Source organism: Schistocerca serialis, chromosome 12, assembly GCF_023864345.2.
Source record: "Schistocerca serialis cubense isolate TAMUIC-IGC-003099 chromosome 12, iqSchSeri2.2, whole genome shotgun sequence".
Lineage (NCBI taxonomy): Eukaryota > Metazoa > Arthropoda > Insecta > Orthoptera > Acrididae > Schistocerca > Schistocerca serialis.
The window spans coordinates 25,767,820-25,839,908 of NC_064649.1; the positions used below are offsets into that span (position 1 = coordinate 25,767,820).

The 72,089-nt window shown below is 44.8% G+C and overlaps 2 pseudogenes; one reads left to right on the forward strand and one right to left on the reverse strand.

The window, feature by feature from the left end:
* Positions 1-6,383: 6,383 nt before the first annotated feature.
* Positions 6,384-48,589, reverse strand: LOC126428369 (ADP-ribosylation factor-like protein 2; annotated as a pseudogene).
* On the forward strand, positions 25,584-25,701 carry LOC126428503 (5S ribosomal RNA; annotated as a pseudogene).
* Positions 48,590-72,089: the final 23,500 nt, after the last annotated feature.

Consider the following 72,089-nt stretch of genomic DNA (forward strand, 5'->3'; position numbering starts at 1 on the left):
TTCACAGGACCTTGACACAAATCGGCCGGGCGGATTCTTGCCGGGGACCGACTCTCCTTCCCGCCCGGAACGCTTATTTATTACTCTAAGTTAATTGAAATTTTCGAAAAAATTTTTTTTCCATCGTGGGTCTTTCCTATATTTTCTGTGTAACAAATCGTACTGTTCATCATTCCCAACACTTCCGTTTCCGTACACATCTGCCCTAATATCCCACAGTTCCAACAAAGATGTACACATTTCAATGCACTCTATCAACAGTGATCATTCATTTGGTTTTGAACTCATTTTCCATGTAACAACAACAAACCTAACTTCCCTGGTCTATGTAATAGGCGACAAAAGTGAAAGAATTGGAAGCCAATAGCAGTCTTCGAAACAGGAAGCGAGTTCGTGTTAAGAAAATTTTACATACATAAACACGGCAAGCAAAGTTCATAAGATTACCCAAAAGTGTGGATGTTGCATAGTTTCAAGAATAATAGACTGACTGAGTAAGCTAGAATGTCGATGTTACTAGACTCGAACAAGAAGGAGACCATCTTGAGGCTGACCTCCCCTTTAAGAGCATCTTCCAGTTATGACAGCAACCAGTTCGGTGACACTGACTGGTGGTGGTGTTGGCGTCTGAGATTCAATGATGGCGTCCCTTGGGAGAGGGGTGACCATCCGATCTGTGATAGTGGGGGCGGAACATTAGTTGTGGCATCACACAAAGGGGTGAAAACATTTTGAGTTCCCACTAACAACTAGATGGAGCTTCCAACCGCAGAATTACTTCGTAACTGCCGTGAGTTATGTACTATGGGCTACGAATCTGTGTGCCGGACAGCTCACCTGGAGAGCCACTGCTTGTAGGCACTGGAACCCTCGTCATGCAGCAGGTCCTGCCGCCTCCGCTCTGTGTCCTTTGCTGCCCCCGGCTTTGCCGGCGCAGGCTCTCCAGACCTCTTCTCTGGAACTGGGGCGAGGGCTGGAGACATCGGCGACGTAACAGGCCGCTGGGGGATGGAGGACGGCGTCGGGAGCGGTGTAGCAGGCAGCTGGGAGCCGGGAGGTTTAGACGGGAATGGTGCAGAGGGCAGTTCAGGGGCGGGAGGCGGCCTCTCCACTTCATCCAGTATACGCTCCGCCAAGTAGCTCCGGCACAGGTACTCGTTCATCTTCTTCCTGCGTACAGATCGACGGTGGAAAATGCAACCAGACAGGCTGTCCAGTTGGTCATGGACATTTCGATGATTCCTGACTTGGGCAGAGATTATCCACCTATGTCTAAATCTTGTTCTGCAGCTTACTGCTGAGAGTACCTTGCCTACCTGGTACAATTTCAGCCTCTCTGTTCTGTTTGTGGACAATACAACGGAAAATGTTAATAATCCTCTGTATCGTTACAAATTTCTCTGGATTTATCAGCGCTGTCATACGTTATATACACAGCAAAAAAGAAACAACTAGAAGACAAGGTTAGGTGTGAATTCTGTACACATACACATCATCAGCAGGTATGTAAATCATTAGAGGTTCAGTTCTCTGTGATAATTATAATGGCCACCAAAATACATAAATGTTGTTCGTTTTTAGTGTTACGTCCTGGTAGGGCGCGAACAGCGTCAGATACTGATTTATCACTGTTAAGGACTCGGTGATGCCGCGTACTCAAGTCACGCAGCCTTTTCAGCATATAGCAGTCTTTGAAAGAAGCGTCATTGTGGATCTCCGTTTGGCTGGCAGGTCGAATCGTATAATATCTGGATTTGTGGGACATTCAGGTGCGACAGCGGCCAGATGTTGGACAGCATGGAGAAGTGATGGCAGGTATACTCGTTGTCAGAGCTCTAGTCCAACACGCTTGACCCCCACAAGGGAGGGTTGTCATACTGCGCACCGAACACACCATAACCATTTCTCATCAGCACATGCCATCCAAAAACAAGTAATGCTTCTCCTGAGACTGTCAGCAGCTGGACTAAGCAACTACCATGCCAGGTATAGGCTGCCACTAACAGCGCAACGTCAGTGTATGGTCGTACAGTAGTGATGGTTCGGAGTCCCCACCTGGGGAAGTTCGGCCACCGAGCTGCCAAGTCTTTTCAGTTGACACCACAATGGCCGAATTGTGTGTCACTGACGAATGATGTTGAGAACAACACAAGACCCAGTCTCCAAGCAGATAAAAATCCCAGACCCGGCCGAGAATCGAACCTGGCCCAGAATCACTGACCACTCAGCAAAGGGGGCGGACTTGGCAACACAAACGGCTGCGTGTCGGGTGGTGTCGTGACTGGGAAGCTTGGGCTGCTGATGAATGGCATTGCAGTGTGTTCAGCGATGAATTGCGATCCTGCACTATCCTAGATGACCATTGTAGGTGAATGTGGCGGCGAATTGGGTGAGGTCCCATTCCTCCAGCGTTTTGGAGAGGGACGGCGCTGTCACCCCTGGGGTCATGGTACGGGGGACCATCCAGCTTTACATCACGTCACGGCTAGTAATGAGTGAGAGAACTCTGGCGCCACAAGGGACATTCTGCGTTCTCTTGTATTACCTCTGATGTGATAGTATTGTGAGGCCATTTTTCAACAAGACAATGCTCGTCCACTTATGGCTCATGCGCCTACGTGCTATCCGCGTTGTGCTGGGGTACTCCCGTGGCCGACGAGATCCCTAGATCTGTCCCCGATGCAACATACGAGTAACGTCGCATCATCTCGGATATCAACTCCACCCTAGTTTCAGTATCCAGAATATCACAGACAACTTACAACAGTTGTGGGCCATTGCCTCAGGAGAACACAAGATGGCTTTGTGACACCCTTCCCAACCGAATCAGAGCGTGCGCCCTGGCCTGATGGGGTTAACATCGTACTCATAAGTGGGTTCACACCGTAACGACCGAGCGAGGTGGCGCGGTGGTTAGCACACTGGACTCGCATCGGGAGGACGACGATTCAAACCCTCGTCCGGCCATCCTGATTTAGATTTTCCCTGATTTTCCTAAATCACTCCAGGAAAATGCCGGGATGGTTCCTTTAAAAGGGCACGGCCGATTTCGTTCCCCATTCTTCCCTAACCAGATGGGACCGATGACCTCGCTGTTTGGTCCCTTGCCCCAAAACTCAACGACACCGTAAAATTCTTTGTAAATTTAACTCGATTTTGAAATCACTGAGGTAACATCACTTACCCTATCAACCAATGAAACTTTATTTCGTTTTCTCATCCCCTCCTGAGTCTTTACTTTTGTCAGATCCTGTATTTGGCGATGCCTGACGTCAGATATTCACAGTGTTAAAATATTAGTACATTTGAAACTGGAATTCCTTTGTCTGGTAGAGAAGAATTTAACAGAGATTTGGAGGACTTAAGATCAAATAAGGCAGAAGGGATGGATTACATTCCATCAAAAATCCTAAAATCATTGGGGGAAGTGGCAACAAAACGGCTATTTACGTTGGTGTGTCGAATGTATGAGTCTGGCGACATACCATATGACTTTCGGGAAAATATATCCACACAATTCCGAAGACTGCAAGAGCTACCAAGTGTGAGAATTATCCCACAATCAGCTTAACAGCTCATGGCTCCAAGATGCTGACAAGAATAACATACAGAAGAATGGAAAAGAAAATTGAGGATGCGCTAGATGACGATCAATTTGGCTTTAGGAAAGGTAATGGCACGAGAGAGGCTATTCTGACGTTGCTGCTAATAAAGGAAGCAAGGCTAAAGAAAAATCAAGACACTTTCATAGGATCTGTTGACCTGGAAAAAGCGTTTGACGATGTAAAATGGTACAAGATGTTCGAAATTCTGAGAAATGTAGGGGTAAGCTAAAGGTAGAGACGGGTCATATACAATATGTACAACAGCCAAGAGGGAATAATAAGAGTGGACGACCAAGAACGAAATGCTCGTATTAAAAAGGGTGTAAGACAAGGATGTAGTCTTTCGCCCCTACTGTTCAATCCGTACGTCGAGGAAGCAGTGATGGAAATAAAAGAAAGGTTCAGGAGTGGAATTAAAAATTCGAGGTGAAAGGTTAGCACTGATACGATTCGCTGATGACATTGCTATCCTGGGTGAAAGTGAAGAAGAATTACATAATCTGCTGAACGGAACGAACACCCGAATGAGCACAGAATATGGATCGAAGAAAGATGAATGAGCAGAAATGAAAACAGCAAGAAAATTACTATCAGGTTTGATGGTCATGAAGTAGATGATGTTAAGGAATTCTGCTACCTAGGCAGCAAAATAACCAGTGACGGAGCAAGGAGGACATCAAAAGCAGACTAGCACTGGTAAAAAGAGCATTCCTGCCAAGAGAAGGCTACTAGTTACAAACATAGGCCTTAATTTGAGGAAGAAATTTCTGAGAATGTACGTTTGTAGCACAGCATTGTATGGTAGTGAAACATGGACTGTGGGAAAACCGGAACAGAAAAGAATCTAAGCAGTTGGGATGTGGTGCTACAGGCCAATGTTGAAAATTAAGTGGACTGATAAGGTAAGGAATGAGGAGGTTCTACGCAGAATCGGAGAGGAAAGGAATATGTGGAAAACACTGATAACGAGAAGGGACAGGATATCTGTTAAGACATGAGGGAATGACTTCCATGGTGCTAGAGGGAGCCGTAGAGGGAAAAAACTGTAGAGGAAGACAGAGATTTGAATACATCTAGCAAATAATTGAGGACGTACGTTGCAAGTGCTGCTCTGAGGTGAAGAGGTTGGCACAGAGAAGATACTCGTGGCGGGACGATTCAAACCAGTCAGAAGACAGATGAGTCACAAAAAAAAGAAAAGTGTGGCAACCATAGCTAGATATTTTCGACTTTCCAAATACGCACTTCAGTTATAGATTCTGCTCAGTATGTACATCTACAAGGATACTCTGCAAATCACATTTAAGTGCGTGGCAGAGGTTTCATCGAACTACCTTCACAATTCTCTATTATTCCAATCTCGTATAGCGCGCGGAGAGAACGAACACCTACATCTTTCCGTACGAATCTGATTTACGTTATTTTATCACGGTGATCGTTTCTCCCTATGTAGGTCGGTCTCAAGAAAATATTTTGGCATTCGGAGGAGAAAGTTCGTAATTGTAACTTCGTGAGAAGATTCCGCCGCAACGAAAAACGCCTTTGTTTTAATAATGTCCAGCCCAAATCCTATATCATTTCAGTGACACTCCCTCCCCTATTTCGCGGCGACACAAAACGTGCTGCCCTTCTTTGAACTTTTTCTATGTACTCCGTCAATCCTATCTGGTAAGGATCCCATACCGCGCAACAGTATCCTAAAATAGGACGGACAAGCGTAGTGTAGCCAGTTTCTTTAGTAGATCTGTTGCGTCTTCTAAGTGTTCTGCCAATAAAACACAGTCTTTGGTTTGCCTTCTCTCACATTTTCTGTGTGTTCTTTCCAATCCAGGTTGTTCATAGTAGTAATTCCTAGGTATTTAGTTGAATTTACGGCCTTTAGATTTAGACTGATTTATCGTGTAACAGAGGTTTAACGTATTCCTTTTAGCTCTCATGTGGATGACCTCACACTTTTCGTTATTTAGGGTCAACTGTCAATTTTCGCACCATAGAGATATCTTTTCTAAATCGTTTTGCAAGTTGTTTTGGTCTTCTGATGACTTTACTTGTCGACAAACAACAACGTCATTTACATACAATCTAAGACGGCTGCTCAGATTGTCTCCAAAAGAGTTTGTGTACTTGAGGAACAAATGGTTCAAATGGCTCTGAGCACTATGGGACTCAACATCTTAGGTCATAAGTCCCCTAGAACTTAGAACTAGTTAAACCTAACTAACCTAAGGACATCACACACACCCATGCCCGAGGCAGGATTCGAACCTGCGACCGTAGCAATCCCGCGGTTCCGGACTGCAGCGCCAGAACCGCTAGACCACCGCGGCCGGCTCTTGAGGAACAGCAAAGGGCCTATAGCACTACCTTGGGGAACGCCAGATATCACTTCTATTTTACTCGATGACTTTCCGTCAATTACTACGAACTGTGTTCTCTCTGACAGGAAATCACGAATCCAGTCACATAACAGAGACGATATTCCATAGGCACGTAATTTCACTACAAACCGCTTGTGTATACAGTGTCAAAAGCCCTGAGGAAATCCAAAAATACGGAGTCGATCTGAAATCCCTTGTCAATAGCACTCAACACTTCAGTAGAGAAACTTTGCACCACGTAAATTGATGTGAAAGGTGATTTTATGGAAGACCGAGTGCTGCGTGTAATATACCAGCACCAATTCCTCCCACCCATCTCAAGGGAGGTACAATATTTCACTGTCACACCCAAACCTTTTGCCTTATTCTGGCAGTTGCTACACGGTGTCAGGTTGGTACCCTACCTGTGGAAATCCATGGTGGCGAAGGCGTCGTCCCATCGGCCTGCGCTGCAGCTGGAATTGTCGACGCTGGAGTCCAGCATGAGGAGGGAGCCAGGCAGCAGCTCGGGGCTCAGCACGCCGTCCAGCAGGTCGTCCGCTCGACCCCCGGCTGCGCCGTGTAGCGCGCATAACGTCACTGCCAGGACGAGCAGCAGCTGACGGATGGTCATGATGCATGCCTGAAATTCGACAGATAAATACCTGTCCTGACTGTTTTCGATCTAATTTTTCACTATGTTCCGTGTATCGAAACTCTGCCTACACGTATTTACTGCTAGATAGTACTGACAATTGACATCTCCTTGTGAGCAGCTAAGAGACGCCTACTACATTATGTGATCAAAAGTATCCGGACACCTGGCTGAAAATGACTTGAAAGTTCGTGGCTCCCTCCATCGGTATTGCTCGAATTCAGTACGGTGTTGGCCCACCCTTAGCCTTGATGACACCTTCCACCCTTGCACGCGTACCTTCAATCAGGTGCTGAAAGGTTTCCTGGGGAATGGCAGCCCATTTTTCACGGAGTGTTGTACTGAGGAGAGGTATCGCTCGGTCGGTGAGGCCTGGCACGTTGTTCCAAAGCATCTCAAAGATGAAACTTCCTGGCAGATTAAAACTGTGTGCCCGACAGAGTCTCGAACTCGGGACCTATGCCTTTCGCGGCCAAGTGCTCTACCAACTGAGCTACCGAAGCACGACTCACGCCCGGTCCTCACCGCTTTACTTCTGCCAGTATCTCGTCTCCTACCTTCCAAACTTTACAGAAGCTCTCCTGCGAACCTAGCAGAACTAGCACTCCTGAAAGAAAGGATACTGCGGAGATGTAGCTTAGCCACAGTCTGGGGGATGTTTCCAGAATGAGATTTTCACTCTGCAGCGGAGTGTGCGCTGATATGAAACTTCCTGGCAGATTAAAACTGTGTGCCCGATCGGGACTCGAACTCGGGACCTTTGCCTTACGCGGGCAAGTGCTGCAGTTCGAGTCTCGGTCGGGCACACAGTTGTAATCTGCCAGGAAGTTTCATATCAGCGCACACTCCGCTGGAGAGTGAAAATCTCATTCTGGCATGTCAAAGATGTTCTATAGGATTGAGGTCAGGACTCTGGGACACTTCACTACAGGGATGTTATTGTCGTGTAACCACTACGCTACAGGCCGTGCAATATCGTGTTGAAACAGGGAATCGCCGTCCCCGAATTGCTCTTCAACAGCAGGAAGCAAGATGGTGCTTAAAACATCAGTGTAGGCCTGTGCAGTGATAGCGCCACGCAAAACAACAAGGCGTGCAAGCCCCTTCCGTGAAAAACACGACCACACCGTAACACCACTGCCTCCGAGTTTCATTGTTGGCACTACACACGCTGGCAGATGACGTTCACCGGGCATTCGCCATACCCACACCCTGCCATCGGATCGCCACATTGTGTACCGTGATTCGTCACCCCACACACTGTTTTTCCACTGTTCAATCGTCCAATGTTTACGCTCCTTACACCAAGCGATGTGTTGTTTGGCATTTACCGGCGTGATGAGTGGCTTATGAGCAGCCGCTCGACCATGAGATCCAAGTTTTCTCACCTCCTGCCTAGCTGTCAGAGTTCTTGCAGTTGATCCCGATGCAGTTTGGAATTCCTGTGTGATGGTAGATATCTGCCTATTACACATTACGATCCTCCTCAACTGTCGGCAGTGTCTGTCAGTCAACAGACGGGGTCGGACTGTACGCTTTTGTGCTTTACGAGTCCCTTCAAGTTTCCACTTCACTATCACATGGGAAACAGTGGACCTAGGGATGTTTAGGAGTGTGGAAATCTCGCGTACAGATGAATGACACAAATGACACCCAATCACCTGACCACGTTCCAAGCCCATGAGTTCCGTGGAGCGCTCCATTCGGCTCTCTCACGATGCCTAATGACCACTGAGGTCGCTGATATGGAGTACCTGGCAGTAGGTGTCAGCACAATGTACCTAATATGAAAAACGTATGTTTTGGGGGGTGTCCGGATACTTTTGAGCGCATAGTGTATGTTTGGGTGTAGGGAATCGAGTATTTAACACGTGACTGTGATGTCACCATACCGTGTTCAGGCCACTGGTGTGACAGTCGGCGGCAGGATGGGCAAATGCGTGATATAAGCGCGTTTCGTTGGGGACATCTGCTCCGTATGAAAGTCGTTAGACCTAGAAAAATTTTTCGCTTCTAAAATATCTTTCTTTGCATAGAATATCCTTTCTTAATGTTTTCTTGTTGAAAATAACTATTTCTCGGATAGGTACTGTAACGTCTAGTAAGAAACAAAAACAACATATTATGTAGTAACGAGAAAATTATAAGTATCATATTGTGTTATTGTATAAAATTATGTATTTTTTTTTATTATTTATTTTTGAGAATATCTGCGTCGGCGAGTAATGAAACCGCCACAGACGATAAATGTCGAACAAAGATTAAAATAAGTAACTAGTATATAATACGTGACGAATAGCAATTTCTTTGTCTTCTTCATCTGGGAGTCGAACGAGTAAGATATCCTGTGTCGTAGTAGCGAACGCTAGTGTAGCATTCTTTTGTCGAGACTAAGCAATGTACGCCATTACGTGTGAATTCACAAAGGTCTGTAATCACTGAGATATTTAAAGGTTTTAATAGAGTTGTTTAAATGAAAACTTGTATTATTTATTGTTAAGCTTGCTTGCATATTACCCCATCCTGTTGAGACATTTTTCAGTTATATAAATATTATCTGTGGTGCTGAGCTGCGTGGAGAACGAAGAGCCGCTGCCGCGGCGTATTTAAACGACTTACAATATAGTCGAGCATACCGCAAGGAAGCGGTAAAATAATAGTAAAATAATATTATTTCTTTTAGCTCCCAGACTGGCAGTGAAGATCAGCAGATTTTATGATGTGTTGCAGATTGACGCGGGCTGCTGATAGGATATAATTTACAGTGCAAATAATTTAATGTACCTTCAGAATCTGATAGGAATCTTGCTGTGCTCCGTTCTGATCTGGCAAACTTTATAGTGACAACGTATTTTTTAATGAGAGTCTCATGTTCTTGGGCTAGTCGTGGTATGAAATAGCATTTTAACGAGAAATAAAATCCACTGCGAACTTGTGTTTTTGAACGATCACACGGACTGTAACATCAGTGCTCATAACAAAGTAATTTCAACTTTTAATCACTATGAAGTAGGGAAGATATATTGATTCTTAGCAGGAGTTGCAGTTACGAAAAATCGTTCCTTAAATTGTAGGCCAGATACAGAACAATAAGACTTCCATATATACATTTTATTCCGCTAAAGGGTAATGATGATAAAGAAAAGCAAAGCACAGCATTATTAACAGATATTTCGCGGCTCTTTTCGTATATGCGATAATAAAAAACGTGAAACTGTCGCCCAAAAACGCGGGGCCCGAATTTGCAGTGGCCACAAATATAAAATTTTATGTATTTTTCTTTCAGTGTTGATTGTTATGTATGTGTAGATATATATGTATTTAGTGATAAATGTATGTATGTATATCATGATCAATGCTATGTATTAATGAATGTGTAAACACTCTTTCATGACAAAACGTACTACTGCAAACGAGTCTGAGAAGACGATCCTGATAGTACTGAGAAGCTGTAACGACTACGTAATCCGGGGGCAGCCGAACCCCGAGATAAGATAAACTAAAGGTAAGACTACAGTGTAGTTGTCCTGTTTGTAGAAGTCGAGCTCCAGTGAAGTGATCTCATTTGCTAGTGGTGTGCATATTGTGCGTAGTTTGATGTTAGTGTTTGTGACAGGACAAAGTTGATGGTAGATAGTAATTTTTAGTGTGCAGTTAGTGTAGATAAATTAACGCATTTTGTGTGCAAGGGGCAAAACTGTCAGACTTTGTGGTTTAGTAAGCAATTTATGAATATGGTTAAGTTGCGTAGTCAACGTCCGAGCAATATGGATACTGAGGAACAACAATTAGTTAGTGCAGGAAATGTGGAACCGGGTACCTCAAGTAGTACTAGTACTCTCTTTGAGGATATAACATGTGAGAATGTGGGGGCAGGGGCACAGGAAGTGGTGACACCGCCCACTAGTCCTCAAGGGGATGTAGAGAAAGAAGTTGTACCACCACCAGAAAAGCAGGAACCAGAGAGTGGTAATCTGCCTGGTGGGTATTCGCTTCAGGCTATATTAGAGCGCGTGCTGAATTACCAGGCAGAATTTGCGCAACAGCAAGTCGAGCGAGACCGCCAGCAAGCTGAGCGAGATCGCCGGCAAGCTGAGCGGGACCAGCAACTTGTGCAATCGTTAGAAAACATGAAAAAAGAGATTGCAGATATGAAACAGAATTATGAGTCGATACCTAAGGCCGTGCAGGAGCTGACTGAACAGGTCAACAACCTGCAAGTAGCAAACACTAACAGGGTAGACGAAATAGGTGTATTAGCCAATCGAGTAGAAAAGCTAGAAATAGATTCCACGCAGCTTGTAGAGCAGAAGTGGAACGAACAAGCAACTAAAATTGAAACAGAATTCAACTCATGGCTAGAAGTGAAGGAGTGTGAGATTGACAAGAACATTAATTCCAAAGTACAAGCAGCCATAGCAAATAGAGGCTCCGAATCGTTCAGTACCGCAGTGAATAGTCAGGTACAGAACGACGTGCAAACCATCAAACAAATACTCAGTGAGGATATTCCGCAGTGGCAAGTGAATATGAACAAACGGATATCCGACCTGGAGAAGGGTTTAGCACAAAGCAGAAAACATTTGGAACAGGAACCTCTGTCGCCAACAGCCCATGGTTTCGGCAACGCACAAACTTATACGCGATACAACAATGGGGAATCTGTAGTCGATAATGCGAAGAGCTGTAGCTTCGGTTCGGAGCACACAGCATATGTCCAAGGAGCAAAACCATGTAGTTCAAAAATATTAGTGGAAGAAAGTTTAATCAAAAATAGACAATTTCAAACGTTTACTACTGAACGGAAATCAGTACACCCAGTAATATTCATAAAAAGCTTTAAAAATATCTTGCCCAGTGTGTGGAACGAAACACAGAAAATTCAATACGTAATGTCGTACATTCAAGGTGATGCAGCGTTGTGGGCTACAGAAGTAGCAGACAGCTGCATGACATATGAACAGTTCGAAAGGGCATTTCTATCGAAATATTGGTCGCCTTGTATACAAGAGCGGCTAAGAAAAGAAGTATATAATCCCGAACCGTACTCACCTCGCCTGGGGAATTTGAGACGGTATTTTGAAAAATATATAAACAAAACACGCTACTGGGACGAGCCTATATCACCAAGAGACATAATAAGACTACTAAAATCACATTTACCCATTCATATCAAAGAGAAATTAATACACGTACCAGAAAGCGATATGGAAAACTTCCTGTCTGTTCTAGATTCTATAGACTTGATACAGGAAGACGCAAAATCAGCGTGTGATCACTCGCGGAATAATGGGTCAGGATGTAAACATGACAGAAATAGTAGTGCACAAAACCACAACCATGGAAATGGTGGGGGTGGTAACAAGCGGCAAGAACATTCGCGAAATGGTAGTAATGGTAGAGGCCAGAACGGGTATGGACAAACAACTTATAACAAAAGGCGTCGATTTGACGACCGGTACGAATCTGGAATGTCAGGGACCAACCGCTGGAAAAATGCGCGAGGTCAGTGGCAGAGCAATTATAGTGATAGTAATCGAAATTGGCAGCAAAATCAGCGAAGAAGCCCAGAGCGACAGGGTAATGACCGGTATGACAACAATAGACCACCGCCGCAAAACGCGCCTATTGCGCAGCCGTGGCGGCCGACAAATCAGAGTGTACATATAGTGGAGGTCGCGGACAATAGCCTTCCAAGTACTTCACAAGCAACTAATCCAACAAACTAGAATCGGCCTCGATATGCTCTCCATCGATGGCCGAGGGATGGAGTGAGAGCAACACGAGTGATAATAATATACCTGGGATACGTATGCTGCGATACAACGATGGTGTCAGTATGGATAAAGATCTACTGAACGAACCACACGAATGTAAGAAAGATAATAACGAAAATGTGCAAGCTATTATCGAAGCGAAAATCAATGATGTTGCAGTGAATATAATCATCGACACAGGTGCCTCAGTAAGTGTAATGAGTATGGAGTTATTTAAGGCACTGGGAAAAGGACATAGCGTTCCGACTTTCCCGGTTAATAATTGTAAGGTGTCTGGAGCCATTGGTGCACAGAGCCAATCAGTTAAGTACCAGGTGCAGGTGGAGATTTGTAAGGAGGGCGAAGCCATAGTGAGCCCGTTCCTCGTTGTTAAAGGATTGAAGGTGGCCTGCATTCTGGGAGTAGATTTTCTCCGTGAGAGGGACGCATTGATCGACCTCTCCTTGGGGAAATTAAGCATAGTTAATAGGGGTAGGAGGATTGAGTTATCTATGATGAAATCGAAGGAGGTACTTGTGCCGTGTTGTAATCGAATCAATATCAAGGGTAGGAACCCTTGGGTACTACACCTTGATGATTTGTCACATGCAGCAGACCTCTATTACCCGAATTTAGAGGATCGAAATTTTGAAACAAATATTGAGGCATTTCAAACCAAAGTGCAGGAATCTGAAGGTTTAAGCGATAAACAAAAGCAACAGTTGACGCAGCTGCTATCGGAATACACTATGGTATTTACCGACCGACCAGGAATAGTCAAAGGGTACCACTATCACATAGAGGTGATGCCCCACAAAACATACTGTCGCGCGACTTACTCCATCCCTTGGTCGAGGAGGGAATTAGTAGCTAAAGAGATTCGGAAGATGTTAGATTGGGATATTATTGAGCCCTCCTTCTCTCCATACAGTAGTCCTCTTGTAGCAGTGGCGAAAGCCAATGGAAAAATCAGGCTAGTACCGAAATTTGTAGAAATACACAATTTAACACCCCATTCAAGTACAGGCTATCCACCGGTAGAGATATTGAAGGGATTTAATGAGACACCGAATGAATGGCTCACGCCTTTGCCGAGACTACCAGTCAAGGCAGAAACAAGGGAGGAAAAGATGAAAAAGATATGGAACAGACTAACCAGCTGTGCGGCAAAGAGGAAAAGGAAGTACGACCGAGGTGTAACTAACGAACAGAAATATAATGTAGGAGATCTAGTACTTATTCGTAACCACGCTAAATCCTCAGCCACCTTAAAACAGAATAGTAAGTGGCAATTGCTATATTCAGGGCCTTTTGAAGTAATAAGCGTGCCACACGAATGTAGCTATTTGTTAGCACATCCCCATACGGGGAAGATCAAAGGATTGTATCCACGTAAAGATGTGAAGTTATTTATTCAGTGACATATCACATATAAAGAGTAATAGTTGTAAGAAGATTTTAATTGTGTTTTAGAATATAAGTATGTTAGTATTAAGAAAGAAATTTGTGTGTAATGAAACTTGGAGGAAGTGGATTCAGAAAGTAGGCAATAGCTTACACAGGAAAGATTTTGTTTACAGACAATTAGAGCCATTTAAAAATTATAGGCTCATTAAGCAACGAACAATCTTCTTGTTGATAAAGTGAGGATTAATTTCTTGAATCATTATACAAAGGATTAATTTCTTGAACCATTTTCTATGTGTAGTATGTAAGTGCAATTAATGATGCAATCTAATATAGTAAGGTAACTGTTGTAATTGTATTAGGATAAGGAACCCTGAGAGAGAGAGTCTTGACTAGCCAAACATGGACTCTGTAATATGCAACAATTATGTGATGTTTGCTGCCAGTAGTGATATGAGAACGACACTGGAGCATAAGCTAATCAAAAAACAAGCCCGTTCCGTGGAAAATCCGCTTTGTATATAACAATGCTTCAATTGAAGCCTGTGTACTTGGTACACGCCCTTGAATATTAATTACGCGATACGCGAATTAGGTCAACCAATGTGAAACCTACACTGTAGTCATATAGGAAAAATCATTAAAAATAATGCTAGTGCTAAATGAAGTATTTATTGATCAATATGCCCAAGTCAAGCTGTCATGCACATGGTAAAATCTGTTTGATAGATGGGTGATAACCAGGCAAGCTACACTGATAAGAAAATTAAAAAATTTTTTACAAAAGGGCTGTATACGCCTAGTAACAATATGAAAAGTGTGTTGTGATAAGGTAAAAACAAATAGACGCCATGTAGATGAGAGTGAGTATGCGAAGAACAGTTAAAAGGTATTAAAAAATAAACTGTGTGCATAAACAATGGAGGAAAGGACGGAATATTGTGTGTAGCAGGGACAGAGAATGACTGTTGTATCTGCACCAATATATACGTCGATAAGTCTAGTGTTGAGTGACAGACTGTCCTAGTGCAGTGCTCAACGAACAATAGACAGTGTATAAAAACAGTAGTTATTGATCCGTCCGGAGTCGAGTTAAACGAACCTAGCTCGACGGGGACATGTAGTATGTGTGTTACGAAACATTTTCACGTGTTGAAAGACGCTCTGGCAGTGTACCAACCGTGGAGTGAGTGAAAATGTGTAGTACAATGTGCGTGTGACGAACCTTGAATACCAGTGTCACAATGCCACAAGAAACCTGTTATCACGCCAAACCATCCTGTGCATACCAGTGAAGCGACGGCTTACTGAACAATAAACGCTTTTAACAAGTTGCATCTTCTTCCACAGCTAGTAATCTGTGTCCTTAAAGGCAGTACACCGTTGTGGAATGTTTGTTTCATGCGCTACAACGGGGAGCCATGCGGAGAAGCCGAGACGAGTGCCGTGCCGCCAGCCAGCCGGTCGCGGTAAACCACTGCCACTCGCCGACATCGGCGAATGGTTCGCCGCGGTTCGCGACTGCTTGGGCGCCACGTCAGCACGACGTCGCTGTTACTGAGAGCAGGTCGTCGAACCCAGCGGCCGTCGGCACGCGGCGTTCCAGACGACGCGACTCAACAATTGCTTCGCGCCGCCAGCTCCGTACAACATTGTTGTCATTCAAATGAACTACCAAATATGTGTTTAATGCACTAACATGAATAGGGTTTAGTGGACACGAAATGACGTGACAAACATTTGTTTTTTTTTCTTGAGTTATTCAATACGGACCCAAAGTATTCATTGGTTCAGTGATATATAGATATAATATGTTTTCGTCATGTTAATGAAGTATACTCGCATGAATGCTAGACATTTTAAACCAATTGTCGCGAGTAAATGCAAGGACGATTCATGATACTACTGTAAAAATGTGTAATAAGTGACTTTCATTACAATCCAAAACACAAATGTTATATGGGTAACAAAGAGACTAAAGGTTTAACATGCTCTCACAAATAGCCTTTGTTATATGTGAACATTGGATAGAATCTGAACTTTTTGTGATCAAACTGGGTATTAAAACAAACCAGACGAGATGACCATGGCTCCGGCGCAGTTTTCCCAGGTTTTCTGATCGCACGTAGCCCGAATGGGGGAGCCAAATAAATGTAATGACCCTGGGACTAGGTTTATGGTCACCTCGCAAAGTGTAAGAACAGTATAAAAAGTGTAATTAAACCTGCAGTGTAAAAGAACTAAGAAGTTTAAAGTGAATGTTCTAACCAAGGTAACAGACAATAACCAAACAGACGTTAGTGGCAGCATATTGCCGAACATTCTTAACGTTAGTCAATTGCTGCCAGGGGGCATTGTAACGTCTAGTAAGAAACAAAAACAACATATTATGTAGTAACGAGAAAATTATAAGTATCATATTGTGTTATTGTATAAAATTATGTATTTTTTTTTTTTATTATTTTTTTTTGAGAATATCTGCGTCGGCGAGTAATGAAACCGCCACAGACGATAAATGTCGAACAAAGATTAAAATAAGTAACTAGTATATAATACGTGACGAATAGCAATTTCTTTGTCTTCTTCATCTGGGAGTCGAACGAGTAAGATATCCTGTGTCGTAGTAGCGAACGCTAGTGTAGCATTCTTTTGTCGAGACTAAGCAATGTACGCCATTACGTGTGAATTCACAAAGGTCTGTAATCACTGAGATATTTAAAGGTTTTAATAGAGTTGTTTAAATGAAAACTTGTATTATTTATTGTTAAGCTTGCTTGCATATTACCCCATCCTGTTGAGACATTTTTCAGTTATATAAATATTATCTGTGGTGCTGAGCTGCGTGGAGAACGAAGAGCCGCTGCCGCGGCGTATTTAAACGACTTACAATATAGTCGAGCATACCGCAAGGAAGCGGTAAAATAATAGTAAAATAATATTATTTCTTTTAGCTCCCAGACTGGCAGTGAAGATCAGCAGATTTTATGATGTGTTGCAGATTGACGCGGGCTGCTGATAGGATATAATTTACAGTGCAAATAATTTAATGTACCTTCAGAATCTGATAGGAATCTTGCTGTGCTCCGTTCTGATCTGGCAAACTTTGTAGTGACAACGTATTTTTTAATGAGAGTCTCATGTTCTTGGGCTAGTCGTGGTATGAAATAGCATTTTAACGAGAAATAAAATCCACTGCGAACTTGTGTTTTTGAACGATCACACGGACTGTAACATCAGTGCTCATAACAAAGTAATTTCAACTTTTAATCACTATGAAGTAGGGAAGATATATTGATTCTTAGCAGGAGTTGCAGTTACGAAAAATCGTTCCTTAAATTGTAGGCCAGATACAGAACAATAAGACTTCCATATATACATTTTATTCCGCTAAAGGGTAATGATGATAAAGTAAAGCAAAGCACAGCATTGTTAAAAGTATTTCACGTAACTCTTTTCGTAAATGTGTTGTTACAAAGAGAATAAATAAAACAAAGAGCAACAATTTTACAATCCGCGAGAGAGATGGACGTGAAAGTACTACGCTGCACACCTGGGTGGCAGACCCAAATAGTTCGGTCCCAGGGTAGTCGAATACCAAAGGACAACTAGCGTCAACGGGAAGGGTCACCAAACATATTATTTCTAGCAGGACATGCACGATCTCATAGAAGTATTCGAACACCTCACGTAATGCGGAATTGAACACAACGTTCACGAGATCCGGACCTGCCGGTATAGTAGGAGGCGTAAGTATGCCTTTGTCGAAACGACACGAGCGTAACACAGACACACACACACACACACACACACACACACAGAGAGAGAGAGAGAGAGAGAGAGAGAGAGAGAGAGAGAGAGAGAGAGAGAGAGAGCGACTTAAGAATATCCATTTGTCTCTTTGTAATTTATACAAATCTACAGTTTTATTCCGATCTTGAGGAAATTTTGCACACTTTACCTTCAAGACAAGAGAAAGACCAATACGTAAGATTTCGTAATCTGACTTCAAACATATATAATTTTAGATAACATTATTGGCAACAGCGACATGTGATTAAAGTACAATTAGCAAAAAACGGTCTTGACAGCACAGTCATTTATTAAAAATATGACCGGTTTCGGCCTGTAGTAGTAGGCCATTTTCAGATCGTCAGCCAGCTGGTGCATTATTTGAAGATGGGCTACTGCTACAAGCCGAAACCGGTCATATTTCTTATAAATGACTCTGCGGTCAAGATCGTTTTTTACTAATTTTACTGAAACATAGATGTATGTAATACATAAAGGGGAAAGGCTGTTATCAAAAATCACTAGAAGTTCCTGATCGATTTACTTCAAATTTCTACACGAGCCCCTAATGAACTTTTGGGCGGCCATACGATGTATATATTTTTAAATATACACATACATAAAGGAGAAATGTTGTTACGAAACATATCGAAAAGTATTTGAACGTTGGCTTCAGTGGAAAAATCCGCCTCAGTTGCGAAATGTTACTGGTCTTTACCCAGGTTTCAGCTAGAGTAATCTAGCCTTGTTCAGAAGCATAAAATAAACTAATAAATGCCAGAATAAGGCACGGACAAACATAAAAAGCTAAAGTACCGTGGTACCATGTCAAGCTATGTTACTATAACTGAGACTGTAATTATGGAGTATAAAAAAGGCACAGATAGTAAATTATTATGAAATAGTTAAATAATTTAGTTAAATTTCACAGTATATGAGTCTAACGTGAATATCCTAGCAGCAATGTCATCGATAAGCCAATCTATTCCTTGAAGTAAGTTTTTTCCTGTTACAGCTCTGCACTATACAATCTGCCAGTGGTGAGTTTTTATGGATTCCAGCTCCAACACATTTCTTACTTCTTCCGCAGACAGTCCCCGGACAGATCTTGTTTGTTAGCAAAAACTGACAGTGTTGCTCCTGCCAGTCTTTCTTCTTCTAAAAGTCTGTGCAATTCTTTACAGCAATCCTCCAGTCTCCGCTTGTCAGCACTATCAACAACACAGGCCTTCAGCTGTTTCAAAATAGTTCCTCTAATAAGAACGCAGGGATTTTTGTCCACCTACATCCCACACATTCAACTTTCAGCCGCGATGTTCCAGTGTCTTAATGTTGAATCAAAAAGTGTTGGTGATATGGTATCCATCTCCTCACCATTAAATCTTTTAAGAATGGTTGTTTTGCATGTATGGTCTAATCCCCCAGCCAAAACAACAACTCTCGATTATTTCCCATCAACGTTCGATAAGATTCATGTCGGGCAATGTGGGAGGCCATTCGCTCGGAATGTCAGGAATGTTCTTCAAACCGATCGCAAAGAACTGTCGCCCAGTGGCATGGTGCATTGTCATCCATAAAAATTAAATCGCTGTTTCGGAACATAAACTCCACGAAAGGTGCAAATGCTCTCCAAGTAGCCGAATACAACCTTTTCCAGTCGATGATCGGTTCAGTTGGACCACAGGACACAGTTCATTCCACGTAAACACGGCTCATATCATTATGGAACCACCAGCAGCTTGCACAGTGCCTCGTTGGCAACCTGACTCCACGTCTTCGTTGGGTCAGCACCACACTCGAACCCTACCATCAGCTGTTACCAACTGAAATCGGGACCAGCTGACCAGACCAGTCATCTAGGGTCCAACCGATATGGTCGCGAGCCCAGGAGACGGGCTGGTGGGATGTCGTGCTGTTAGCAAAGGCACTCGCGTCTCTAGTCTGCTGCTAGAGCCCATTAACGACATATTTCGCCGCACTGTCGCAATGGATACGTTCGTCGTACGTCCTTCATTCCTTCCCTAATTCCTGTCGTGCGGCCATAATGACATCGGTAAACTTCTCACGTGTATCACCTGAGTACAAATGATAGCTCCATCAATGCACTACCCTTTTATAGCTTGTGTTCGCGATACTACCGCATCTCTAAATGTGCATATCACTTTCCCGTGACTTCTGTTACCTAAGTGTTAGTCAGTGAGACAATAGACACTAATTATTTCTGACAACCTTTTTATAGAATGATTAAGCAATTCCCAGTCCATCACAAGTGGTACCTACAGCTTCTTTTTGCCGGCCGGTTTGGCCGAGCGGTTCTAGGTGCTACAGTCTGGGACCGCGCGACCGCTACGGTCGCAGGTTCCAATCCTGCCTCGGGCATGGATGTGTGTGATGTCCTTAGGTTAGTTAGGTTTAAGTAGTTCTAAGTTCTAGGGGACTGATGACCTTAGCAGTTAAGTCCCATAGTGCTCAGAGCCATACAGCTTCTTCCCAGAAAGGAAAGATACCTATCCACAAATGAGAGTAGATATTTGTTACAAAGAGGCTTCATTTGAACCAGTCCTCTCCGTAGCGACAGTCGCTTCACGGACACTCTGCACCCCCACTTAAAATCAACCAAACTAAAATGTGTGCGCTATACTTACTGTTTGTAAATCATTTTACCACTAGACTCCTTACTTCCGAACTGGTAGAAATTGGAAGACTTCACCGTAATAATAATAATGATAACAATATTATTATTACTATTATTACATTTATATTTATAAACAACGATAATAATATAATGTAAATCCTACAGTCGTTACGTAGTTACTGTTGGGTTGTGCTGTCAATTAGTTTGTTTATTGTTGTGAAGTGAACAAATGAAGCAATTTCTAGTCTACTGCGGGAATTATATAAAGTCTGAAGAAGGCATTTCCATGAGATATTTAAGCATACTTGATGCATATGTCTCGATTTATTTTATTGTCATATATGTATGGTGCAAAGCACAGGGTTTACGTGTATGTTGTGGCCTATGTGAGAAAGATGTTGTTCATATCTTTGCTTCACAAGCTGTAACACCCACCGCAATGTGTTACGCATATTACGAAATAATCATAATAGTAATAATCGTTCAAAAATAAATATTAGGTAGGCGCATAAGTTCGTAGCGTTTTTCCATTAGTCTTAATAAACAGGGCAGATACACATAAGAGAGACTTTAGTCATGCCTCGTCAATAACATACTGCTTTCTTTACAACAGCCTGCCAACGCTAGGGAACTTATCGACTGCACGGCGATAGTGGAATGATCACAGTTCATCACATTTGGCAGTTCTCGAGTACACTGGCGTGGATCGTTGGCAATAATGCGTTTAAATGATCTTCGTTTTGAGATCATGAACTCGTAGAGACGTTTTCGAAGCGTATTTTCATCCGGAAATGAAGTTCCTTGTAGTTTATTCGATAGAGAGCGGTAAAGGTGAAAAATCTGGGAGCGCAAGATACGGTGAATAAGGTGGGTGCGAAATGGCTTGCCAGCCCAGCTCCTCTAAGTGTTTTCTGTCAGTCTAGCAGAATGCGAGAGGGAGTTACAGAGGCTTCCTGGGCTACGTCTGCAGTACGTCTTCCTGAGATTTTATGTGTTTAGTGATTAGGTACATTTTATCCGGAACTTACAATCGTAGAACAATGAAACTTACACAATTTACAGAAACAGAGCTGAACATCATTGATGCATTTTTAAAACAAGTTCATTTTAATATTGTAGAAATTATGAATTGTTGTTGTTGTTGTGGTCTTCAGTCCTGAGACTGGTTTGATGCAGCTCTCCATGCTACCCTATCCTGTGCAAGCTTCTTCATCTCCCAGTACCTACTGCAACCTACATCCTTCTGAATCTGCTTAGTGTATTGATCTCTTGGTCTCCCTCTACGATTTTTACCCTCCACGCTGCCCTCCAATGCTAAATTTGTGATCCCTTGATGCCTCAAAACATGTCCTACCAACCGATCCCTTCTTCTAGTCAAGTTGTGCCACAAACTTCTCTTCTCCCCAATCCTATTCAATACCTCCTCATTAGTTACGTGATCTACCCACCTTATCTTCAGCATTCTTCTGTAGCACCACATTTCGAAAGCTTCTATTCTCTTCTTGTCCAAACTGGTTATCGTCCATGTTTCACTTCCATACATGGCTACACTCCTTACAAATACTTTCAGAAACGACTTCCTGACACTTAAATCTATACTCGATGTTAACAAATTTCTCTTCTTCAGAAACGATTTCCTTGCCATTGCCAGTCTACATTTTATATCCTCTCTACTTCGACCATCATCAGTTATTTTACTCCCTAAATAGCAAAACTCCTTTACTACTTTAAGTGTCTCATTTCCTAATCTAATCCCCTCAGCATCACCCGATTTAATTTGACTACATTCCATTATCCTCGTTTTGCTTTTGTTGATGTTCATCTTATATCCTCCTTTCAAGACACTGTCCATTCCGTTCAACTGCTCTTCCAAGTCCTTTGCTGTCTCTTACAGAATTACAATGTCATCGGCGAACCTCAAAGTTTTTACTTCTTCTCCATGAATTTTAATACCTACTCCGAATTTTTCTTTTGTTTCCTTTACTGCTTGTTCAATATACAGATTGAATAACATCGGGGAGAGGCTACAACCCTGTCTCACTCCTTTCCCAACCACTGCTTCCCTTTCGTGCCCCTCGACTCTTATAACTGCCATCTGGTTTCTGTACAAATTGTAAATAGCCTTTCGCTCCCTGTATTTTACCCCTGCCACCTTCAGAATTTTAAAGACAGTATTCCAATCAATATTGTCAAAAGCTTTCTCTAAGTCTACAAATGCTAGAAACGTAGGTTTGCCTTTTCTTAATCTTTCTTCTAAGATAAGTCGTAAGGTTAGAATTGCCTCACGTGTTCCAACATTTCTACGGAATCCAAACTGATCTTCCCCGAGGTCCGCTTCTACCAGTTCTTCCATTTGTCTGTAAAGAATTCGCGTTAGTATTTTGAATTAATGAATTATGAATTATGAATTAATGAATTATGAATTAATAAAGCTGAAATATGTGGAAAAAATGTTATAACTTCCAAAAATTCTCTAAAAAATAAATTATGCAAGGGACGTATCTACAAAAATAGGACAATGGGGAGAGACCCTTCCTCCACCAGCCATTAAAATTTTATAACATTATCATGAACCGTTCGCGACATAAATGTACCTAAAATCGACAAATTTAACATTGTGAGTATATAAAGTACAATCTCCCATTAAAACGAGGAAACCATTTTCTGGCCGCGCCCTGTCCAGTGGCTTATCCCCACACACGGCGCACATCTTACTGGCCGCCTCCACTTCTGTCACCCCTTTATTGAACCCAAACACGAATATGTCGGAAATGTTCCGATGTCTCAGTTGACACTCCGTTTTCTAGTGTCCACAGCTCCATCACTATCTCCAAATGACAATACCTAAACTCAAATAGCAACAGTCAACGACAAATAAAAAAATGACAATGGATAAATAAAACGATACCAACCGGAATATCAACACGCAAAACAAAGACGCTACGAAGTTATGCACCGACTTAATATTACACTAAGTTCGGTTTTGCCATTTTTGGAGCCGGCCATCCTAAGCGGAACTATGTACCGACTTAGTTCTAGTCTTACGTTAAATCAGTAAGTGGGTCGAAACAGCATATCCAGACACTCTGGGATGATAATGGCATTGAAACAGAGGATGACACGCGTAAAGCTGAAATACTAAACACCTTTTTCCAAAACTTTTTCACAGAGGAAGACGACACTGCAGTTCATTCTCTAAATCCTCGCACGAACGAAGAAATGGCTGAATCGAAGTAAGTGTCCAGGGAATAGAAAAGCAATCACTCAACAAAGGAAACTCCACTGGACCTGACGGGATACCAATTCGATTCTACACAGAGTACGCGAAAGAACTTGCCCCCTTCTAACAGCCGTGTACCGCAAGTCTCTAGAGGAACAGAAGGTTCCAAATGATTGGAAAAGAGAACAGGTAGTTCCAGTTTTCAAGAAAGGTCGTCGAGCAGATCCGCAGAACTATAGTCCCATATCTCTGACATCGATCTGTTGTAGAGTTTCAGAACATGTTTTTGGCTCGCGTATCATGTCATTTCTGGAAACCCAGAATCTACTCCGTAGGAATCAACATGGATTCCGGAAACAGCGATCGTGTGGGACGCAACCCGCTTTATTTGTTCATGAGACCCAGAAAATATTAGATACAGGCTCCCAGGTAGATGTCATTTTCCTTGACTTCCGGAAGCCGTTCGATACAGTTCCGCACTGTCGCCTGATAAACAAAGTAAGAGCCTACGGAATATCAGACCAGCTGTGTGGCTGGATTGAAGAGTTCTTAGCAAACAGAACACAGCATGTTGTTCTCAATGGAGAGACGTCCACAGACGTTAAAGTAAACTCTGGCGTGCCACAGGGGAGTGTTATGGGGCAATTGCTTTTCACAATAAATATAAATGACCTTGTACATAGTGTCGGAAGTTCCATGCGGCTTTTCGCGGATGATACTGTAGTATACAGAGAAGTTGCAGCATTAGAAAATTGTAGTGAAATGCAGGAAGATCTGCAGCGGATAGGCACTTGGTGAAGGGGTGGCAACTGACCCTTAACACAGGCAAATGTAATGTATTGCGAATACATAGAAAGAAGGATCCTTTATTGTATGATTGTATGATAGCAGAACAAACACTGGTAGCAGTTACTACTGTAATATATCTGGGAGTATGCGTACCGAACGATTTGAAGTGGAATGTTCATATAAAATTAATTGTTGGTAAGGCGGGTGCCAGGTTGAGATTCATCGGGAGAGTCCTTAAAAAATGTAGTCCATCAACAAAGGAGGTGGCTTACAAAACAGTCGTTCGACCTGTTCTTGAGTATTGCTCATCAGTGTGGGATCCATACCAGGTCGGGATGACAGAGGAGATAGAGAAGATCCAAAGAAGAGCGGCGCGTTTCGTCACAGGGTTATTGGGTAAGCGTGATAGCGTTACGGAGATGTTTAGCAAACTCAAGTGGCAGACTCTGCAAGAGAGGCGCTCTACATCGCGGTGTAGCTTGCTGTCCAGGTTTCGATAGGGTGCGTTTCTGGATGAGGTATCGAATATATTGCTTCCCCCTACTTATACCTCCCGAGGAGATCACGAATAGTAAAATTAGAGAGATTCGAGCGCGCACGGAGGCTTTCCGGCAGTCTCTCTTCCCGCGAACCATACGCGACTGGAACAGGAAAGGGAGGTAATGACAGTGGCACGTAAAGTGCCCTCCGCCCCACACCGTTGGGTGGCTTGCGGAGTATAAATGTAGATGTGGAACTCACCTTGGGAGGACGAGGCAGGCTGCGGCAACCGGGCGGCCTCTCTGGTCCCTGACAGGTGTGTGGCAGGTACCTACCTACACGAGGTCTGCAACCTGCCGTAATTGCCGTTAACGGCGGTGCTGTGGTGAGCGGAATCTCCCAGGCTGCTCTTCCGGTCTCGCCCCCGTTGCGCGGTCAGCAGCGCGTGGCTGTCTGTGGCGCCGGAGGACGTTTACACCGGCAGCGACCGAGAACCCGCGTAGCGGCAGCGAGGACCGTGCCTCAGGCGTGCGCTAGAGAGGGAGGCGCCGCGCACAGTTTAGTAGTACGCTGCTCAAAAGGACTGCGGGAACGTCACCTTGGGCGCCTGCTGTGATCCATTAACACTAGAAGTACCGGACTTCGCCGTACCCCTAGTAGCACCGAGTGGGTCATTTTTGACCCACAGCAGAAAACCGCTGTTTTATTCATATTTGGGTGGTATTCTGAGTGCCGCCATGTTGGCAGTATGTTCTGGAAGACTCTAAAGTGTAAGTAAAGGATAATTTTGTCAATGAATAGTACACTGTCAAATATAAATTTTCAGAAACAAACTTTTTTTTTTTTAATTTTACAGTTTTCACAGTCTTTTATCACCATTAAAACAAATGGGCAACGGCCTCGCCGTAGTGGTTACACCGGTTCCCGTCTGATCACCGAAGTTAAGCGCTATCGGGCGTGGCCGGCATTGGGATGGGTGACCGTCCGGGCCGCCATGCGCTGTTGCCATTTTTCGGGGTGCACTCAGCCTCGTGATGCCAATTGAGGAGCTACTCGACCGAATAGTAGCGGCTTCGGTCACAGAAAACCATCATAACGACTGGGAGAGCGATGTGCTGATCACATGCCCCTCCTATCCGCATCCTCATCTGAGGGTGACACGGTGGTCGGATGGTCCCGATGGGCCACTTGTGGCGTGAAGACGGAGTGCTTTTTAAAACAAGTAAGTAAAACAATATTAAAATGTCTTGTCTTTATAAAATGGTTGAAACACAATCAAAACAATGTGTTTATGTGAGTACTGATAGTATTTTTCCTCATGCAGACAAGCACCGAGTATTTGTGAAAGATTCTAAAGCACAGCAGGTGACTAAAATGCTTTAGCGTGTTTTCTTGCTTATCGTAATCGAGGAACTAAAACATAAGAACAAAAAACTTCAGTCTATAATTATAAATATTTGGAAACAGACTCATGCTCATAAATTAAGGAGAATTGCAGAATGTGGTGCCACACAATGTTGCACTACACAAAACTGGCGCTAATAGCATAGGCACATAGGGAACACACACGACACAGATCTGTAAGTGCACGGTATTGGTGATAATTTTACAAGACCGTCCCGAAACACATGTGCTACAAAAATCCACTGTTTCCTGCGCATGTACCACGACACCACTATGGGATATGATCACCATGCATACGTACACAGGCCACACAACGGGTTGGCAAACTCTGGATCAGGTGGTCGAGCAGCTGCTGGGGTATAGCCTCCCATTCTTGCACCAGTGCCTGTCCGAACTCCTGAAGTGTCCTAGGGGTTTGAAGACGTGCAGCGATACGTCGACCGAGAGCATCCCAGAGGTGCTCGATGGTGTTTAGGTCTGGAGAACAGGCAGGCCACTCCATTTGCCTGATATCTTCTGTTTCAAGGTACTCCTCCACGATTGAAGCTCGGTGGGGCTGTGCGTTCTCATCCATCAGGAGGAACGTGGGACCCACTGCACCCCTGAAAAGGCGGACGTACTGTTGCAAAATGACGTCCCAATACACCTGACCTGTTACAGCTCCTCTGTCAAAGACATGCAGGGATGTACGCGCACCAATCATAATCCCACCCCACACCATCAAACCACGACCTCCATACAGGTCCCTTTCAAGGACATTAAGGAGTTGTTATCTGTTTACTGGTTCAAGCCCGATGAAAACCCGGCGAGAATCACTGTTCAGACTATACCTGGACCCGTCTGTGAACATGACCTGGGACCACTGTTCCAATGACCATGTACTGTGTTCTTGAAACCAGGCTTTACGGGCTCTCCTGTGACTAGGGGTCAGTGGAATGCACCTTGCAGGTCTCCGGGCGAATGAACCATGCCTGTTCAGTCATCTGTAGACTGTGTGTCTGGAGAACAACTGTTCCAGTGGCTGCGGTAAGGTCCCGAGCGAGGCTACCAGCAGTACTCCGTGACCGTCTGCGTGCAGTGATGGTGAGATATCGGTCTTCTTGAGATGTTGTACACTGTGGACGTCCCGTACTGTGGCGCCTGGACACGGTTACTGTCTGCTGGAATCGTTGCGATAATCTTGAGATCACACTTTGTGGCACACGGAGGGCCCGTGCTATCACCTACTGTGTTTGACCAGCCTCCAGTCGCCCTAGTATTCTACCCTTCATAACGTCATTAGTATGTGATCTTTGAGCCATTTTCAACACACAGCCACCATTAGCGTGTCTGAAAACGTCTGCACACTTACTCGCTGCTCCGTACTCTGACATGCACCAACACACCTCTGCGTATGTGGACTGCTGCCAGCGCCACCGTGCGACGACCGCAGGTGAAATGCAGCACATGGTCATACCCGGAGGTGATTTAAACCCGCAAACCGCCCACCAGAGCGTTGTTTCACCTTGTATCAGCATTATCCTTAATTTATGCGCATGAATGTATATAGGAACACAGACTTGACTGAGCTGTCTAAGCTGGGATGGGCTCACAGCTCAGACATCCAACAAGAGTTTTTGCTTGGCAGTTTTTGCACACATATTTGTTGCACTTGAAGCAAATGTTTGATGTGTTATTCCCATATGTTGTTTTCTTGTTTTGCAGGAAACCAAATTTGATAACACATTCTGTTTGTGTACTAGCCAGCAGTAGTACCGAGTAGGTGCAAGGGGAGATTGGCTTCTCTGTGCAGTGTGTAGAGGGCAGCAAGCTCACCTGCTATCCTGAGGATAAAGGCTCGGTGGGAGATCTTAGAGGCGAGTAACTTAAAAACTGTGCAAGTGTTGATCACGACCCAAGGTAAAAAATATTGTATAATATATGCACAGGCCATCGATGAGCGCCAGCCGAGACACTGTAGTGTCTAGCCATTTGGTCAGCTATATCGACTCCAGCGTTAGTTTCGTTATAAAGCTTCACCGTATCTGTGTTGCTTCTCAGTATTCTCAGTCATCTGAAATCCAGTATTCATGTTACTCAGAATAAGGTTTGTATTGTATTGTATGTTAACGGGGCACCTAGAAATGACGGAGAGGCTCCGTCCCCGCTGCAGCCGAAGTGGTCCACAACCCTACTACCTCTACCGCAATACACTTCACCCCTTCGCCGCCCCACGTTGAACCACTCTTTCAGGATATTTGTGCGGTTCGGCCCCCAGTGGACCCCCCTCCCCCCCCCCCCTTCGCCCCCCCTCCCCCCCCCCCCCCCAGGGAACGTCTCACACCGGACGAGTGTAACCCATATGTTTGCGTGGTAGAGTAATGGTGGTGTACGCGTACGTGGAGAACTTGTTTGCGCAGCAATCGCCGGCATTGTGCAGCTGAGGTGGAATAAGGGGACCAGCCCGCATTCGCCGAGGCAGACGGGAAACCGCCTAAAATCCATCCACAGACTGGCCGGTTCACCGGACCTCGACACTAATCCGCCGGGCGGATTCGTGCCGGGGACCAGGCGCTCCTTCCCAGTCCGGAAAGCCGTGCGTTAGACCGCACGGCTAAGCCAGAATAAGGCCACTTTTTTTTCTATTTCCCTTGGTATGCTGTGAGACGATTGTCACCTGACTTGCAAGAATGTTGCATACAGTGCGTCGTTTCCACTTCGTGTCGCAAGAGGGACCTCTTTGAGTGATCTCTGAAGAGTGCCGGCTAAACTTGCTCCTTTGCGTTTCAGCCAGTTTCACAGAGGTGAAGAAGTTGTCAGTCGTAATTTTCCGTAGGGGCGACGCGCCTGACATCTGCTGCCATGTAAGAGAACCATTACCAGTGCCCCTGACACCATTGTAGGAGGGGCGGGGGGGGGGGGGGGGCAGTTTTCCCAGCTTTCCCAGTATATAATATATTACTCTGTAGGTCTGCATGTCACCAGTGCGTATAAAACGGAAAGCCGCGCTGATATAAAGTATCGTCTGATCTCCGATTTTTGCGTTCTTTTTGGCACAAAGTGTTGTAATATACTCCAACATCTCGTGAATAATGTCAAGGCACGCCCAGAAATTATTTAGTGTCTGAAAATTGGTGTTACTGATATCAAATTGCGTTAAAATGTGTATGGGCTAAAGATGACCCAGATGGTACTACTTGCATAACAGGTATTTTTTTCATACTTTTAGATTGGATAGAGGGATGCAATTTTGGTGAGTTGTATAGCACCACATATGATGAAAAGGCACGGAAACATTTGGTCTTGCAATGATTATGGAGGAGGGTGGGGGTACTGTCCTTGAAAAGACCTCGCGGGTCAAAAATAACCCACATAGTACTTATAGTGTTAACTGTAATTGAGGACTGAGTATATTGTCAAATTGTACCTTTGGCCATACACGAGCCGGTTTCGAGTTTGCCCATACAGGAACGGATTTCCGCGACACTCTACGGATATTTTAGGCTGTTTCTTGAATAGCTACAGTCCCGACCCGTGCGACAATGGTTGACTGGTTGATATAGGAGAGCGGACCAAACAGCGAGGTCGTCTGTCGCATCGGATTACGGAAGGATGGGGGTGGAAGTCGTCTAAACATTCTGCGTGGTGTCTGTTTGTTCTATATCGTGTCTCCCTACCACTTTCGCGCAACGACGCTCTGAGCGTGTTTTTTAGGGAATTGACTACTTTGAACCTGGGACCTGCTGCTAGTAAGGAGACGCCAGACCACCCATGACATGTAGAGTTCAGAAGAGTTCAGTGAGACTAGCGATGATATAATCAAGTACTTAATGATTTCAGCGTCAGCTCCACTGCACTCCCTGTAAAAGAATCTTAATACTAACTAAATTTAGTGGAAGGGGTTCAAGGCTTTCCTATTTTTAGTTAGCTGGTAAAATAACGTCGAAAAAGCAGTTAAGTTTACCATTGGAAATTTTATTCTACTCACAAAACATTGTTTATAAATTGCACTATCGATAAAAGGAAATGTTTTAATACAGGATGGTAAAAACCAACTGCGTTCAACAAAAATGTGAACGAATATTCCCTGAGTGGGTTTCCAAGTTCTACAATGGATCGAAGGATGACCTATGCCACATCACATCTATAATCTAGGTTTAATTTAAGTTTCACAAGAGAGAAAACTATCAAAATGGTGACCCTCAATTATCTTTAATTGCTTATCTAACTTGTCATAAATTACAGTGGCTGATGTGGCTTCTCAATAATCGCGTTTCAGATTTTTACTTCAAGTGGCAAATGTGAACACCATGAGCTTCAATTGACGATCGACAGTAGTATTATGCAAAAAGGGGATGTAACAGATGAGACTTCTGCAGTTCTGAGTGAAGTCTTATGACTCTTGTGCGGCATCGCGTGCGTTCTTTACCTTGTCGGCGGTTAGTCAGCGTCAGGGGGGCGGCGGGCGGCACAGCTCCACACACCTCGCCGTCTCGGAAGCAAGTCTCTCTCTAATTTGTTACTACAATTAACTGAAGTTGGTTTAAAAAAAAAACTGTCTGGCTGTGTTTTCATCTGACCAATCAGGGTCTCAATGTTAACCTTAAGCTCCGCCTACAAAAATTCTGTCTATCCAATGAGAAACGTTAAACTTTTCCTGGTGGGGCAATGTTTTTTAAAGTTTGCAACGTAACAGATACGCGAAAAAGTCTCACGCAAAAACTTGCAGCTGGGTTGGTCCTTTTAGCGTTATCGTAAGATCTATACTGTTCTTCTGGAGGGATCTAGCTTTTAACATTGGCTGGGGGGTGGTCTTGACGTAACAGAGACGCGAAAAAGTCTCACGCTAAAACTTGCGGGTGGTGTAGCCCTTTTTGTGCTATCGTAAGATCTGTACTGTTCTTCTGGAGGGCTCTAGCTTTTAACATTGGCTGGGGGGTGGTCTTGACGTAACAGAGACGCGAAAAAGTCTCACGCTAAAACTTGCGGGTGGTGTGGTCCTAGTGGTTAGCTGGCAACGTGGGTGTCCGTCCGTCCGTCCCTTATCGTAGGGTCTTCCAGCTTAACACGGTTCTGCTCTTGGCTTCTGTTCTCGTTTCTCCCCTCGCAGCTGCGTCTGTCTCACGGTGGGAAGGTATGACATGCATTTAGGCATTCTTGTGTTAGTCTGTGGTATTCCATTTGCTCACTCGGCACTCGTTTTACTTTGGTTAATTTAATGTCACGATTTATTCGGAGCTATGTGACATACTACTGGATTTGCTTATCATGTCAGGGTTTCCATGGAAGGTGTTGGATTTGCCTGACACCTTACAGTCGGCCATGCCCTTTCGAAAGAACCATCTCGGCATTTACCTGAAGCGATTTAGGGAAATCACGGAAAACCTAAATCAGGATGGCCGAACGCAGGTTTGAACCGTCGTCCTCCAGAATGGGAGTCCAGTGTGCTGACCACTGCTCCACGTCGCTCGGTCGTGCGGTAGTGGAGACGCGACCTTCAGAGCGTCCCTGGAGCTCTGGGAACTGACGACCCGCCTTCTCAGCAGGTACACACTCGAGCGGATTTCTGCGACGGGCCTCGTTGAGTCAAGTCGACCAGTTCTCGGCGAGCCGGTGACCGCCGTTGTATTCTGCCGGCGGGTTTCCGTGCTCTGCGTTCCCGATAGACCAGACGCCAGAGGCGGCGGATTTCGGAAGCTGTCACTGCCTCGCACTGAAAGTACGCTGTACAGTGCGACGCTTCACAGGCATTTTCTTCATTGTAGTCCATTCTCGCACATTGAAAGTGCACGGTGATTATAATTAAACTCAAACTTTCAAACCGCAGAAGAAATAACACCACTGCTCAGAATGACGCCATATTGCAACGGAATATTATCGGAGAAGGGGGAAAACGTATGGCAGAAGAAAAATAAATAGTTACAAAATGTAGCAATACATGGCGCTGTAAGCATCATAATTTAATAGTGGTCGACTACAAATGACAAATGAACCATACAACAATGCCCAAGGTGTACGTCTGACGTTACACGAACTGTCATAGTGTACGTGGGTGTATGTGTGTGATACTGTTAGTTACGTAAGCCCATCCACCGCGGCTAGGACATAGGAAAAATCGGTTTTCAATTGTCCCGAGACCAAAAACAGCATAAAAAGCATGTCAAAATCAAATAGGATTATTAATTTCCGTGTGACTGGTGCTAAACATGTTGAGTATGCTGTCCACCGTTTTTTGGAACAAGTTGAAATCGAGAAACAGGATGTTCCACAACTGATCGAAGTATTTCCGGGGTCACGTTCAGAATCTGTCGCGCAATGCTTGCCTTCAATGCAGCTAAGTTTACAATCGGGACACTGAACACAACATCTTCCAGATAGCCCCACAGCCAGAAGTCACACGGATTAAGTTCAGGTGATTGGGACTGCCAGGCTGTAGGGTAATGTCGGCTGATAATTCTAGCATTTCCGAAATGGCGCTACAGCAGCTGCTTAACTGTGTTTGCAATGCGCGGAGGTGCGCCATCTTGCATAAAAGTGATCCCATCCACACATCCACGCTGTTGGAGAGCTGGAATGACGTGGTTGCGCAAAAGACACTCGTAGCGCTTACCAGTGACGGTGCAGGTAACAGGACCAGAAGCACCTGTCTCTTCAAAAAAATACGGCCCTATGATAAATGATGCCGTAAACCCACACCACACAGTGACCTTTTCAGGATGAAGTGGTACTGGTTGATTTGCGTGTGGATTTTCCGTTGCCCATATTCGACAATTCTGTGTATTGACATATCCTATCAGATGGAAGTGGGTTTTGTCTGTCCACAAAATCTTCCACCGCCAATCATTGTCCACTTCCATACGAGCAAGAAATTCCAAAGGAAAGGTCTCTCTCGCTGGCATGTCAACAGGAAGCAACTCGGACACATGGGTAATTTTGAATGGGTAGCAAAGAAGGATGTTTCGTAGGATTTTAAGCACAGTGCTCACAGGTATGTCCAATGTTGGGGCAATTCTCCGTGCTCTACACGTTTGCACACCACCACTCGTCTCCCCCTGCACTGCTGTGGCCACTGCTTCCACCGACGTCGAATCAATTCGTTTCCTCCCTCTACCAGATTGCACACAAAAAAAACCTCGTCTTTTCGAATTTCCGAATCATTTTCTCCAGACCCACGGCAGTCATCGGACCAACGCCTTTTTTTAAATTCCTTCATTGTCCGGAACTTCTGCAGAGCGACGTGTGCACAGTCATTATTCTTGTAATACGGCTTTACAAGCAGAGCGCGATCCTGCGTTGAGACAGTCATGGTGGACGTCGCAGACGCGAAAGGGGGAAAAGCCGTGTACCCGGCGTGTTTACACCAACTTCAATGGGTCGTGCGTATGACAGGTGTTTTCATTTACACATTCTGGCACATGCAGCGCCATCTATTGATTAATTTTCACACTATTTTTTCTTCTACCATGCGTTTTCCCCCTTCTCCGACAATATTCCGTTGCAATTTGACGTCATTCTGACCAATCATGTTATTTCTACAGCGTTTTGAAAGTTTAATTATAATCAACCTGCAGTTTATATCATTGAGATAAAGTATAGACGATACTAGGAAGAAAACTGTGCCTGTCGCTGAATGTCTGAGCCTTTGTAAATTATAGTAACTGGTAACACCTGTAAAAAAAATTGACGTAATACAGTTATGGGTAACAGCCTACAGTAATGAACTCAGTACAAACAACATTTCATTGGCGGTCACTATAATGTTGTTTTATACAACCCATACGCCCCCTCTTTCAAGAGACCTACAACTTCCTGAGGTTATTTCAGAAATTATTCAAAGTATTTTAAATCTGTTTTCGCAACTACAGCAAAATATGTGTTTCTGTCAACAAATGCTTTTCATTTTAGTGAAATAAAGCGTCATCAGTGGTCTGTAATGAAACATTTTTACAATCTGCCTTGTTTCTGCATCTAATAACAGTTCGTTACATAAGATGTTGGTGTTACTTACTATGTGTTATATCCTTATTTCGCTTCCATCAGGAAACGGTGTCTCCCTGCAGCATGTCTTTGAGGTATTCCCTCGTTTGCAAATGTTGTTCGTTTTTAATAACACTCTGGTCCAGAGATGGAATACTATCTAGATATTTTTCAGCCATCTCTTTTGTATGCCATAGCTTTTACATTCGTGTTTGTGTAATGTTCGGATGTCAATTTTCACAATCAAGGTATTTCATGGTACAGTTGTATAACATTTTAATGAGGTCATTTTTACTATATTTGTAGCAACTAAAACTTAGTATAACTTGCAAAAAACACAAATTTATCAGTGGCGAATTTCGTGTATGACCTACATTTCCCTTGCTGTCATGTTAAAACTTGCTTCTTTTGTCAGAACAAAGCTGAGTTTCGACATTGTCCCCTCGGTAACATCCTAATGAAGTTCCAAATACGAAACAGTGAAACAGTGGTTTATTAAACGAAGAACTCGTGACAAATCAGATCAAAAGTTTATAAAAAGCACATTCTAGGTATAAATATAAAAGCTTAATTTCTTCATTTGTGTTGTTCCAAAGCCGCACTGATCTTCATTTCACCAGTTACCGGTGATTCGTAGCAAACTTCATCATTACTTTGCAAAAGTATGCAGTTAGTTGTATATGGCTGTAGATAAGAAAGTTCTCGTTTAGATATCTGAGATATGAGGGGTATTATGAGCATTTCATCCTAGCTTTATCGCTGGCGGAACGAGTCTGGCGAACCCAAGTCAGCCACCCCGCAATCTTTCTCAAACTATTTCAAAGAAACTATCCGGTAAAGAAATGGTTTTTACATGAGTTATATCTTTATATGTCAGCTTTATGATGTAGTGCCTCTCAATTTGCTAGTGGTCACACTTATTCTGATATTTCGTGTATAAGTAGCAGACTGCGTAGAGTTGTAAAACTTTGCAATGAAAAATAGGGATCGCTATGAATTTGCATTTGGTGCATACTAGACCATGTATTGCTGCCTCTGAAATGTAGCTAACACACTGAATTTTTCTTTAGACTTGTGAAGAGGTCTCTAACACTGATCTCGAGAAAATTGATGTTATGTGTCAGATTCATTTGCGATTGTGTGCGCGAGCAAAAAAGATGGAACAAAGTGTTCATAACACCCATCATATGTCAGATACAGTTTGAAATATCGAAACGAGACTTTGGCAAATGAGAGCACGGAAAGAGAAGAATAATTTGCGATATGATTGACAAGCGGAACTTTTTTATCTTCCGCGATATACGAGTAACTTCAGACTTTTGAAATGGAATGATCAAATTTATTACGAGTCACCACTAAATGAAGATTAGTGTGGCTTTGGAACAAGATAAGTGAAGGAATTAAGCGTTTACATTCATACCGAGGATCTGCTTTTTTATAAACTTTTGACCTGATGTGTCCTCAGTTCTTCGTTTGATTAAACCACTCTCACAAGGTTTGCAACTTCATTGGGATGTTAGTGAGGGGACAGTGCGTAAAATAGGCTTTTTCTGACAAAAGAAGGAAATTTTAACATGGCAACAAGGGAAATGTAGGAGATACACTAAGTTTTAGTTACTACAAATATAGTAAAAATGTCCACATTGAAAAACTTATACAACTGTATCATGAAATACCTCGTTTGTGAAAATTGACATCCGAGCATTACACAAACAAGAATGTAAAAACTATGGCATACAATGAGGTGGCTGAAAAATTTCTATATAGGATTCGAACTGTGGGCCAGAGTGTTATGAAAACGAACGACATTGCCTAACTAGGGAATACCTCGCAGACATGCAAGGAGACACCGTTTCGTGATGTGAGCAAAAATCGGACGTTGTATATATTAAGTAGGAACATCTTTTGTAAAGAATTGTTTTTAGATACAGGAAACAAGCCAGATTGTAAAAAGGTTTCATTACAGAACGCTGATGATGCCTTATTTCAATAAAACGAAAAGTATTCGCTGACAAAAATACGTATTTTCTTGTAGTTCCAAAGACAAATATAAAATACCTTCAACAATACGAGGGTGATCCCAAAAGTAAGGTCTCCTATATTTTTTTATAAGTACAGAACTCTGTGTGGCAGTTGGTCACACTGTTATGAAGAGTGCTTCACGCGCTGTGTGTAAACATGAGCACGCCACGCTGAGGCGTTCAGTCTTGGCTTGGCAGCCGTTGAGAATGGAGTTCCCGTTGGATGTTACCGCCAAGTGCGAATTGCGAGCAGTTATTCGGGTATTGAACGCAAAGGGCACTGCGCCGATTGAAATCTATCGTCAATTGACGGAAGTGTATGGTGAGTCGTGCAAGGATTTCAAAAATGTTCGTAAGTGGTGTAGAGAGTTTGCAACTGGTCGGACCGAAATTCACGACGAACAAAGGAGCGGGAGACCGTCAGTTTCTGAGGACACAGTGTTGAAGGTTGAGCAAAGCATGCGTGAAGATCGGCGGATCACCCTGGACGATCTCTGCACGTTGGTTCCTGAGGTTTCGCGAAGCACCGCTCACAGAACTTTAACGGAAACATGTAACTACCGGAATGTGCGCGCAAGATGGGAGCCACGCATGCTGACTGAGGACGACACGCGGCAACGAATTGATGCTTCCCGCGCATTTCTTCACCGCCTTGCAGCCGAACGGGACAACTTTCTGGACTCAATTGTCAGGGGTGACGAAACCTGGGCATACCACTTTACATCTGAGACCAAGCAACAATCACGCCAGTAGCGGCATCCTTCTTCAGCATGGCGGCGAGCTGGAATGACATGAGCATACAAAAACTGCCACAGCGTCTACAAAAATGCATCAACAGAAATGGCGATTATGTCGAAAAATAGCTAAATGTTCAAGCTGTAAACTGATGTAAACCACTGCAGAAATAGACAGGTCTGTGTACTTATAAGAAATACGAGACCATACTTTTCGGATTACCCTCGTATCTAAAATAATTTCAGGAAGGTGTACGTCTTTTGAAAGATGCGTAAAAGGGAGGGGGTGTATGGGCTGTACGAAGCAACACTGCAGTGAGCACCAATGAAATGTTGCTTGAACTGTGTCCATTGTTGTAGGCTATTACCCGTAACTGTATTATGTCTATTATTTTGCAGATATTACGAATTGCTATAGAAAGGCTCTAACATCGCCTTTTCTTCCTAGCATCGTGCGTTCTTTTCCTGAAAGCGTAACACTTCTGTCACTCAATGTAACTGAGTTTTCTCTTTTGATGCTAGTCACTTGTCAGGATGAGCATTACTGCAATGGGCATTTAATTCTAAAGCATTATGTCAGGGTGAAAATACTAAAATTACTTTTTCTCTCTTAACAACATATGGGCAGGGTGGGTTCTTCCTTGGCTCGGGTATGAGGTAGAATGAAACAGCATTTTTACGTAAGATAACTTTTATTGAAGATTTGTACAACTGTTTCCTTACTCGATGTTCTGGCTCGGAGAGCGGCAGCTGTGTCGTTTGCGAAGCCTTCTGCTGCGGCAGCGGCGGCGTCTGATTACGCGTGGCAGTGTGTATCTCGTGTCGCCGTCTCGCCCAGTTGACTGGAGACGCGCAGCGCGAGGTGGCCCGTTTAATTATTGCGAGCGAAGTCGTGCATCGGATGGTGATACCTTGGATGTGGCGTCCCAGTGTTTCTCTTCTCTAAGCGGCCGCGTGTGTTGTGCGTCGGCCAGCGCAGCGGCGCGGCGTTGGAAGGCCAGTGTCCCGGACTCGAACAACGGACTCCCGCTTGCCAGTCTTCGGCTGTCAGATCTTCATCACCAGCTCACAGGTGACTGCTGATGTGAGGCCGTCTCCTTCCCGTCCTCACGAGTCACCCGCGTACGTAAAAATCAGACTTCAAATACCTTTTAACTTCTGTCTTCTGGCGCCGAGGCTGCTGCTTGCTATTCCATTACAGCGGCGGACTTGGTGCGTCTGTGCATGATGTAGTCTCTTCTTGCATGACGGTCTTCAGCACCGAAACTGACTGAAAACTACTGCTACTCTTCTTCACTTCTTTCCTTCGTCTGTGGGCACCACTGCGTCTCGCGTATTTATTCACTTCAGTTTACTGGAGGTGAACGACTTCACGGTCGTTGCCTCGTCTGTCACGTTGAAAAGCTTCTCCAAGAATCTTCTTGACGTCGGTCATTGGCTCTTGGAATGTAGGCGAGGGCGTTTGCTCACATGCGACAACTGAGAGACACGTGAGCCGGTCGGGCGATGCCCTGACGGCTGAATCGACAGCGTCCGCTTATGTGGGGAGGGCGATGGCGTCTTCTGTCACGTGAAAAGCTTCTCGAAGAATCTTCTTGACGTGAGCCGGTCGGGCGATGCCCTGACGGCTGACTTGCAAGCGCCGGCTGTTCTCACTGCTGCTTTGTCCGTTGTTTGCCAGTGTGTAATTCTTCTAAACTAAACTAAGTTTTTCATTTATATTCTAATTTCTACTTCACTTTGATTTCACTAATTTATTTACTTAAGTACCACTCAACAAAAGACATAAACTACTTTCAGAGTGTGAAAATGGACTACACTGAACAAAGTCGCGCTGTACAACGTTCTTGAAATGAGACACAATGGCAACTACTGAAATGTGCCGCCCGTGGCCTCTGGCCTGAAGGGCACGCATAGCAGTCCTGGGTCCGCGGATAAAACACGAAAATCGGCCGATTTGCCTCCACACACACACCGGAATGGACCCGTCATGCGGGCAGATCGGAGATGGTTCAAATGGCTCTGAGCACTATGGGACAACATCTGTGGTCATCAGTCCCCTAGAACTTAGAACTACTTAAACCTAACTAACCTAAGGACATCACACACATCCATGCCCAAGGCAGGATTCGAACCTGCGACCGCAGCAGTCGCGCGGTTCCGGACTGAAGCGCCTAGAACCGCGAGACCACCGCGGCCTGCCGCAGATCGGAGAGCTAGATGCGACGGGCAGGAACTGCACGTTAGTGGGAAACGATCTGTCAGCGATACCTTCGAAACTCGCCCGTCGCGAAAATCCGCTCGTGTATGGCCATCTATCGCACCTTCATTCATTTGCAGAACTCCGGATGCGTCGAATGTAAAAAAGAAAAAAATAAATAAATAAAAATTAAAAAGAAAAATCTGTATCAGAAAAGTAATTACGAAACGGACACACTGCTTTAACACCGCAACTAAATTACTGTACCGAAACTCGTTGATAAACAATGAAAATGTTACAGCCATGACTGTGCATCTTAAAGGGGAGAATTGAGTAATACAAAAATGAAAGTTCAAATGGTTCTGAGCACTACGGGACTGAACATCTATGGTCATCAGCCCCCTAGAACTTAGAACTACTTAAACCTAACTAACCTAAGGACATCACACAACACCCAGTCATGACGAGGCAGAGAAAATCCCTGACCCCGCCGGGAATCGAACCCGGGAACTCGGGCGTGGGAAGCGAGAACGCTACCGCACGACCACGAGCTGCGGACAAAAATGAAAGTATTTATGGTGTTAACAAAATCAAGATGCGAATGAACGTATTAATTTATTTATACAAAGCCCACATGTGGAAACACATCTGACCGTCTGACAATAAAAAAAAATTAAAAACATGAAATATATTAAGTAGTCCAAACGAAATGAACCTGAGTGAGACAGCTATAAATGCAACGGACGTTCTGAAAGTATCTCACGACTTTCGTCAATCCTTCACAGTGACTGCTTGACTGAATGTCAAACTGATGAAGATGCGTGCATCTAAGGCTGAGTTTGGCGGATATCGCTGACTGGTTGATTTGGGGAAGGCGATCAGACAACGGGGTCATCGATTCCATCGGGTTAGGGAAGAATGAGGAAGGAAATCAGCCGTGCCCTGTCAAAGAAACCATCACAGGATTTGCCGGAAGCGATTTAGGGAAACTACGAAAAACCTAAACCTGGATGGCCGGACGCTGGTTTGAAGTTTGAACCGTCATCTACCAGAATGCGAGTCCCGTGTGGTAAGCACTGCGCCACCCCGCTCTGTTTATCGCTGAAACAACCAGTTTTCGGTTATATACCTTTTCCTTCAACACCACTTCAACGGAATTATGAAAACCGCTCAAAATAACATGTTTCTGAAATAAGCAATTTTTGGGTTTTTATTCCTGTTACTTCCTGTAATAAACGCAGAAAACGAACAGAGACTAAAAAATTCATAGGATCAAAATCTTAAATTACGTGCTGGAGAAGTGGTAGTATTGATTAAAATTCTGATGGCTACCATTGGTGAGCTAATATTCCCCCACTGATGAAGTAGAAGGGGCGTTGTTGGCTAAATTCCTATGGATACTATTGGTACCTTGCGATCCAATGACGATGGGCCACCGATAGTATACACCGGAGTTTTTAACTTCAGTGACAACGGCCACGAAAGCCTGCAGACTTACACAAAATTTAGTGCGTCCACGATTCGCTGCTTTTCTCGAAAAGTGATAAGTGTTTGAATACTACAAAAAAAAATCACCCGTATTCCCCTATTGATTCCAGTTTTTTGGAACTCTAAGCTTAAGAAACATTTCATCGGCTATCGTACCATTTTTTTGACATTGCGAATAGTCAGTGATGAGGGGCGAAGACTAAGGTTGAAGAACTCTACTTTTCATGTTAATTTATCAGTTCTCAAGGGTTACAAGCAGATAAAGGCATGATATGTAGCCACAGGCAGCATATTACAGGCTTTCTGTTTACATTGTACACTATGAACGAACTGTTAAGTGTCACGTTTTCTCGCTATATTGTTTCACAAGTTGGTTGTGGTTCCTTCTGTTTTTAATGTTTTAAACCAAATGGAATACTGTAGTATACAGATATCTAACTTCGTAAAATTACTTCCGTACTAAGGATAGTGCTGTTCTGTAATACAACTGATGTCTGACGACAACAGTGAGAAACTACCATATACAGGGTGTTGCAAAAAGTTACGGCCAAACTTTCAGGAAACATTCCTCACACTCAAAGAAAGAAAATATGTTATGTGAGCATGTGTCCGGAAACGCTTACTTTCCATGTTAGAGCTCATTTTATCACTTCTCTTCAAATCACATTAATCATGGAATGGAAAAACACAGCAACAGAACGTACCAGCGTGACTTCAAACACTTTGTTACAGGAAATGTTCAAAATGTCCTCCCGTAGCGAGGATACATGCATCCACCCTCCGTCGCATGGAATCCCTGATGCGCTGATGCAGCCTTGGAGAATGGCGTATTGTATCACAGCCGTCCACAATACGAGCACGAAGAGTCTCTACATTTGGTACAGGGGTTGCGTAGACAAGAGCTTTCAAATGCCCCCATAAATGAAAGTCAAGAGGGTTGAGGTCAGGAGAGCGTGGAGGCCATGGAATTGGTCCGCCTCTACCAATCCGTCGGTCACCGAATCTGTTGTTGAGAAGCGTACGAACACTTCGACTGAAATGTGCAGGAGCTCCATCGTGTATGAACCGCATGTTGTGTCGTACTTGTAGAGGCACATGTTCTAGCAGCACAGGTAGAGTATCCCGTATGAAATCATGGCGGTGAATCGAGGAAGTACAGTACATACTGACGAAACTAAAATGAGCTCTAACATGGAAATTAAGCGTTTCCGGACACATGTCCACATAACATTTTTTCTTTATTTGTGTGTGAGGAATGTTTCCTGAAAGTTTGGCCGTACCTTTTTGTAACACCCTGTATACCAGATGGGGCAAGTAATGCGACTACATGTACGCGCTGTTAACGTATGTGCAACTACTGTGTGCGTAGCTACAATAAATATTGCCTATGTTCGTCTGTGAAAATGGACGATAAGCAACCTAAGCTATCAGTAAACGGAATCTAACCTGCATAAAACTATGTACGTGTTGTATGAGTGTCAGTTTCATTGTCATTTAAGCCCTCAACAGATCGTTGCGTGAAAAACATAAAACTAACATTTGCATGAGCTATCTAACTGCGTATTTGAATATGAAAAACTACAGGAAGAAATGAACCTGTAAAAATGAATACCTAAGTTACCTGACTGCGTTTTTGAACAAGAATTTACATTTGATAAAGAATCTGGCTTGTGCGGTGGAGGCCGGCCGGAGTGGCCGAGCGGTTCTAGGCGCTACAGTCTGGAGCCGAGCGACCGCTACGGTCGCAGGTTCGAATCCTGCCTCGGGCATGGATGTGTGTGATGTCCTTAGGTTAGTTATGTTTAATTAGTTCTAAGTTCTAGGCAACTGATGACCTCAGAAGTTAAGTCGCATAGTGCTCAGAGCCATTTGAACCATTTGTGCCGTGGAATTTACTGGACTAGAGTACATGACATGTTGCGGTGTGTCAGTGTCTCTGTTTTGGCCCTTAGTTTTGCACTCACCTCTTTAGATGACTGCTTTTTTCCATGTGGTGTACAGCAATGCGCAGCAGCATGCAGCAGCAACGGCTAAAGCTCATTGTTACTAAGAATGAATTTAATAAAAAGGGGGTTTTTTGGGTTCTGCTAACTACTATATAACTTGTGAGAAGGGATTTCATAAATAAAGTCTATTTAAAACTTCAGAATCAGCATAACCCGTAACCAATAATAGACAATGACAATTACAATGATATAGGTATCAATAATGACTGAGTGCCAGGTTAACAAAAAAATGGTTCAATTGGCTCTGAACACTATGGGACTTAACATCTGAGGTCATCAGTCCCCTAGAACTAAGAACTACTTAAACCTAACTAACCTAAGGACATCACACAACACCCAGGTTAACAAATTATTTCAATTTCAAAGTTACAATAACATTTAATAACCACAGCATATTATTTAGATATGGAGAATAATAATTATTATTTGGAGGATAAGGAGTCTTCTTTAACAAACAAGCAAAACATGGGATTACTGCAAACTCTGATTAACAATCACGAGCCTAACCCAGCAACTGCTTTTGCGCCATGCTTGTGAATTTTACCTTGAATTCGATCTTCGAGCGTAGTCAATCCATCTAAATCTCTCCCGGCTACATAAATGAAATCAGGCGTTCAGTGTGGTTAACAAGGGGAGGCCGCCAATTGTGAAATTCAGATTCGATTCATACTGCTCATAATAATAAAAGCTCATGGCCAGAGGTGTAATGTGGCAAAGCACCAAGATGCACTTCTCAGCCGTTGTCGAGAAAATCGACTGTTAAAAGAAACCGTTTCGGTGAAATACTCTCTACGATTAATGATTTTCTACAGTGTGGTGGCGCAGCGGTAAGCGTTCGGGTTCGTAATCCGAAAGTCGCCGGTTCGAATCTCGCGCCATGCAACAATGCTATATGCGTTTTTTTGTGAATAAAAATACACTTTCATAAATAATCGACTTTTTTAAAGTTTTAGAAATAATCAACAAAAAATATTTCTGCTTTAGCTACAGGTTAAGTACTATATGGCACAAAAATAAACACTAACACTTATAATTTGTTACCAAACAATTAGACATAGGATACACAGTCATGACCCTGAGTGAGATCGTATTCTAAAGCATACTTTTTGTGCTTTGCATTCATCATCATCATCAGCCAATTCAATCATTAAATGATGTGGTCTCTTCGAGTCGTGGATTCAGGTAGGCTTTCAGAAGTCTTCTCCAAGTGGGACGGTTTTGGGCAGTTCTCTGCCAGGTGTTACCAGCGATCTTCTTGATGTCTTTGTCCCATCTGTCTGGTGGTCTTCCTCTAGGCCTCCGGTGCTCTCTCGGAATCCACTCCAGTACCAGCTTCGTCCATCTGTTGTCTTTTCTTCTTGCAACGTGGCCAGCCCACTGCCATTTCAAGAAACCTACTCTCTCTAAGATGTCATTAACCTTCATCACAGACCGGATGTCATCTGCCCTTTTCCTGTCCTTTCTTGTATAGCCCAGCATTGATCTCTCCATGGCTCTCTGTGCTGCTTAAGTTTCCTTTTTGTAAATGAGTTCAGTGTCCATGTCTCGGAGCCATACGTCATCACAGGAAGAATGCATTGATCAAATACTGCTTTCTTTAGATTTACTGGCATTTTTGATCTGAATACTTTTGAATTCTTCCCAAATGCTTGCCAGCCAAGCTTGATGCGTCGATAGATTTCCGGCCTTATGTCTCCCTTCATATTCACTGACCTCTTCTAGTAGACTGTCCTTGGCTTTCACATCTCCAGCTGGGACCCATTAGTTGGACATTACTTTTGTTTTGGAAAGGTTCATACTCAAGCCAACCAGCTGACATTCCGATGCAAGATCTGTAACTAAGTTTTGGAGCTCTGCGAAGTCTTTGGCCAGTAAGGCAATATCATCAGCAAATCTCAAGTTGGTAAGCCTTCTTCCATTAACTCTAATTCCCTTACCTTCCCAGCTCAGCTTTGACATAGCCATTTCCAATACAGCAGAGAACAGTTTTGGGGAGATGGGATCGCCTTGCTTGACACCCCTCATGATGCGGAATTCTTGAGTTGATTCGCCGATGTTAACATAAGCTGAAGAATTCTCGTAGATTTTCCTGAGCACTTCAGTGTATGCTGCTCCCACTCCTTGCGCACTCAAAGCTTGGAGGACAGCTACATGGCTAACGGAGTCAAATGCCTTTTCAAAGTCAACAAAGGCAATGCAGAGAGGCAGTTGGTATTCATTCGCTCTCCTTATCACTTCACTAACGGTCAGAATGTGGTCAATAGTGCTAAAATTGCTTCGGAATCCTGCTTGTTCTATGGGCTGGGCTGAGTCTAGGGTGGAACTAATTCGGTTTAACAAGACCTTTGTGAAAATTTTGTACAAAATTGAGAGCAAGCTGTTAGGACGGTAGTTTTTAATATTGTGAATACTTCCTTTCTTGTGTATCAAAATAATATTAGCCTTGTTCCACGATAGTGGGATTGAAGCATAGTGCAGGCAGGAAGTAAATACTTTTGCCAAGTGATTTATTGTTACCTCTCCTGCCAGTTTGAGGATGTCAACGCTGAGCTCATCATCACCCGGCACTGTTCCCTCCTTCATGGTATCTAGACCACACTTGACTTCCGATGGGAGTATATCTGGAACACTAGGTACATCATTTAATTTAGATACACTCAAATTTTCCCTTGGATTGCTATACAAATTGCTATAAAAGTCTCTGATGAACTTCAAAACCTCCTCCTTTTCAGTGCTTTGCATTATCATTCTTTAAATAATCAGCCTTCTAATTTTCAAGCGAAATATTACAAAAATTTACCTATTATTATGCAAAGACATTAATTTGGAAACTTTGTTCGTTGATAACAGTGTTCTTCGTTCATTAAGGATTTGTCCCGTCGCCGAGAAAACGCGTTCGGGGGGCACTGATGTCGCTACTACGCAAAATATCTTTAACACATATGCACATACATGAGGAGATAACTGACGACGCTCGTGCCATCACTCAAGCGGATCTTCTTTTCGATCTAAATACTCTTCATTTAGGTATTTATCGAGTTCGCGAATAACAGCAGCAAGTTGGTTATCTGGTCTAGTGATTTTTCTTATTTCTTGGTCATACTCGTCCCATATAGAGTTTTTTTTTATTTCCTTTACTGCTGCTACTAGAACAAGACGCCGAAGGGTCGCTAGCAGTAGGATCAGCCACTAAAATATCTCTATTCTCCCTCTGAAGTAACAGCACTCTGCCAACTTTATTTTTGAGGCGTTGTATTGCAACTTCACAAGCTTTTTGATTTCTAAATCCTCTCTGTCTAAATCGGGGGTCCAGAATAGTACACTCAGCGTATAAAGTGTTATTCTCTAAAACCTTAAAACGGTCTTCCATGCCTTTCTTGAGAACTTGTTGCACAGCGACAATTTTTTTATTGTTAGAAGCATGCTTTTGCAGAAAACTCTTGAGCAGGTTACAAAACACAATAACTTTTAACAAAGTCACATTTCTTTCGACACTTATTTCTATCGTAATTTCATAGAATGGACTAAGTAAGGGCAAAACTCCTATTATTTGCCAGTCACTTTCTCTTATTGTTAGGTCAGAGCGCAAAAGTGCTAACGTAGCAATCACTGCATCCTTTACCTTCATTATTCGCTGAAGCATGTCAAAAGTAGAATTCCAGCGGGTCTGGACGTCCTGTTTGAGCTCGAGGACAGGCAGATTCATTTGCTGTTGTGTAGCAATCAGTTGTTTTTGGCCTTGTGTACTACGATTGAAAAACTTCACAGTATTTTTAACTTGCGCCAAAACGCCAGATATTTCTTTAGTAGCTTCTTGTACAACAAGATTTAGAGAGTGGGCGAAACACGAGACTGATCGCCACTCACCAAGTCTGACAGCAGATAAGATATTTGCAGAATTATCGCTAACAATAGCAGCAACTTTGTGGGAAATATGCCAGTCTGTCATAACATCTTTCATGAAATTGCACAAGTTTTGGCTGGTATGCCGCTCTTTATAATTAATACAACCAAGTAATGCCGACTGAAGTTTAGTATAAAGTGGGCTACAATGGCTATATAGCTTTCATTATTCCTCGACGTCCAACCATCAGTACTGATACATAACGCAGATACAGCTTGCACCTTCTTTTGTACTTCGTCCATTATGTCATTGTGAACCCATGATATTAAATTTTCCGATAACGTTTTTCTTGATGGAAGTTTGTAGTTTGGGCAATGAGAAACTAGTTCAATCAGTTTTCGAAAATCTTTTTCTTCCACAATTCGTAGAGCGTGATGCCCATTAGCTACCATCTTGACAACTTGTCTGTCTATTTCTTCAACCTTTCGGACTGACGGTGGTCTTCGAGTATATTGGTTCATCGATGGTTGGGAGGCTGATACCGAAATAACATTCTGCAATAAGGATGTAGTTTGATTTGCTTGCAGTGAGTTTAAACTAGACATTATCGGTGGTTGTCTTTCCATCGTTATTGGGATTAAAGCGTGTTTTGTTTTCATATGCCGGGTTAAATTTCCGTTTGAGCCTCCTGCAGTACTTATTAATGTTGAACAGTGGTTACATTTTGCTTTTCTTTTATCTGTGTCTTCAGTGAAATGTGTCCACAAGGAACTATGTTTCCTTTTTGATGACATCGTAATAAACAGTCTAAAACAAAACATAGTAACCCTATAATCAAGCGATACGCATTACTGTACTCCACGTCATCGCATTGTAGAAGTCGATTGTCATGTGATGATAGTCATTTTACATGACACATTTTAGGTACTGTACTTACCTAACGCTGTGTACGGTTTTACTTCTTGACACTATGGTTATATGTCAGACACTGCAGTGTAGAATACCATAAAACAGAAAATTCGCAGCACTGAACTATGGAACTGCAGCTGGCAGACGCTCAGCACCACGATATGACGCTCATTTGCTGGGGGGGGGGGGGGGGGGGGGGAGCGCATGATTTTTTTTTTTAAGCCTACTGCGGGCTCTCGTTCCGTCTCGCTGTTGCCCGTCGGTCTTCGGAAAAGGAGCGAACGAGCTAAGTAGCGAGGTTATCCGTGAACTAGTTCGCGTAGTTCGCCTGTGGGAGTGCTCTTCCGAACTAGTTCGTTCGCGAACTACACAAGACTAATGTAAAGAACAGCGTCAAGTTGACTATACTGTTTACAATGTAATGGACAGTTCTGACACACTGCTTACAATGCATGCCATTTAACGCATTACTGGCTAAAACTCTATCGGATCATTTGTTGCAAACTTTTATACATAAATACGGTACAATGAGTGATTAATTGAATAAAAAGTTGTTTTGAAAATTTTCAGTTTATTAGAACAAAAACTACCGACCGTTCCATTTTTGGGACATTAGCCAAATGCGCTATCCAAATTCACAACCTTATTCTCCATGCATAATATTGTAAGAAAGAACACAAACAATAAATATAGAATGTTTTAATGTTACTGAATGTCTATTCAGTATGAAATGAAGCAAAACACTTGTCGTGTACACCGACGTTGCACCTATCACAAATTTTTGTTGCACATCCCTTCTGTGTTTTACTTGGCACAATGAAATGATTTCCTGGATCTAGTCGTACATCTGTGCTCACCCGTCCTCTCATCAATTTGCTTCCTTGTGGTTCTCTGCGTTTTGGTACTGATCCTGTTTTCTTTGATAGATAAAACATCACTATTCTCCGTCGGACATCCAAAAGAGAGAGCTTCTCATTAGAGTTAGCAATTTAGTACGCACGCCATGTGTTTACTACGTAGATATCTATCATCTGTGTGAATAATAGCCACCACCATTTCTTTGACCTTATCCTCGTCCTATAAAGTGATATCTGCTTGTCCAGTAGATCTACGCCACTCACATGGGCATTGTATTCTTCAATGAGATGTGGCATTGTAACAAACATTTCCTTTTTCTTTGCCCGTGAGTATCTTTTAGTAGAACTCAGAGGAGCAATAGTACCGTAATTTGTCGCTACACATACTGGTTTGTTGTCACTCCATTTCACAGCCAGAACTTCGTTCTCTTTGTCAAACATGTAGTCATAGAATCCTCGTTCCTTTTCTTTTGCCATTCTTTTCGAGTCAATCAAAGGACATGCATTATTTCGGATCTCTCTTATTGTTCCTGCAACTTTCATTTTACTCTTTCCGAGTGTGTCAACACTGGTGAAAAAGTTGTCAAAGAAAAGCTTATAATTCGGATAGTTTGATTCTGGAATCGTGCTGGTTAGTTCATTTATTACCCTTGCACCTAAAGGCTCCTGTTTGTTGTCAGTCTTGCCACAGTATGGCGAAAAATTATAATGAAAGCCATTGGAACTTGCAAGACACCAAATTTTATATCCAAATTTGATAGGCTTTCCCCTCAGCAACATTTTAGCTGAGTGTTTCTGAAGGCACCATTCTGAATGCAGCAGAAAGCCACCTGCTGATACAAGTTCTTTCTCTCTCTCTCCATTGTTATGCTTCCCCAGCCACCTTCTCTTCCCAACTCTGTCCATCTCCTTTCTTTCTTTCTCATTTCTTCCTCGTCACTCCATCCGTCTCCTCTCCCCCATCTCTGTCCAGCTCATTATCGCCTCTCTCAGCACATCCCCTCCTTCCTACTCTCTCTCTGCCCATCCCTTCCTCTCTCCTTCTCTCTCCACGATATGACCCCTCCCCCAGTAGGAAGTTGCTGATTCTTACCCCCCCACAGAATTTCTTTCCAGATACTGAGCAACGTGCATACCAAATAGATACAGGGATTCGATGGGACCATCCTGAAGTTTTCCTTAAGTAATGTAGGGAAATCACGGTAAACGTAAATGAGGATGGCCGGAGGCAGATTTGAGCAGTCGTCCTCCCGAACGCGAGCCCAGTGTGCTACCCACTGCGCTAACCCACTCGGTCGAAATTCGGCGTTAATGGGCTACGGTAGCAGACGACAGGTGCGAGTGCCTTTGCTGACAGCACGACATCCCCTGCAGCGCCTCTCGTGTGGGCGTGACCATATCGGTTGGGCGCTAGACGGCTGCAAAACCGTGACCTTGTCAGATCAGTTCCTGTTTCAGTTGGTAAGGGTTCAAATGGCTCTGAGCACTATGGGACTTAACATCTATGGTCATCAGTCCCCTAGAACTTAGAACTAATTAAACCTAACTAACCTAAGGACATCACACAAGACCTAGTCATCACGAGGCAGAGAAAATCCCTGACCCCGCCGGGAATCGAACCCGGGAACCCGGGCGCGGGAAGCGAGAACGCTGCCACACGACCACGAGCTGCAGACAGTTGGTAAGGGCTAAAGGTAGAGTTCGAGTATGGTGCGCACTCCAAGTTCTCAACAAGGCGCTGTGCAAGCTGGTGGTGGCTCCGCAATGGTGTGGGCTGTGTTTATAAGGAATCGACTGGGTCCTCTGGTTCAGCTGAACCGATCATTGACGGGAAATGGCTATTCTCGACTACCTGGAGACCATTTGCAGCCATTCATGGACCTCGTGTTCCAAACAACGACGGGGTTTTTGTGGGTGCCAATGCACCACGTCTCTAGCCCATAATTGCTCGTGATTGGTTTGAAGAACATTCTGAACAGTCTAAGCGAATCAGTTGGCCACCCATATTGCCCAACATGAGTCCCTCGAAAATACACTCCTGGAAATGGAAAAAAGAACACATTGACACCGGTGTGTCAGACCCACCATACTTGCTCCGGACACTGCGAGAGGGCTGTACAAGCAATGATCACACGCACGGCACAGCGGACACACCAGGAACCGCGGTGTTGGCCGTCGAATGGCGCTAGCTGCGCAGCATTTGTGCACCGCCGCCGTCAGTGTCAGCCAGTTTGCCGTGGCATACGGAGCTCCATCGCAGTCTTTAACACTGGTAGCATGCCGCGACAGCGTGGACGTGAACCGTATGTGCAGTTGACGGACTTTGAGCGAGGGCGTATAGTGGGCATGCGGGAGGCCGGGTGGACGTACCGCCGAATTGCTCAACACGTGGGGCATGAGGTCTCCACAGTACATCGATGTTGTCGCCAGTGGTCGGCGGAAGGTGCACGTGCCCGTCGACCTGGGACCGGACCGCAGCGACGCACGGATGCACGCCAAGGCCGTAGGATCCTACGCAGTGCCGTAGGGGACCGCACCGCAACTTCCCAGCAAATTAGGGACACTGTTGCTCCTGGGGTATCGGCGAGGACCATTCGCAACCGTCTCCATGAAGCTGGGCTACGGTCCTGCACACCGTTAGGCCGTCTTCCGCTCACGCCCCAACATCGTGCAGCCCGCCTCCAGTGGTGTCGCGACAGGCGTGAATGGAGGGACGAATGGAGACGTTTCGTCTTCAGCGATGAGAGTCGCTTCTGCCTTGGTGCCAATGATGGTCGTATGCGTGTTTGGCGCCGTGCAGGTTAGCGCCACAATCAGGACTGCATACGACCGAGGCACACAGGGCCAACACCCGGCATCATGGTGTGGGGAGCGATCTCCTACACTGGCCGTACACCACTGGTGATCGCTGAGGGGACACTGAATAGTGCACGGTACATCCAAACCGTCATCGAACCCATCGTTCTACCATTCCTAGACCGGCAAGGGAACTTGCTGTTCCAACAGGACAATGCACGTCCGCATGTATCCCGTGCCACCCAACGTGCTCTAGAAGGTGTACGTCAACTACCCTGGCCAGCAAGATCTCCGGATCTGTCCCCCATTGAGCATGTTTGGGACTGGATGAAGCGTCGTCTCACGCGATCTGCACGTCCAGCACGAACGCTGGTCCAACTGAGGCGCCAGGTGGAAATGGCATGGCAAGCCGTTCCACAGGACTACATCCAGCATCTCTACGATCGTCTCCATAGGAGAATAGCAGCCCGCATTGCTGCGAAAGGTGGATATACACTGTACTAGTGCCGACATTGTGCATGCTCTGTTGCCTGTGTCTATGTGCCTGTGGTTCTGTCAGTGTGCTCATGTGATGTATCTGACCCCAGGAATGTGTCAATAAAGTTTCCCCTTCCTGGGACAATGAATTCACGGTGTTCTTATTTCAATTTCCAGGAGTGTATGTGTGACAGAGTCGAGAGGTCGTTCGAGCACAACATATTGGAGCGGCAACACTATCGCAGTTATGGGCTGCTGTAGAGGCAGCAGGGCCCGGTATGTCTGCAGGGGACTTCCAACGACTGGTTCATCCCATGCCACGTCGAGCTGCTTCACTATGCCTGGCTGAAAGGGGTCCTCCACGATATTAGGAGGTACCCCATGACTTTCTTCACCTCAGTGTATGTTTCCGACATTGTACCAGACTGTACGTTCCCTCGACTGGATGCAAATTCCTGGTTGGTCTACATATTTCAATAACTAAGCTTTCTTTTGAAAAACATGTGATCCGTGTAGCTACTAAATACTGCTTTCGTCTCTTTCCCAAAACAGTACTGTTTTTCCTTGTTTCGGAAGTGGCTTCAAGGTATCAATCCAAGAAATACAGCCGAATCAGAGAGAAATAATGAATGCTCTAAGCATAACTTCGAGGTGTAGCCAAGGAATCTGTAAGCTTGTTAGCACTGCACACCAAAAAATGCTAACTCAAGCAGAGGACAACAAAATTCGAACTAGCGCTGAATATGTGAAAATGGCATGTTTTCCAAACTATACGGGGAGGCCAGCGCAGAAACTCGTTTGTATAACAAATAAATGGTGTTGTGAGTTGTGTGAGGAAAATTTAAGGTATGGGTGCCAAATTATGCCACCTTAAGGTCACCAAAGACTTAAAAAGACTTAAAAAATTCACAAGTCTTTGGAATAGCTACTGAGATATGAAGAGGAAATTTTTCTGGTCGGTGAAAATAGTTCAAGTATGTTCTGAACTTGAATTTCTGGAACACAGTCAACGGTTCTTTTTGGGGTACACAGGGTGCCCAATAACGCCATCCCACGTAACCCAACAAGGCCACTACTAGGAAAGGATCAATTGGAGAAATGTTGAATAAACTCTCAAAAAAGTGTACTACATATTAAAAGAAAAGCAACAAGAAAAATACAAATTTTCGGATCGATACTTGAACTATAATATTCCAATATTCACAGTTCTCAGCAGTGTCCCTTTTGTTGATCCTGGCACAAAGCTCGTTAACATGTAGGCCACAGAGGGAACAGAAAATCATATCTTCTACCAAGTTCACAGTCCAAATGAAACAATACCAAGAAGCAGACGCAACCGGTTTAGCGATGCTGGGGCATGCCTGAGTGGTTTTCCTCGAAGTTTTTGGCTTAGTCATCCGTTGTCCTCCTGTTGGCGTTGGAGGTTTCTCTTATAGTTAACTTAGGGTTACTTTGGTCCCCAAATAATTCAAACTTTTTCTACACAGGCTGCGCCTCTTCTTCAAAAAATGGCTCTGAGCGCTATGGGACTTAACATCTGAGGTCATCAGTTCCCTAGAACTTAGAACTACTTAAACCTAACTAATCTAAGGACATCACACACATCCATGCCCGGCGCAGGATTGGAACCTGCGACCGTAGCGGTCTCGCGGTTCCAGACTGTAGTGCCTAGAACCGCTCGGCCACTCCGGCCGGCGATTCTTCTTCCTTTTAGGGATTTTTGAGATGTCGGTCAAGCACCTCTAACCAGATGATGAAAAGAATGCCGTCTGTTCCACTTCAGGATACGTTTCACATTGATGTTGTGAGGTCGGTTCATTGACTTTCACTTCATCAGCTAGATCGGTTTCATCAGACAAACGTGCAATAATCGTAGGAAACAAATCAAATAAATAAAAATTCAGTTAATAAATTATGAGAGGACAAAACAGGCGTTAGAACCCAATAAGGAGTTATTGCCCTACACACAACTTTTCGTCCTTCCCGCTCATGTTTCTGTCATTTCTAAGAAATTCACGGGTTTCAAGACTACTAGAAATATGCTTCAAATGAGTTAGCACTCCATAGAGCAGCCACAAAAATTAATCACTCCAGAGCTTACGAAAAACGTACCGCACTAGCTTTAGCAAAAACATCCAAGACCAAAGATTCACATCTTCAACCGAATATCGTAAGACATGGCGCCTGTTCTTCTCTTTCGTCACTGGGACGCCGTTTCAAATCATGTAGATCCTGCCATTCGGCGAATTTTATTCGAAGTTTTCAAAATACAGGCAGGCTGACCTTGTTGGGGACTATGGCCCTATTTGGCGCACCGATCTTAATTGAAGAAAATATCAGATGCATGAAAGGCAAAGTAGGGATTGATGTAAGGTGAGGGAAGGAGTGAAAAAGTTCTACTGCATGGCCTGCAAATTGTGCTGTTGTTAGAACGGTAATATGAACACCGATCATTTTGAACTCAAGCAGTACATTAGAGTAAGTGGGAGACTTTATCTAATTAGCGATTATCAGGAAGTATCGAACATACAGACTCATTTATATTAAATTAAGCGTCTAACAAAAGTGTCAATTTTTTGTGGTTAATAATGCCGCAGTATTGTATAGTAAACTGTTGTTCGAGGGAAAACTGAGTAGTTTTTCTGAATTCCACAAGGCGAGAGGAATGCAGGAAGATGCAAACTCGAGGAAAAGATACATCTACTAGGTGATGTAAAAGAAATTAACATTTCTCCCATTGTCGATTGCTTAGCAATTTACTTATACATAACATTATTTGTTAACTAGCACGCGTTTCCTTTGTGTCAGTTCTGTTGGTCGATTTTGGAATAACCCTACTGGGAGGCAACCCAACAGCTGACACAAAGACTATGAATCGGCATGAAATTTACGTAATGAGGAATAATTACTGGTTGCAGTACTGGAATAAAGGCACGAATTCTTGTTGAAACTAAATTTGGTGCCGTGAACAGTCTTCCTCGCAACGTAAGAAAAATACAGTGCAACGTACCAATACTGAAGTCACACAAACCGTGTTTTGCAGCTAACTTGGTGCTTGACAAAGAGTCAATTGTTCGATTATTACACACGTATATATTTAATATAAGTCACCATCAAGCTACCCTGATATTGTTTTACCTCTAATTTTTCTGTGGTTGCCGATCATACAATCTATCCATTAAATCTTGATGATCAGCGCATATGTACAGATTTTAAGATGTCTTTCAGGATGGAAGAAATTGCTACGTCTTCTTGTGATTGCAGGTAAAAGTCATGAATAAAAATAAAAATATTCTTGCGTCTATGATAACTGTTTATATATATTGCATGTGTTTTTACACATATCATTTACTACACATGTAGTTGATGCACCAGTAAAGTAACATGTGAGGTGTAAAACATAAGTACTCTCAAGCGAAATTTGAAACAAAAGTTGTTTAAAAAAATTGAATATTCTCCTGGCATTGCTCTTTTGTTACAAAGATAATTTTAAAAGCCTATCTTAGGCGTCTTCTGCGTGTAACGCCAGAAATGCATACCCTCCTATTTCCATCTATTGTACTATAATTTTTTTTCCTTGTTTTGTTACCTCAAGATATGATATTTCTGTCTCTTTATATATTGTAATTGTTCTACTGTTCGTATATATATATTTATGCATTTATGTTGGTTTGTTTTGTGAATATTATTTGTATTTATACGCTGGGTCTGGCCTAGGGAAAACTTTGCTATCGAACGAATACATCGATAGGTCGTGTGGAAAACCAGAGTGTTTAGGATCTTTGGTAGTGTTAACTCTGTCGCGTGGAGCGCGGGCAGAAGGGGAGTCTGGCTGGGGTGGTGCAGTGGAGCAGGTGTGTTGTGTGAAGCTCCCGCGAGTTGCCGCGCTTTCGGGGTTTGGCAGCATGTAACTGCGCTCGACTTGCTATGATAGTTTCTGGCACGGTGTCGCGGACGGGAAGCATTAGCTGGCGCACATCAAGAGCCCGTTTCGCCTGTTGACCGTGTCGAGAAGAAGCCGCGCCAACATCCAGCTTCTGCAACAGCGACGGCGGACAATGAGTGACTGTCGCCACCTCCTCGATCGACGGCTTCCAACCTTCAATCAACCAACAAGGAAGACTGGAAGCACGTAAAGTTTTAGAACTGTATGGCAGATCTCAGCTTTTAAAACTGTTCAAATCACAAAATTACAGCAACGTAGCATGAACCTTTGTTGCTCATTGTCCCAATCGCATTACCAAGCAGGGTCCCTTCCTTTTCCGGAATGAACCCGAGTGTCGTTGAAATTCAAACGCCAGCATCATTCGATTTCACTGCTTTAATTTCAAAGTTCAGTTAAGGTATTCATAGCTGGCTACAATATTTAGATTACACAAGCACAAATTAAGAGTGCGAGTTTTGTTACCGTATTTTAGCTTACCTGTGACTGCAGCTCAGCTTGGTACGTACTAAATTTTACTATTGTTAATTGTTCAGAATCATTTAATTCAAGTTCAAAGTTAAATCTCTTATTTCTAAATTGCGTAGATTCAAGTAGCTTTTGAAATGATTGTTGAGGTAGTCCAAGACTAACCGTATTTTACTGAATTTCGATGTGCTTCAGAAAGTAAGCTCACTATTAACTTCAGTCACTAAATGAACTTTCGATTTTCCGGTTTTATTAATTCTTTTGCTACATTAAGTCAGAGTGTAACGAAATTTATTGCTTCTGACAAACTTTCAGTTTTCACACTACACGTGTCAACCCTCAGTTGCCACGCTTCTAGTGCTAATTATATGTGTAATAACCTTTCTTTTTCAGTTACTATAGTAATTGTCCTTAGGACTGGCGACCGTAATTTCCCCCAAATCTCAAATATCTAATTACCGCTAGTTAATTGTTAACGTAACGTCCGCTCGTTTACTTTCTTTATTAACTTTACCCCTTTTCAAAATTAATTTCCACCAGTTTCATTTGCATTTTTCCTTTCATTTAGATGTAACCCTTTCCTCCCTCTTTACCGACAAATTAACTTCGGTGACGATTGCTTTTCCCAAATTTCCATTAGGTACACGCGGTTTACTTTTTCACTGTCATTAAGGTCGATAAGTGAAGGGGAGGTTACATGCGGCGGTATTACACACCTTTTAGCACAAGTGACAGACTGCTGGATTTTAAATACTAAATTCGAAATTCTCAGTCAGTGCAATATCTTTTTTCTCCTGCTCTTCTCCCTTAGTATTTCATTCTTCTTACTTTAATTGTAACAGAGGTGTGTAAACGGTTTAAATTTCTTAGCTTCATGTTACACGAGCCATGCTGACTCCCGAGGAGAGCTGCATCTGCATGAAACGCCTGGCCACGGGAACCGATGCGGACAGGGTGTACTGACGAAACTCCGGTCCCTGGTACCTGTGGGTCGCGACAGGCAGTCGCCAGACAGCTGCCGCGCCAGCAGCCGCACCGGCCGTGCCGGCTACAGAAGCCGCCACGGCCAGCAGCCGCACCGGCCGTGCCGGCTACAGAAGCCGCCACGCCCTCACCGACGTCCATCCAGGCTGGCAACACCCGACGAGCCCGCCGAGGTCGAGCGAACCTCACAGGAAGCGCCCAACCGCGGCCGTAGAGGACACTCCCTCCCCCCAGCCGAGTTCCGGTCGCGCCACGTGCCCTTAGCGCTAGGATTTCACCCGGAACAAGTCCCGCCCATTCACCCCCACCACGCCTATCCATAGTGTAACGCCCTCCCCTAAACAGCCGCCAGTTCCGCAAGCTGGAAGCTACATCAAAGTTGTTATCGTCACAGTCCAACACATGTTACACTGTGATGAAATTCAGTAACGATAAGAAATTTAAGTTTTTATGAATAGTAGTATAATATGAATTTGCATTATTAAAGAATTAAAATATTTATAGAGAATTGAAAGCATCGCCAACAATAGAAAACAAAAAATAACGTGATGTTATTTAAGAGCAATAAGGACAAATTTACATTAACTAATTCACTTATTATAATACGTTTATTTGAGGGAAACAGCAGAGCAAACATACAATGCGAAAGCAATGGTCTTGAATCTGTCATGTTGGTAGTAAAGCCACGGATGCAGTCGACTAACTCTGTTATCTAAAATCAACGTTATATAGAAATAAGTGAAAGTCGTTATGATTATATAGGCCCTCATAGTAACTCACGAAAATTAAATAATACAGGGTGATTCAAAAAGAATACCACAACTTTAGGAATTTAAAACTCTGCAACGACAAAAGGCAGAGCTAAGCACTATCTGTTGGCGAATTAAGGGAGCTATAAAGTTTCATTTAGTTGTACATTTGTTCGCTTGAGGCGCTGTTGACTAGGCGTCAGCGTCAGTTGATGCTAAGATGGCGACCGCTCAACAGAAAGCTTTTTGTGTTATTGAGTACGGCAGAAGTGAATCGACGACAGTTGTTCAGCGTGCATTTCGAACGAAGTATGGTGTTAAACCTCCTGATAGGTGGTGTATTAAACGTTGGTATAAACAGTTTACAGAGAATGGGTGTTTGTGCAAAGGGAAAAGTTCTGGACGGCCGAGAACGAGTGATGAAAATGTAGCACGCATCCAGCAAGCATTTGTTCGCAGCCCAGGAATTGGCTGTTCCCTCAGCTCGAACAAGAAGCACAACAATTCATATTTCAGCAGGATGGAGCGCCACCACATTGGCACTTATCTGTCCGTAACTACCTGAACGTCAACTACCCGAGGCGATGGATCGGCCGCCAGGCAGCCCGTGACAGAGCACTTCATCACTGGCCTCCAAGAAGCCCTGATCTTACCCCCTGCGATTTTTTCTTATGGGGGTATGTTAAGGATATGGTGTTTCGGCCACCTCTCCCAGCCAGCATTGATGATTTGAAACGAGAAATAACAGCAGCTATCCAAACTGTTACGCCTGATATGCTACAGAGAGTGTGGAACGAGTTGGAGTATCGGGTTGATATTGCTCGAGTGTCTGCAGGGGGCCATATTGAACGTCTCTGAACTTGTTTTTGAGTGAAAAAAAACCTTCTTAAATACTCTTTGTAATGATGTATAACAGAAGGTTATATTATGTTTCTTTCATTAAATACACATTTTTAAAGTTGTGGTATTCTTTTTGAATCACCCTGTATAAGAATGCCATCAAGTAGAAATGCCTAATGAAAGCAGTAAGATGTTTGCTTATATGACATATTTCGTTAGTATTTGCATGGGTAATGGGTGAACTTTAACTTGTAAATTCTTCCAATGCCATACCTGCGCATTATAAACAACGTTATAAAGAATTGTGGCTGTGTGATTAGTGCCCTATACGCTGTTGCAAACGTCTCAGGAAAATAATCTGTCGTTATTCTTTGTTCTGTCTATTTCTAATCAAAATATTTATTAATTTCATAAATGTCATTCAAACCATTCTTTTTAAAAATAATAATGATGGTGTGTATGTTTGTCACAGAGTAGTTATGGAGGAAATAAACGCTGCAGTGGTTCACGGCTGTAAAACGTCCTTCATGCTGTGCTAGCTCTTCTTCCACCCATAAAACTTTACAGCAAAACTATTCAGTGAATAACACGCAAAAGCAGCCTGGATCGATCTAGCAAGAACAAAGTAATTTTGATGCCCTATGGAATTATAGTGAACACTGGTGCTTGTTTCGCGTAGTGTCTGAGTTCTGAAACTCGAGTGTCAAGTATTCCGTGGTTCCTATTTCTCCGAGCAACTTATTCTTTGAGGGTACGTTTTTCCTGAGTTCTCGTATTTAAAGAATTCAGTGCTAAATTGCTTTATCTTATGTTTGCTGTGGAAGTACCTGGCACAGCTGAGGCCAATTGTGCACGTTTTTTTGTAACGTGTCTTTTAACTATCTGGCAAAATTTAAGACCTAGCAAGATGTTAATTTAACATTCACTGCAAGTGCAGCCGAACGCGGTAAACGACGTGGGTCAACTGAAACGATGCCCAGGCGCCGAACAAAGACCGGGAAAACTGGGGGTGAGGGGGCTGGACTTGTTCCGGGTGAACTCCTGGCACTAACGATTCCTCCCGGCCAGGGGGAAGAAGAGGAGGGTAGGCCGCAGGACGACGACCGCATCGCCGAGGCAGTCGGACGAAGAAGGCTTCGTCGCACCCTCCCGGCGCCACACAGCGAGAGCCAGGGCGTTCGGACCGGTGACGCCGGAACAGGTCGAGGCTGCAAACCGGTTTGCAGACCTACCGGAAGTAGCCGAGGCCGACGGGGACGGGACCACACAGACTACGGCGACGAAACCGCCCCGCCGCCCGCCGCTGATTACCGTCCAGTGGAGTGAAGGCTATAGCGAGCTCAGAGAATAGCTCTTTTTCTTTTTTTTTTTTTTTTGGTCATCAGTCTACTGACTGGTTTGATATAGCCCGCCACGAATTCGTTTCCTGTGCTAACCTCTTCATCTCAGAGTAGCACTTGCAACCTACGTCCTCAATTATTTGCTTCACGTATTCCAATCTCTGTCTTCCTCTACAGTTTTTGCCCTCTACAGCTCCCTCTAGTGCCATGGAAGTCATTCCCTCATGTCTTAGCAGATGTCCTATCATCCTGTCCCTTCTCCTTATCAGTGTTTTCCACATATTCCTTTCCTCTCCGATACTGCGTAGAACCTCCTCATTCCTTATCAGTCCACCTAATTTTCAACATTCGTCTATAGCACCACATCTCAAATACTTCGATTCTCGTCTGTTCCGGTTTTCCCACAGTCCATATTTCACTACCATACAATGCTGTACTCCAGACGTACATCCTCAGAAATTTCTTCCGCAAATTAAGGCCGGTATTTGATATTAGTAGACTTCTCTTGGCCAGAAATGCCTTTTTTGCCATAGCGAGTCTGCTTTTGATGTCCTCCTTGCTCCGTCCGTCATTGGTTATTTTACTGCCTAGGTAGCAGAATTCCTTAACTTCATTGATTTCGTGACCATCAATCCTGATGTTAAGTTTCTCGCTGTTCTCATTTCTACTACTTCTCATTACCTTCGTCTTTCTCCGATTTACTCTCAAATCATACTGTGTACTAATTAGACTGTTCATTCCGTTCAGCAGATCATTTAATTCTTCTTCAATTTCACTCAGGATAGCAATGTCATCAGCGAATCGTATCATTGATATCCTTTCACCTTGTATTTTAATTCCACTACTGAACCTTTCTTTTATTTCCATCATTGCTTCCTCGATGTACAGATTGAAGCGTAGGGGCGAAAGGCTACAGCCTTGTCTTACACCCTTCTTAATACTTGCACTTCGTTCTTGATCGTCCACTCTTATTATTCCCTCTTGGTTGTTGTACATATTGTATATGACCCGTCTCTCCCTATAGTTTACCCCTACTTTTTTCAGAATCTCGAACAGCTTGCACCATTTTATATTGTCGAACGCTTTTTCCAGGTCGACAAATCCTATGAAAGTGTCTTGATTTTTCTTTAGCCTTGCTTCCATTATTAGCCGTAACGTCAGAATTGCCTCTCTCGTCCCTTCACTTTTCCTAAAGCCAAACTGATCGTCACCTAGCGCATTCTCAATTTTCTTTTTCATTCTTCTGTATATTATTCTCGTAAGCAGCTTCGATGCATGAGCTGTTAAGCTGATTGTGCGATAATTCTCGCACTTGTCAGCTCTTGCCGTCTTCGGAATTGTGTGGATGGTGCTTTTCCGAAAGTCAGATGGTATGTCGCCAGACTCATATATTCTACACACCAACGTGAATAGTCGTTTTGTTGCCACTTTCCCCAATGATTTTAGAAATTCTGATGGAATGTTATCTATCCCTTCTGCCTTACTTGAGCGTAAGTCCTCCAAAGCTCTTTTAAATTCCGATTCTAATACTGGATCCCCTATCTCTTCTAAATCGACTCCTGATTCTTCTTCTATCACATCAGACAAATATTCACCCTCATAGAGACTTTCAATGTATTCCTTCCACCTATCTGCTCTCTCCTCTGCATTTAACAGTGGAATTCCCGTTGCACTCTTAATGTTACCACCGTTGCTTTTAATGTCACCAAAGGTTGTTTTGACTTTCCTGTATGCTGAGTCTGCCCTTCCGACAATCATATCTTTTTCGATGTCTTCACATTTTTCCTGCAGCCATATCGTCTTAGCTTCCCAGCACTTCCTATTTATTTCATTCCTCAGCGACTTGTATTTCCGTATTCCTGATTACCCCGGAAGATGATCGCGGGGACCTATACCTACAAGGTCAGAGCAGAGTGCATAGAGGACCACGCCAAACTCGTGCAACTCTGTGAGACCGAGAAGTGGTACTGCTTCACGCAGAGCACGGAGCAGCTGAAGCAGCTGAAGGTCGTCTTTCGTCACCTGCCGCTGAAGATGGAACCGGCGTTCCTACAGCGGCAGCTGGAGCAACTCGGCTTCCAGACCCGCCACGTCGGCCTGATGAGGTCGCCCAGGACCCACAGGGACATGCCATTGTTCCTTGTGGCTCTAGTCGACAATGTAGACAAACGGAAAATTTTTGAGGTTGAAGACATTGCCGACTTCGACGTCAAAGTCGAGCCACTCCGCGCGAAAGGCAGGCGAGCCCAGTGCTTCAACTGCCAACGCGCGGACCACGTGGCAAAATTTTGCAGGATGCCTGTGCGCTGCTGCAAGTGCGCCGAGGAGCACCCGTCGCGGGACTGCCCCAAGAAGAAGGAGGACCGACCGACGTGCTGCAACTGCAACGGGGACGACGTCGCCTGTTATCGAGGATGCACCGCATTCGAGCGCGTGAAGCGCCCCAGCCGCGTAAACCCGAGCCGCACGTGGCGGACGTCGCAAAGGCGAAGCCGGCCGCCCCCTCCGAGGGGCCACGGCCGCTCGCGGGGGAGGCCGCACCGGCACCGCAGCCGTCGCAGCTGCCCTCGCCTCGCCCGCGGCACCGCCTGCAGTCGGGGAGGCCGGCTGGCCGGCGCCCGCGGCTGTAAGGAGGGTTGCCGACCGCGCAGGGCGTTCCCAGCGCGCCGCTCCGCTGCCGACTGCGGGAAACGTCGCGAAGGAGTCAAACCTTCCCAAGGAAGACGCCACCGAGCTGGCCGCGCTTCTGCGGCCGCTCAACCAGCTGATGACTCAGCTACCGGTGGTCGTGGAAGCAGTGACGGCACCCCTCAAGCCACAGCCGGGAGAAGCCAGCCTTAAAATGGATAACGACCATACTTATGGGTTAACCATTTGCACGTTCAAAGCTCGCGGTCTCCACCCCCAGCAGGGCGAGTTCCGCCAATTCCTACGGGACGAGGCGGTCCACACCTGCCTCGTGCAGGAGACCTTCCTCAAACCCGGGGTCGACGTGCGAGCAGCAAGTTTTTGCTGCTACCGAGATGACAAGAGCCACCCGCGGGGGCGGCACTGCCATCTACGTGAAGATGTCACTGCGCCACCACCGGGTTCAACTGCCGGCGCTCACCGCGCTGGAAGCCACAGGAGTGGCCGTCAACACCACGGCCGGGAAGATTCTTCTCGTGTCGGTGTACCGGCAGCCTAGCAGACCGCTAGACGAAGCCGACTTCGACGTCCTCCTGTCGCTGGAGGGACGAGCTTCCATTGCCGGGGATTTCAATGCGAAACACACCGAATGGAGCTCGCGAACTGTCAGCCGCAGCGGGCGCCGCCTCTCCCGCGTTGTTCACCGCAACGGCGCGATCACTATGGGGCCGTTTGACCCCACCATCTTCCATCCACGAGGACAAAAAAAAAAAAAAAAAAAAAAAAAAATGGTTCAAATGTCTCTGAGCACTATGGGACTTAACTGCTAAGGTCATCAGTCCCCTAGAACTTAGACCTACTTAAACCTAACTAACCAAAGGACATCACACACATCCATGCCCGAGGCAGGATTCGAACCTGCGACCGTAGCGGTCACGCGGTTCCAGACTGTAGCGCCTAGAACCGCTCGGCCACCCAGGCCGGCGCACGGGGACAACCGGACGTGCTCCATATTGCTGTTCTGGAGAGCATGGGGCACTTCGCGACTGCCGAGACGTGTAACGTCCTCTCCTCCGACCACGTACCGGTCATTTTTGGCCTCGACGTGTCCGGAGCTTCTCTTCCAGACAGCCGTCCGAGCTATCGCAGGCTCGACGCCGAGCGCTTTCAGACGAAAGCCCTCGAACTGCTCGAGGACGCGCCAAACCTCGGTGTGGTAGGGGCAGACGCCGCCCTAGCATTCTTCACCCGAACAATACTCCGAGCAGCGGAGGAAGCCACGCCGAGACATCGCCAAGGACCACGAGACTTCTCGCGACAGCTACCGCGCCCTATCCTGGACGCGATCACCGAGAAGAACCGACTGTTTCGTGAATGGCAGCTCACTCGCCAACCAGACACGAAGCGCCGCTTAAATCGCACGAGACGGGAAATTAAGGCCGCAGTCGAGCAATACCGGAACCAGGAATGGGAAGACCTTGTGTCTACCCTCAGTCCTGAGGATGGCAGTGCACGGAGGGTGGTAAAGTCCTTCCTACGCTGGCGACAGCGAATACCGCCGGGAACTTCGCAAGCGACCCCGACGCGAAAGCCAGCGTCCTGGCTGACGCGTTTGCAGCGAACTTCACACCGGTGGCGTACGTCATCGACGACGACCACATACGGCGGGTACACGAGCAACTACCAACCTTCCGCGCCGCATGGGAGGAAGGCGACGTTATCGAGCCGATAACGGAGGAGGAAGCTGCTGTGCAGCTTCGCTCGCTGAACCCCAAGGAGGCTGGAGGCAGCGATGACGTCACAAACCTCCTGCTGAAGAACCTTCCGTCAGACTTACACCGGCAACTTGCCGATGTTTTCGACGAGATTCTCCGATCAGGTGTCTACCCCTCTGCGTGGAAACACGCGGAGGTCGTGGCCATCCTGAAATCCGGCAAGGACCCACACCAGGCATCCAGCTACCGACCCATCAGCCTACTCCCGTCCCTCTCGAAAGTTTTCGAGTGGCTGTACGCGAGAAGACTGATGCGACACGTCACCCAGGAGGGCATCATCCCGGACGAGCAGTTCGGGTTCCGAGGAGAACATGCCACTTCCCACCAGCTTTTGCGGGTGGTAGAACCGGCGATGAGGGCACTGGAAACAAGGGAATACTTTGGGGCAGTGTTCCTCGACGTCTCCCGAGCGTTTGACTCGGTGTGGCACGACAGTCTAGAGTTCAAACTACACTGCTGGCCACTGTAAATGCAACACCCTGAAAGAAGCATCCGAATCAAGTGAAATTTACACCATGGGTTTGCAGCGATGAGATATGCAACTGATTAGAATTTCAGCGCAGACGCACATCACGCGCGCCTGTGGCGCCACCTCATAGCGCCATTTAAGGCTTGGCGATTTCGACGAGTGTACGTTCGGCACGTGTGTTTACCTTGTGGTTGTTTCACAAGACGATCAGTTATGCCTCGTAGACAACAGCGAACATCGTTTGATCAAGTATCCGAGTTCGACAGAGGAAGGATAGTCGCTTACCGAGACTGTGGATTATCATACCGAGAAATCGCTAGTCGTGTTGGACGAAACCAAACAACTGTAATGCGGATATGTGACCGTTGGATGCAGGAGGGTACGACGGACCGAAGTGGTCGATCGCATTCACCTCGGTGCACCACTGCACGTGCTGATAGGCAAATTGTGCGCATGGCAGTGACGGATCGCTCAGCGACATCCCGAACCATAGCACAGCACATTGCGTCTGTAACGCATCATCCAGTGTCTGCGCGTACCATTCGACGCCGTTTACAGCAGAGTGGTCTGTCCGCAAGACGTCCATTGCTTCGTCTACCATTGACGCAGAACCACAGACGTCTCCGTCGCCAATGGTGTGATGACAGACGGATGTGGACGGCAGAATGGAATGACGTTGTCTTTACTGACGAGGCACGCTTCTGTCTGCAGCACCACGATGGTCGGATTCGAGTGTGGAGACACCGTGGAGAGAGGATGCTGGACAGCTGCATCATGCACCGCCACACTGGTCTTGCACCGGGTATTATGGTATGGGGCGGTATTGGATATTACTCTCGCACGCCTCTAGTACGTATTGCCGGTACTTTAAATAGCCGGCACTACATATCCGAGGTGCTGGAGCCAGTTGTCCTTCCTTACCTTCAGGGCTCCGCCTCAGCCATATTTCAACAGGATAATGCGCGACCACACGTGGCACGCATTGTCCAAAGGTTCTTCGTCAATAACCAGACTGAAGTGCTTCCCTGGCCGGCGAGGCAGTGACGAGGAAAGAGCTGCAATTGCTGAATAGCCGCCCCATATTCACCCCCTCGGACTGGGAACACATCTACCAGGCCACAGAGAAGTGGGTGAAGGAAGAGTTGCGCTTCGGCAGGCGCCAGCCTGCCCCAGAAGATCTTCCTGCAGTCAACTACTTCGCTAATCTAAACAAAGCGAAGTAGCCTGAAGCTAATTCCACCGAGAGGCCACACACACCAACAGCGCGGATCAAGGAGGAACAGCAGCATTGCTCCTTAAACTCCTGCATCTCCGGATTTAGGCAGTCCGTGAATTACCGAATCGAGACGATACGATATCCCGACACTTCGCCTGAAGATGATGGAGACGCATTCCATCGAAACGTTGCTACGAGACGACGATGCTACTCGGCTGACAACCCGTGAAGACTTCATATATGAAATTTGCCGAGAAAGCCTCCACTCGCATATAACTGGATGGTAGCACATCTGTGAAGACATGACAGAATAACTTCCAAGGAACTAGAACTAGAAGGGGCCGGCCGGGGTGGCCGAGCGGTTCTAGGCGCTTCAGTCTGGAACCGCGCGACCGCTACGGTCGCAGGTTCGAATCCTGCCTCGGACATGGGTGTGTGTGATATCTTTAGGTTAGTTAGGTTTAGATAGTTCTAAGTTCTAGGGGACTGATGATCTCAGTGCCGTTTGAACTAGAAGGGGATGTACAGGGTAAAAAATGGAGAGGAAGGCAGAGATTGGGATAAATCCAGCAAATAACTGAGGAGTGCTACTCTCTCTGAGATGAAGAGGTTGACACAGGAGAGGAATCCGTGATGGGCCGCATCAAACCAGTCAGAAGGCCGAGTTAAAACAACCCACAACTACAGCACGATTGAAGTCAATGAACTAAACCGTTAGACGGTGCTAGATACGCGGTACACGATGCATTTGTTTCGTCACAGCTAAGTTTTCCATCAGTATGTAGAACAAAACAATTCCTGCCAGTAAACAATTCATGAAAATTCGATTTACAATGTTTGCAAAACGTACTTTTTTTCAGAACAGTGTAACAGTTTCGAAAGGTTGCAATGATGAAAATTATCCGCTAACAGGAATAAGTTCATTAATTAGAATCTGTCGCAGCTGAAACGGCTTTATACCACCAGGCGGAAAGATGAGGTATGTATCTGTCTTGTTAATGCCATGTGCACTAAGTCTTGTACATACTTTGACAAACTTGGCCTGTTATTGTAATGTCTCGACTTCTGACAGAGTGCTGTAAGAATTGTTTCATGTAACTACCATCGCCTTGTTTTACGCTTCTGAGGATGGCAGTACATATTGCGAAACTAGAATCCAGTAGTTGTGTTAACATAGCGATCTTGGCAAATAAAGTTGTTTTCAAAAGGAAGCTTACAGAACAAAATAATAGATCGCCTCCTGCACTGAACAATCATCTCAGGTAACCGTGACGTTTACTTGCTTCTTGTACAAGAAAAGTGTGCATATAAAATGTATCTACGATAATTTGACAATGTTCTGTATTTCATGATATGACCTACCACTTGGTAAGTTGAACGACCATACTCTGCTCACTATACTATGTCACTAATCAATAGTGAAAATGTAACATACACACAGACACACAAAATGGATTTGCATCACATCGGTTCCGAAACTTCCGGAACCTGTGCAGAAAATTGGAATAGAGATCCACATAAATATCATCTCTGCCCTTTTTATATGCAGAAAACCCCACATTGCATGTTGTACCACCATACAGCGAGACCTACCGAGGTGGTGGTCCAGAGTGTACAGACAGGTAGCTCTAATACCCCGTAGCAGCACGTCCTCTTGCATTGATGCATGCCTGTATTCGTCGTGTCATACTAACCACAAGTTCATCAAGGCACTGTTGGTGCAGGTTGTTCCACTCCTGAACGGTGATTCAGCGTAGATCCCTCAGAGTGGTTGGTGGATTGCGGCGTCCATAAACAGCCCTTTTGAATCGATCCCAGGCATGTTCGATAGGGTTCATGTCTGCAGGACATGCTGGCCCCTCTAGTCGAGCGATGTCATTATCCTGAAGAATTCATTCACAAGTTGTGCACGATGGGCGTGCAAGGAAGACGAATGCCTCCCCAATATGCTGCCGGTATAGTTGCACTATCGGTTGGAGGATGTCATTTGCGTATCGTACAGCCGTTACGGCGCCTTCCATGACCACCAGCGGCGTACGTCGGCCCCACATAATGCCACCACAAAACAGCAGAGAACCTCCACCTTGCTGCACTCGCTGGACAGTGTGTCTAAGGCGTTCAGCCTGACCGGGTTTCCTCCAAACACGTCTCCGACGATTGTCTGGTTGAAGGCACATGCGACACTCATCGGTGAAGAGGACGTGATGCCAATCCTGAGCGGTCCATTCGACGTGTTGTTGGGCCCATCTGCACCGCGCTGTATGGTGTCGTGGTTGCAATGATGGACCTCGCCATGGACGTCGTGAGTGAAGTTGCGCATCATGCAGCCTATTGCGCACAGTTTGAGTCGCAACACGACGTCCTGTGGCTGCACGAAAGGCATTATTCAACACGGTGGCGTTGCTGTCAGGGTTCCTCCGAGCCATAAACCGTAGGCTGCGGTCATCCACTGCAGTAGTAGCTCTTGGGCGGCCTGAGCGAGGCATGTCATCGACAGTTCCTGTCTCTCTGTACCTCCTCCATGTCCGAACATCGCTTTGGTTAACTCCGAGACGCCTAGGCACTTCCCTTGTTGAGAGCCCTCCTGGCACAAAAGTAACAATGCGGACGCGATCGAACCGCGGTATTAACCGTCTAGGCATGGTTGACCTAGAGACAACACGAGCTGTTTACTTCCTTCCGTGTAATAGGCGCTGCTCATACATGGTTTTTTACATCCTTGGGTAGTGATATCTCTGTATAGTCAAAGGGACTGTGTCTGCGATACAATATCCATGGTCAACGTCTATCTTCAGGAGTTCTGGGAACTGGGGTGATGCAAAACTTTTTTGATGTGTGTATTAATAGTATATGATAGACAGCCGAACATGTGTTCCAGATGCAGGCAGGAAGGCCTGCATCCTGCAACGACTTACGCCACTCCCAGTGGTCGATTAGTCACTGGATCATGTGGCCACCACATCCCTCAATTATGCTGCGTTAGTGAGGCCAGTAACTTCGCATGATGGAAGGCACACACTCTCTCCCCACATGTCACGTTCTGATGTCGCATCAGGGACACAATTCAACACTGACATGCTGCAGTTGAAGCAACAGACAGACGGCATTGGCAGCACTCATTGCGTTTGATGTGATGGATGTAGATGCGAAGTTTGTACCGATCTATATTTTCGTTTGAGAAGGAGTCGTGACAGCAACCCACGATCCACTGTCCTATTCTGAGTCACATGTCCACAAGCAACACATGTCACAGAAGCATAAGAACCTCAACCTCTGATGATCCTCTCTTGCAAACATCAGCAATGGGAGATGGACTCTTGCTGCCACCAAGACCAACAGGCGAGCACGAGAGTCCTTGGTGGTAGAGACCACACCACCTGACATCCCACTCCCAGCCAGAGGAGCTGCCTCTGTGCAGCTAACCTCCTGTGGTGTCAGGCATCTTCGATGATGAGTATGCAGTTGGGGGTTGCCTGATGAGCAGTGATAAACTTCCAGGGGCTTCAGATTCGCCACACCTGGTGGCAGCACAAGGCGACTGCGCTTTTGTTGGCAATATAGTCCATAAAGCAGGTCATCTCGAAACGTGGGTGTAAGGGGACGATAGACATATACCCGTCAGTGTGGCTGGATAAAAGCCTCGTACAATAGATGATTTCCTTTCAGATGGTCCCAATTGTTCATCAGTTTAAGGTGTCTAACAAGAGCACCTAGATCAGCACATGGAGAATGTCATTTGTAATGACGCAGCGGCCTCAAGTTCAAACACACAGAGGCTGTTAAAGTCGCCGCCAAGAACGATCTCGTCATGTCTGCCCTGAAGAAGAAGAGCCACAGCTTCCATAAAAAATCGCGCACGTCTCGGCAGCGTATGAAACCAGACGTAGCATAGACATTGATAAGTCACACCTCTAGCATTGTGAGCGCCATCCTTCAGGCACTGGGGAGATACAACATATCATCATCCTGTATTCCCTCCTTGAGGAGTATCGCGACACTGCTGCCAGTGGGTGACGCTTGAGGCTTAAATGCAAGTTAATTATACATGACAGGGAAGTCTGTTGTGCTGACGTCTTGAAGGAATACTACATTGACCTCTGCTATATTTTACATACCCTGTAACATCCATAATTTAGCAAGGGTGTATATGTTGTTGACATTGATGGTCACAATTCAGTATACCTGAATCACATCTCCTCTGTGAAAAGTTGCAATCAACTTGTAAGCTGCAAAAGTGACTCATGAGCTGTGGCCTAATTGTAACAGTCAACTATTATGGTCGTTGTCCCATATAGCAAGAGGGGCGCCCTCATGCTTTTAGTCTTCGGTCGTCGGCATCCCAGTACCGTCTGCCCTTGTGGTATAGGCAAGCAATGGTTGTGGGGTGGTACCGTCCATAACAGTGAATTGCAGAGTCGGATCATCTGGTGTTCCTCGATTGCATACAGTTGTGATGCCACCACACACTTCAAAGCTGCCCGAACCAGAAGGCAGATAGTGGTAAACTGGGCCAAAGGGCAGATCATGCCACATGTGTTCCAACAGGCATGATCGTTTTTACTCAGATGTCTCGTAGGTTCATAGTGACCAATGAGCAATAACACATGTTATTGATGCAGGCGATGAGCGGCGCTTTACTCCACAGTGCAACATCAATGCAGCCTTCTACAAACACTGCATCACACTTTACTTGGCTCAAGGCCCTGACTGACCGATGGTGGTGGAGCTCCCACAGCAGATCTATAGTATGATAACCCCCTTTATGGTGGACACATTCATGATGGACGTTAGGAGATAGTGGTTGATGCATGCATCACTGGGCTTGGATGTAGTCCCCTTGGACTCCTGTTGCATGTTCCAGTATTTACTCGCACAACACTGGTGATCCATCTGTCAGGACCTGCTGTCTCTGCAGACATCAATTCTCACTACATTCGTTGAAGGAATGATCATTCCCGTCATGAAAGTGAAAGACAGAGCATGGATTCAGGATTATCAGCCTTTAACATTCCTTAATTGTGACATGAAAATATTCACCCACCTTTTGGTGGCACGAATCCATCAAATTCATGCGGACAAGTGTGGTTAAGAGCACCAAATAATTTCCAAGCTGGTTTGTGCAGATACTGTGATATGATAGCCCCGATGAAGACAGAATACTCACTAGGTCCTCTGGCATCCCTGGACTTTAGCCAGGCATTCATCCGAGCTGACCACACTTACTTGATGCACACAGTCCTAAACATGCTCCATCCACAGTCCTTCGTTACCAATGGAATATACCTCCATCAGGGGACGACCTCCAAAGTTCTGACTGATGGATGCCTTACACATCACATTCCCATCATTGATAATGCTGTATGCACTGGTGCTTGAATCTCTGTTATGAGGTCTACGTTAGAAGATCATAGAAATGATGTTTCATTGTACAGCCTATGCCAACATCTGATGATTGTGCTCAGATCTGGCGACCATGTATCCTTTGCACTGGACTGGATACATATTTACAGTATGACCTCAGGTACCGCCCCTAATATCGAAAAATCGGTCGCTATGAAAGTAGGGGCAGGACTCCATCTGGTTTGTGTCGGTCCCCTCCTACTCTGTGACGCAATGAAGTGCCTGGGCACCAGATTCCGTGGCGACATACACCGTGAAGCGGCCCTTAACTATCGGCGCCTTCTGCAACATGTCAGGCCTCTCATCGTCGACCAACGGTTGCGAGTCGTGGGCGTTATTCAACGAACACACTTTGTCGACGCCTGCCTACCTTCTCGTCTCTCACACCTGGCCGAGGTCTTACATATACCGGCAGAAACTCCGCCAAGCATTTCCAGATGACGTTAAACTGCGGTAGCACAATGTGATATGTAAAAGCTAAAATCAGCTACTTGCAAGCGCTGTCACTGTGGTTAGGTCAGCGAAATGCAGACACACATACGGATACGGAAATCCTGTGTTCAAAACTACCACTAGTCCGATTTTTATTTTGCCTAAAATTTCCGGCAAGTAATTGTCAGGAAGTCTTTTCTGAAAGTATTTGTATGGAGTGTAGCCAAGTATGGAAGCGAAACATGGACGATAGATAGTTCAGACAAGAAGAGGATAGAAGTTTTCGAAATGTGGTGCTACAGAAGAATGCTGAATATTAGACGGGTAGATCACGTAACTAGTGAGGATGTACTGAATAGAACTGGGGCGAAGAGGGATTTGTGGCACAGCCTGGAAGGGATCAGTTGGTAGGACTTGTTCTGAGGCATCAAGAGATCACCAATTTAGTATTGGAGAGCAG